General features: G+C 35.3%; 4 protein-coding genes, 1 long non-coding RNA gene and 1 pseudogene across 7 annotated transcripts; 1 reads left to right on the top strand and 5 right to left on the bottom strand.

Moving 5' to 3' along the window:
• Positions 1 to 16,304: 16,304 nt before the first annotated feature.
• LOC145077108 (uncharacterized) lies at positions 16,305 to 16,834 on the bottom strand. The gene is made up of 3 exons (XR_013692956.1): positions 16,801 to 16,834; positions 16,557 to 16,693; positions 16,305 to 16,418 (listed from the first exon to the last, which is right to left on the bottom strand). It is a non-coding gene; the product is annotated as an uncharacterized LOC145077108 (long non-coding RNA).
• Positions 16,835 to 34,171: 17,337 nt separating this feature from the next.
• On the bottom strand, positions 34,172 to 35,767 carry LOC145072293 (UDP-glycosyltransferase 88B1 pseudogene; annotated as a pseudogene). The gene has a single exon (XR_013690966.1). The product of XR_013690966.1 is annotated as a UDP-glycosyltransferase 88B1 pseudogene (transcript).
• A 6,525-nt stretch (positions 35,768 to 42,292) lies between these two features.
• Positions 42,293 to 43,860, bottom strand: LOC145073345 (putative NADH dehydrogenase [ubiquinone] 1 alpha subcomplex subunit 5, mitochondrial). The gene is made up of 2 exons (XM_079019897.1): positions 43,421 to 43,860; positions 42,293 to 42,691 (listed from the first exon to the last, which is right to left on the bottom strand). The coding sequence occupies exons 1-2, from the start codon at positions 43,743 to 43,745 to the stop codon at positions 42,492 to 42,494; spliced, it is 525 nt and encodes a 174-aa protein (XP_078876023.1). The 5' UTR covers positions 43,746 to 43,860; the 3' UTR covers positions 42,293 to 42,491.
• Positions 43,861 to 44,691: 831 nt separating this feature from the next.
• Positions 44,692 to 48,656, bottom strand: LOC145074122 (Tic22-like family protein). Of its 2 annotated transcripts, none has more exons than XM_079020540.1 (9): positions 48,143 to 48,656; positions 47,497 to 47,591; positions 47,261 to 47,340; positions 47,126 to 47,167; positions 46,237 to 46,355; positions 45,946 to 46,126; positions 45,687 to 45,865; positions 45,409 to 45,591; positions 44,692 to 45,238 (listed from the first exon to the last, which is right to left on the bottom strand). In XM_079020540.1, the coding sequence occupies exons 1-9, from the start codon at positions 48,592 to 48,594 to the stop codon at positions 44,956 to 44,958; spliced, it is 1,614 nt and encodes a 537-aa protein (XP_078876666.1). In that variant the 5' UTR covers positions 48,595 to 48,656; the 3' UTR covers positions 44,692 to 44,955. The 2 variants fall into 2 exon arrangements, with proteins under 2 accessions (XP_078876666.1, XP_078876667.1); XM_079020541.1 differs by having other exon boundaries at positions 47,497 to 47,611; positions 48,143 to 48,280.
• Positions 48,657 to 52,240: 3,584 nt separating this feature from the next.
• LOC145072510 (dnaJ protein ERDJ2A-like) lies at positions 52,241 to 56,126 on the top strand. The gene is made up of 11 exons (XM_079018949.1): positions 52,241 to 52,379; positions 52,979 to 53,179; positions 53,289 to 53,384; positions 53,473 to 53,593; positions 53,685 to 53,791; positions 53,874 to 54,091; positions 54,176 to 54,353; positions 54,464 to 54,583; positions 54,700 to 54,786; positions 54,907 to 55,017; positions 55,091 to 56,126. Exons 2-11 carry the CDS (start codon positions 52,994 to 52,996, stop codon positions 55,922 to 55,924), a joined length of 2,058 nt encoding a protein of 685 aa, XP_078875075.1. The 5' UTR covers positions 52,241 to 52,379; positions 52,979 to 52,993; the 3' UTR covers positions 55,925 to 56,126.
• Positions 56,127 to 57,052: 926 nt separating this feature from the next.
• On the bottom strand, positions 57,053 to 60,433 carry LOC145073490 (DNA primase). The gene is made up of 14 exons (XM_079020038.1): positions 60,287 to 60,433; positions 59,767 to 59,906; positions 59,411 to 59,574; positions 59,168 to 59,314; positions 59,024 to 59,075; positions 58,773 to 58,947; positions 58,626 to 58,708; positions 58,329 to 58,541; positions 58,124 to 58,240; positions 57,877 to 58,018; positions 57,687 to 57,794; positions 57,538 to 57,603; positions 57,259 to 57,458; positions 57,053 to 57,169 (listed from the first exon to the last, which is right to left on the bottom strand). Exons 1-14 carry the CDS (start codon positions 60,339 to 60,341, stop codon positions 57,053 to 57,055), a joined length of 1,779 nt encoding a protein of 592 aa, XP_078876164.1. The 5' UTR covers positions 60,342 to 60,433.
• Between the last annotated feature and the right edge of the window lie 11,656 nt (positions 60,434 to 72,089).

Genomic DNA, 72,089 nt, shown 5'->3' with positions numbered 1-72,089 from the left:
TGACACCTAGCAATCCTACATCTTCAGTACATCCGTACCACTCACTAAAGGTGAGTTCATACCCCTTAATCAATGGTTTAAATGTTTTTAAATGCTTTTATGGGGGGATACAAGTCAAATACTTATGGTTATTACAATCACATGTGATTAATAACTACAAAACCAATGATTTTCTTATTGTTCAAATTGTTTATCAAACTGTTTTATAAATTCTTATACTTATCAAAAACATTTACTAAAGCTCTGTTATACTTATCATCAATTGCATGTCTAGGTATGTATAGTAATATAAGCAATGTTTAAAAAGATTAGGAAGGCCTGCCCGCCCTATTTCCGGGTATCCGTCCGAAGGTCGTTTAAATATTAGTTATATATCATGTGTACATATATAGTCATAAAGGTTCTTCAAGTTCATTCAATACCCTTGGGTAGCAAGGGTATACTTCCATGTTCATATGTACCAGTACATCACTAGTAAGTTACCATAGGGGTAGCACAGGAGGATACTATTACTATTACTAGAATAATGAAACATACAATGAGTCAGTTCATTCAAGAGTCAGTACGAGTAATACATACAGTACATTACAGCTAGTACGCACAGTACATTACTATACATGCTATATAGAGAGAACATACATTACAGCTAGCACACACAGAACATTTCAGTACATACAGGCTAGACAGAGAAAGAGTACACCTTTCAGTTAGCACATTCATTACATATACATTCATGCAGTTATGTGAACCATTGAGCGGGTCATGGCACTTCCTTCCATGACCGCTCTTGTATCCCAAATCTCCTTAATTGGGGAGCGTATGAGTTTGCATATAGATCTATACTGGATTGACTATCCTACACCTTGTTGCTCGCTACAGTGGGACTTCCAAGTCTACGGGTGCCAACTGTCATTTCTTACGACGTCTTACATCGTCGTTTTACTAGAGTCGGTAGCAGGATACAGGTCGATCACATGTTACATTGAATACCTTTTGTTTTAAGGTAGTTAGTACCACGGTAGTCACTTATTACAAATACTACGGTATGATAATATTTTCCCATTTACATTCACTTCGTGAATATTCACACGATGCACGGTAATATAGAAACTATATTTTTGGTTAATGATAGTCATAATTGGGAAAACACACACTCTATCAAGAGACATACACACAGACACTAGATGCCTTGGTAGAAGGCTACAGTTAGTAGGAAACATAGGGTTTTCTAGGAGAGTTCACGCATTATACAAAACATTGTACAAAACATCTTACAGAAACATCTTACAAATGTTTTCATACAATCGCAGACATTAATATACTTATGATCTCACCAGCATTAAGCTGATACTCACTTTCAAAATAACTTGTATTCTCAGGTCACCACTAGACATGTACAGGTGCCAGGCTTTTGAGGAGATGGAGTTCGTTCAAGACTCATCTTTTATTTTGATATGTATATTTTTGGTGTCTATAACTTTGACAGAACACACATGTATGAAATTATATTATTAATGCAATGGATAATGTTGTTGCTTGTTTACTACTATTCAGTGTTGTGATACTGTCCATGACGTCCTCGGCCCCAAAATGTTTCCGTCATTCATGGTTTTGGGGTGTGACATATAGTTAATAGACTTATCCAAGTGGGAGACTGTTGGATTAGTGTTTAAGACTATAACTATATTTGGTAAGTACTTGACCCGGTTGTGCTTGGTCCTTTTGGGTTGCCTTCACCATAGCAACTTGACAGGATGATTTGTTAAGAGAGAAGTGATATTATTGTTAATATATTATGAGAATAATATATTAAATGAATAATAATGTTATTTGATTAATATAAGTCATATATTAATTGAGAATTAATTTGGTGACATAAAGAGATTAATTGAATAAAGGGGCATAAACTGTCAAATGTGTGATAGTTGTGTTTTGGTCTATGTATCCTTATGGATATAAGGGTGGACGGATTTTAGGGTTGGAGGACCATAAAATCGTCCAAGCCTAGTATCTAGGAGGATCTTGGATTGCTTAGGGCCTAAGTTATTCAATTAGGGTTAAAGGTGAAACCCTAGTGGCTCATAGTATAATTAGATCCCCAGGGTGAGGGAAATCGGCACTCATGCAAGGCAAGGAACCCTAGAGCCTATTTCTCACCCTCCTCTCTCTCTCTCAAGATCATTCTCTTGCTAGTTGGTGTTTGTAAGCCATTAGAGGAGTGACAATTATGACTCTAAGCTCCAAGAAGAAGAAGTATCAAGCAAGTAATCCAAGGTATTGTTCTAGATCCTAATTCATATGATTAGAATCAATTGTTTACATTATATCTAGTATTGAAAGTCTTGGATACAATGCATGTTCAATTAGAGAAACCTAGATCCAAGCAATTAGGGTTTGCATGTGCACATATGAAAGTTTTTATGGCTAAAACCCATCAATTTGTTGATATGTTTATATGATACCAAGCTTTTCTCGATGCCAGGCGTGGTCCGATGCCGGATTTCGGTCCAATGTCGGGTGGGACCCAATGTCGGACATTGTCTGATTTCGGGCGGGGCATGGTGTAGCGGGAAAGGCCCATGTTATGTTATTATGTGATTATATGATTATGTGTACAGTATGTGGTAGTTTGGGGAGACTCACTAAGCTTCATGCTTATAGTTTTCAGTTTTGGTTTTAGGTACTTTCGGTAGCAAAGGGAAGAGCTCGGGATGACTGCAGTGCACACACCATGATTTTAAGCTAGGATGTTTTTACATTGATATGTTTGACAAATGTCTATGATGTTTTGAGAAACAATGACTTATGATTTTTATGTGATGATTTGGTGACTATGGTTTTATTAACAATTAAAAAACGAAATTTTTGGGATGTTTCAATGTATATAGAAAAGCAGGAGGTCTGAAACTTTAATTGGGACCAAAAATCAGAGTAAGTATATTTTATAAGTAAAAATATAAACTTACTACCTATGTTGATTAGTAATCTATTTTCACATCCTTAGGTGAGTAGTTAATTGAATGATGTTACTTTAAGAAAGTAACCATTTTACCCGTGGACCTAAAATGGAAAAGAAATAACTATCTTTTACTGACACGAGAATTTTAAGCATCGTGATATTTAGAACTATATCTCTCATCGTCTTCATATATATTTGTTGGGAATGCAACAACACAATATAAGAAACTTTAGACAAAATGATAATAGTATTGGAAACACACAGGAAATAAAACTACTAAAAAATGCAAACTAAAACTGTAAAACCGGAACACAGTATTTAATGTTGTTCGATCTAATCTGACCTACGTCCATGGGAGAGAGAGAGAGAGAGAGGATTATATTATCACCAAGAAAATTACAATCATACAAGGCTAAACTACACTTATAGTCTGATCACTAACTATAAGGTATCACTCGTATTTTTTGCTACCAAGTAGAAGGCTCTGCACAAAAAAAACTACCTTTGTAACATCCCGATGATAAGGTACTTCAAATTTCAACCCTATCATTTATTTATGTTGCATTTTGGTCCCTAAATTCAAGAAAGTATTTAAAAGGGCCTTAATGGCATTATTGTAATTCTAGGCCTTCAGAGTACGCTGAGCGTACTAGGGCATGCCCTAGTATGTTTGGCGTACATGCTAAATGAGGAAACCCTAATTTTTAGGGTTTGGCTGGTATTTAAGCACTCTTATGGCCTTATCTTACCCACCTTATCTGTCTCCATCCCTCTCATACGTGTTTATAACCCTAGAACCACCACGAGCAGCCTTTTCAAGCATAGAAGTATGTTTTTGGTGTCATAGAAGAAGGAAGGAAGCCAAGCTCATCTTGAAGGAGTGGAACACTTAGATCTGGGATTTCTACTTCATTTGTAACCATTCTAAGGTAAAAAGCTTGCAACTTGATCCCTCTATCTCATGGATCTAGTTTTGGTTCTTTTATGGAGCTTTTTGAGTCCCAAAATGTTAGATCTTGAATATGGCATGTTCTTGATCTTTGAGTTGTCCGTTCACACCCTATGAGGGGTCTTAAGTCATAAAAATGGGTTCCAAGTGGTAAGTTTTGCTTCATGCATCTTGTAGAATGTCTTAATCGATTAAGACCTTGTGTTAAGCACTTACTGAACATGCTAGGTCATAAAATTGGAGACTTTATGACTCCTAAGAGTATTTTGGCCATGGATCTGAAGTTTAGACGTTAGAGCTTAAATCATTAAGCTCTTAAGTGGATTTTGGGACTTGTGAGGGTACACCCCACATACTCGGAGTACGCCCTGCGTACGAGGACAACCACCCCGATGATGGTCAACCTGTGAGGCTTCTTGTACGCCCAACGTAGTTCAAGAGTACACCCCGCGTACGCACCCTGAGTTGACTTCGTTGGGTTGACTCAGTTGACATAGTTGGTTTGACTAGTTGACTTTGACCAAGTTTGACTTTGAGGGTATTTTGGGATTTTAATAGAAATTGGTCATTTGGTGGGAATAGGTGTCGATTAGAGAGCTAAGATTCGGATTCGAGGCCTCATCAACTTCTATTCAGTTTACGAGGTGAGGTTTCCTGATTGTACTTTTGGGTCGAAGGCACCAAGGCTAGCCTAGTGGATCGTTATCCTGGTTTATCGTATGTTGGTATGCTTAGTGATTTGTAAGATTAGTCTGATTGTTTGTTAACTGGTTATATGTATGCTTATCTGTTATCTATATGTCGACATGGTTATGTATGGTTGGGTTGAGGCGGACCAGTGTAGACTGAAGGCCAAGAGACCCAGGGCGTCCCGGATAGACTGTAGGCCTGAGATGTGTACCAATCAGGCCGAAGGCCCGAAGAACGTTCCAGATAGGCTGAAGGCCCGATGAGGCGTACCAGTCATGTTGAAAGTTTTGTGAGCGTACCATATAGACTGTAGGTCGGTGGGGGTGTTCCAAACAGGCTGAAGGCTCTATATACATGTTGTTTGTATTATGCTTATGTTATGTGTTGGTACTCTTGGGGATCTCACTAAGCATTGGTTTATAGTTTTGGGTTATGTTTCAGGTACTTCAGATGATCGCAGGAAGGCGAAGGCATGACCGTACACATCCTCATGTTTTTGACTTATGATTTTGGGAGACTCTAATGTTGAACTTGTTTTGAAAACTATGATTGTAAACAATTTGTGAAATTAGTTGGTTTTATAAATTTTAAATTTATCATATTTGTATGGATGTTACAACCTTACTCTTTTCTATCTGGTATATCTATGTTGCATGTTGCACATTTGCTATTCATACACACATACACACACACACATATATATATATATATATATATATATATATATATATACATATACATGCATACATACATACATACATACATACATACATACATACATACACGCATAAAATATGTCTGCCAATAAATGAGGAGTAGTGAAAGTCTACAACTAACACCACAAGACCTTTAAGTACACAATTAATGCACGTCTTCCATGTAACTAACAATTCAATTGAATTTTTAGTTACACTTATGGTACCTAAACTAAGAGCTCCTTGTCATAATTGAAAGGCTTGACATTTTTGTTCAGGACTCACTAACCCAACAATCTCCCACTTCGAGAATTGAACAACTTAGTCTTTCTCTACCATCCAAATCTTAAAAAATTCCTTAACCTCTCTCTCTCTCTGTCTCTCTCGTGCCCTTTTCCTCAAACTTCTAAAAGGACAATTGAAGCCATACAAAGCTTCAACTTCTCAATGGTAATTGTAACATTCAAGTTTTGGTAAGTTTCTTTTCTAGCCCTTTATTCTAAAGTACTAGCCCATATGATTGATCGTAGGTTTCACCCACGTATGCAGGGCGTACGTGGAGTACGTATGGCGTATGTAGTGTAGGGGCAAACCCTAATTTTTAGTGTCTGCACCATATTTAAACCTCATTATATCATCTTTTGGACACTTATAACCATCCTCCATCCCCCTTTACCCTAAACTCGAAAACCTAAGAGCATATGGTGAGTTCTTGAGCTTAAGAGTGATTTTTGGTGTTTTATGGTGAAATAGAAGAAGAGGAACACTTAGAGGAGTGTCTTAAGCTTGTAGATCCAAGATTACCTTCTCATTTTCAAGCTATTAAGGTAAAAAGCTCACACCTTGATGGTCATTTATGTTAGATATTCTTTATGGTTTTTCTTGGGCATTTTTGAGTCTTTTGAAGTATAGATGAGCTTGTCATCTACTCTAGAAGTAATGGATGCAAGATCTTAGCTCCATTTAGGCTCTATGTGCATAAAAATGCAAACCTTATGGATTTTTTTGGTCCATACAAGTATTAACATCTTTTTGAGCTTTTGAGTCCCATTAAGCCATGCATGAGTGTAAAGTTGCCAACTTTACGTGATAAGTCCCCTCTTAGGATCAGATCTGAGAATTTAGCTTGAGGTATCTACCGATTAAGTGCTTAATGGAGTAGGGTGGTAAACTAAGGAGTATGTTGGGCGTACCCAGTTGGTACGCTGCGCGTACTAACCCCAGAAGGAGTACACTAAGCGTACAAGTTGAGTACACCCTGCGTACTCAGCAGATGGGTTTTGGGCTTGATGTTCTCGGTATTGGGCCATAGTTTGGATTTGTAAGTTTGGGCCTGGTTGGGCTATTAGGCTTCTGTTTTGGACTTGGGGCTAGCATGTTGGGCTTCCTTGGATTTAGGCCCATGTTTGGTATTGGGCCTAATTTGGAAGATTGGGTCATAAATTGGGCTTTGGGTTACCATTTAGGATTTAGCACTTTTGAATAGTTGAGTTCCGCCTTGGCTTGGGCCAAGTTAGATAAAGGGTAAAATGATATTTTACCCTGTTTATGGGCCAAGTGTCTTAGACTCTTTGTTATCAGTCAGAATCCAATTGATAATTGGATGTTATTGATATTGATAACGCAGGGATATTCTAGACCAGCATTCAGATATTCATTCGAGTGATTCAGCAACTAGAGGTGAGTTTCCTCACTGTGTGTAGTGGGTTGAAGGCACCAATACCGGCCCATGGTTTTTTATGTTAGGATGCTAGATGTATGTGCGACTCTTTCATGTTTTATATGTTGTATACTTACCTGGCGGAGCCCGATGACCATTTTGTATGTTAGTTATCTTTATGATTATTTCTTGTATTATGTGTTTATCTGTTATAAGATTATATGTATGTCGGGCGGGGCCTGATGACTGAAAGATCTGTATACCGAGTGGGGCCCGATGACGGTTGGGGCCCATTATGTGTTTATTATGTATGGTATGTGGTATTTTAGGGAACTAGCTAAGCTTTGTGCTTACAGTCTTCAGTTTATGTTTCAGGTACTTCTGGTTCAAAAGAGAAGAGATCGGGATGATTATAGTGCACACACCACCTCATTCTGCATTTTATGATGACTCTGATGTTTTATGATGTATTTGATACACTTTGTCCCACCTTAGTTTTATGATGATGTTTGGATTACAATTTTATTAATTTAAAAACAAAAAAAATTGTCTTAATTTTGACACGTTACAGCAACCATTGTGGTGAACATATCTATTGGATTCTTCATTCCAAGTATTTTCTTCTGGTTCAAAGTTGCATTATTAATCAAATCTAGAATGTAATGGTACCTCATCTGAATGTGTTTCGTTCTACTATGAAAAACAAAATTCTTTGCCAAGTAAATTGTACTCTAGTTGTCACAATGTAGTTGGCATTGCCATATTTATACATATATTTAGGCATTATTTTAATACATTTTAAGCTATATTTTGGTAAAATGTAAATATATTTGGTACTTAATAAGTTAAATTGTATTTTGCATCCAAAAAGGACACACTTAAAGAAAAAGGACTGAAATGACAAAAGCGAGATACTTGGAGGACTGGAGCTTAAAAGAAGAGAAGATCATGTAAAAACAAGTCCCAAGATGTGGCCTTAAGAATACCACAACGTGGCATCAAGAAAGATCTCGACTATGTATGGAAACAGAAGCTCACGACATGAGACATTGCTACTCACGTCGTGAGATTGGGTCCCAGAAGATTCTATGTGGAGAAGAAAGTTTCCTTATCGAATACAGATATGTATTGAATTCACGTCGTGAGACCCTTATGCTCACGACATGAGTAGCGTTTTATGGAAACTATAAATATTGATTGTAATATCGACTTGAGAGGGATTAGAGATGTTCTGGAGATTATAGTCGAGTTTTAGGATAGAAAGCTACGAAAATCAACCTTTGGGAAGAGGAGAGGATTGAAGTTTAAGATTTTTGAAGATTGTTGAAAACATTCACACAACACATTCAGTTTGCATTAGATTGATCATGTCTAGCTTGAAGTCTTGAGTTTTTATGTGTTTACTTTCTGCAATGAGGATCTAAATCATTAGGCTTTCATTTAGTGTAGATGAACCCCAATACTATGTGTTACTTTCTTTTCTCATGAATTTTATGAAGTTGGTTTAGCTTGTGTTTGATTATCAATACCTGGCATGTTAAATTTTTAGTCTTTGTTGCTTAGATTCAAGTTAAGTGTAGTTGAATGATCACTTTAATTGCATGCACTTATCTACCTAGTTGTTTATGATTATTAAATTGCTAGAGCTATGATTGACCAAATCTTAGATTAAGTTATAAAGGTAATAACTTCAACTGTGTTAGAGAACATAATTTGATCATAATTGTTTTTGGTAATTTGTCTTGATCATAGATAATTATCTTAGATATTTCTTACATAGCCCGATAATCATTATGTGTTCACTTGTGTACGATCATTGCATAGTAGTTCATAAATTTGTGAAAAACATTAGGAGATTGGATCAAGATTCTTAATAATAATTATATCGGTAACCAACTGAATTAATCCTTGTTAATAAATTGACCATAAGAAAAGGTGATTCAAAGCTAAACGGAAGTGTCTTCATAATCTTAATAACAATCGTCTTAGTTAATTGTTTTCTTAGTTCGTAGTTAATGAAATAGTTAAGTTAATCTAAACTTCTAAAATCAGATAAAATCCCAAATTTAGTTATTGTTTTTAGATTAATTTTTAGTAGTTATTTTATTAGCTAAATACCGTTCCATGAGTTCGACACCTGACTTACCTAAACTATCCTATAAATTGACTAGGTACATTGCCTAACTGTAATTAGTTAGTTAAGTAGGTTAGGTTTATAAACTTAAAACTGGTAGTATATAAATTGCAGATTAGCAGTACACAATCCTCCTGTTGTATTCCAAGTTCTGATAGGATGTTCTTCAACCATATAAGCTCTTTGGTTGCTTCTTTAAAAACCATATACTCAGCTTTTGTAGTTGACAGAGCAAGACTTTTATGTAACCTAGACATCCAACTGATTGGCGTACCTCCGATCATGAACACATAACCTATTGTGCTTTTACCCAAATCCACACATCTACCTAAATCTGCATCTGTGAACCCTTCTAAGACCACCTCATTTCTTATGAAACATAAGGTTACCTTAGGTGTTCCTTCAAAATAGTGTATCATCCACCTCACTCCCTCCAAATGCTCTTCCTAGATTTGACATGAACTTGCTTACAACTCCCATTGCATGAGAAATATCTTGTCTGGTGCATACCATAACATACATCAAGTTACCAACTGCACATGCATATGGAACTTTAGCCATATGTTCCTTGGCTTCTTCTATCTTTGGGGATCGATTCTTTGAGAGTCTCAACTAACTACCCAAATGTGTACTTCTGGCTTTAGCATCTGCCATGTTGAACTTTTCTAAAAGTTTCTTGACGTACTTTACTTGTGAAATTTTTAGTGTGTTGGTAACTCTGTTCCTGTCTATGCACATGCCCAATATCTTCTTAGGGGCCCCTAAGTCCTTCATATTGAACTCTTTGTACAATTGATTCTTAAGCGTGTTGATCTCCTGTATGTCGGACCCATCGATCAACAGGTCATCAACATGCAATAACAGAATGATGTTGGAGGAGTCGAATTTTTTCAAGTAAAAACTATGATCCATCTCACATATGTTGTACACACTCATTATCATGAAGTTATCAAACTTCAAGTACTACTTCCTTGGAGCTTGCTTCAATCGATACATACTTTTCTTCAGTTTACACACCACCTTTTCCTTACCAACAATAGGAAAACCCTCCTGTTGTGTCATGTATATGTTTTCTTTCAGGTTGCCATGGAGAAAAGTTGTTTTCACGTCTAGCTACTCTAGATGGAGATATTCAGAGGCTATAATGCCCAAGACCGTTTTGATTGTAGCCATCTTCACAACTGAGGAGAAGATATCATTGTAATCAGCTCCTCTCTTCTGCTGAAACCCTTGACCACCAAACTTGCCTTGTATCATTTGGTTCCATCAATATCATCTTTAACCCAAAACACCCATTTGTTATGTAGTTCTTTCATCCCTAATAGGAGCTTGACCAAGTACCAAGTATCACTGTACGAAATCTTTCATCCTCATGGCCTTTGGATTGTGAAGGTTCTCTTGATCGGATACAAAAAAGAAATAAATAGGAAAAAGGATATCATAAAGATGTTATCACTAAGAAGTGATCCTCACGAAGAGAATCGATACAAAGCGGCAATTAGGGTTGCAATTAGCACAACCGGATTACCGACACACACACACACACACACACACACATATATATATATATATATATATATATATATACAATCAATCCTCACATTTATGGGATTGATTCTAATCTAAGTAAACATAATGATCCTAATCCCTGAGATTAAGGAACAGTTAACTAACAGCTACTATTACTATAATTCAATAATACAAAGTAAATACAGTATTACTAGTGATTACACACTAACACGGGAGAGGTTCATAAGCTAACACTGGCACTAGAGCTGATGGTCAGTGTGTATTTGACTCATAAGATTATAAGGTTCAACCTTACAATCTCCCATTATCTGATGATGTCAAAACAAACTTTAATTGCATCCATATGCTTCATCCAATATTTCTTGCTTCATCATCTGGAAATTATCTCCCTTCAGCTCTTTAATGCGATTTATTAGTTCTTTTGAGATTAGTCAGTGATAATCTTGTTCAACTTCTTCATGCACCATGCACTCCAGTCGAAGATGAAATAGATGCTCAGCAGAAGCAGCACAAATTTATTTAGTACGTTGAAAGCGCATCTGATTTTTTCCATCGTGATAGAAAATACCATGATCAGAATCTCGAATGAAAAATTATTGAATCGGTTCAACACACACTGGAAACATGTTGTTGATGTAGACATTGTCAAAGGAAGAAGGAATTTCGCATATTTGGATTGCCTTTGCTTTGGCATTGACGCTGAGGTAGAAAGTCGAGAAGGAGGAAATGAACAAACTAAATTTAGCTTCTTCACTTTATTGATCATTTGTTGAAATGCCAATTTCAGCTCCTGAGCATGAATACCTTTATGATTAGAAATTAACTCCTAAATCTGAGTCCACTCGTTGTAGCCATGCTTGACCAATTCACGAGCAAACACAATTTCAATGTATTCATACTCAACTTTTTCTTTCTGATCAGGTGAACCTTCAACGTTTAATCATTAGGTTTGGTACACCTAACCTTGGTGATAGGATCAGGTTTTATTCCTCTAGCTAGAACGTTCTTGAATTTCTTCCGGTTAATACGATCATTCAGCTCCTAGATCCTTTTTTCATTTGGCGACCAAATTCTTAAATGCTATAGATTTGACAGTTGTACATTCATGCCTCCATCGGCAGAAGCATACTTAGTGCAAGCTTAGAGGAGACGTTCATCACTCTTCTGTCTCTTAGAGGCATTATGCCCTGTGAGAACTTGTCTAACTTCCTAAACTATGAATCTCCAGCCCTGGCCAAGATGTCTAGATTGACTGTGAACTTCCTTTTCTTGCTGGGAGGAGCAGAAGAGCCTTCACTAGTGTCATGAACTCCACCTGAGGAGGTGGTCTTCTTTTTTTTCTTGTAATGAGTTGATCATCACCAGATTCAACATCACTATCAGTGCCTTGAGGAATCTCCTCCTCAAGATTAGCATCTAGATAAATAATGTTCAGAAGCACAGCTCGTGACATGAAATCCATATCCATAAAGCCTTCCTCATCATCGGTATCAATATCAGGCTGGTCATCAATATCTTCAAAATGATCAGCGTGTACCATAATTGCTTTATCATTCTCCCCCTTTTTGACATCATCAGCAGGAGGAGAAGAACCCGGAGTAGAACTTGGACAAGTGTTGTGAGGTGGAGAGGGAGTTGAAGAAGGAAGATATGATAGAGGAGGTGGTTGAAATGGAGTTGGAGGATTGTTACTAGTAGGCGGAGGTGGAGATTGGTCATCATAATGAGAACCATATGGATAATCAACCATATATTCAATGTCTTCTACCATGGAGAAGATGTGCTTTATGTGAGCCACATCAACCTAAAGATTACTCAGATGCTATCCCAATGACTCGGTCAATTTGACCAACAGTGTAAGCTTGGAGAGAACATCAGACTAAAAGTTAAATAAGATAGACTCCCACTCAAAGGTATCAACGGTTTGAAAGGGAGGAGACTGTGCAGAGGGAACACTAGTAGCATCAGCATGAAGTGGCAAGGATCATGGAGGAGTGGTATAGTTTAGAAGGGGAATATATGTATCAACGAGTGGTAGTGTTGACTCATGCTATGGGATGGGTTTCGATGGAAATGTCAGTGGAATGGATGGATCAGCTGGTGGAGAAGTTGGTCCATGGTGAGTGATGGGTTTAGTAGAATGAGAGGGGGGTGAGAGTGAAAATGAATGCATTTATTCAGTATTGGAGGAGATACCATGGCTGACATCATAGAGTTAGAGAAGTGACCTTCAGCTTCATCTTCATTCTCTCCGAGTGCAAACTGAATTGGTGAGGGAGAAATAACCTATGTTTCTTGATCGACCATAGGAACCACTTTAGTGTCTGAACTATTGGAAGTGGAAGAGCCACTTGAGTCACTGGAGAATTAGTTTTTATCTTCATTTTCGCCTTCAACAATTGCATCTTCAGGTTCTGACAAAAGTGCTTCTTGTTGATCAACGGCATTGTAAGGATACTCTATCCAAAGAATCATCCTTGGAGATAAGTGAGCATCTCCATCAACAAGATTAAAATTAATGATCTTTGAGTAGAGGAATAGGGAAGGTATGGGTGCCCCTTTATTAACATTGTATCCCATACCAGCATGAGCCAAGAATAGAGCAAGCCAACGAGGATATGGAACGTATGTTTGACGCTTGTTGCTATTGATACACTTAACCAGCTGATCAAACAAAAGTTGAGCGAAATCCAGATCTTTCCTTCAAACCATGGAATACAAAATGTGCAACTCAAAAAGGTTCAATTGGTCGATGCTTCCAATTTTGTGACCAAGACAATTTCCAATCACCCCTGTCACATATTTCCAACCAACAGGAAAACGTTGATAAAGGACGACCTTAGCATGATCACTTTTACTACCCTGACAAGAGGAATCATAACCAAGTTGAGGAAGAACCGAACGAAATTTGTTTCCAGTAGGTGCTTCATAGGCGGCCATTTGAGGAAGACAAAGAAATTGTCTGAATGTGAATGCATAAATATGAACCCTATAATGGCCATCTCCAACAGTTTCGGAGATGATTTGAGAATTTGTGTTATAGGTACATGAGTAGTGGGAACTCACATACCTGCTTTGGAAAGAAGGGTTCATGAGCATCTCTAAGAACATAACATAGAGGAGAACTTTTCAAATAATTCACAAAGTCTTCAATGCCTGAGTTTTGATGTTAACGAGGAATAGTACCAGTGAAGGCAATGTTGTTTTCTTGAAAAAAAATTGGGTTTCAGGGGTGTTTGGGGCTTTGACGACGTTCTTAGTAGGAACAAAGGCAAACAGAATTGGAGCCATTGTTGAAATCTTGAAGTTGTAGAACTTGAAGCGGCGAAGATGATGATCCAAGAGGGGTTTTGCAAGATTTTGCTCGACTGGGTAAACAAAAGTGACCTAGGAGAGAGAAAACTCCTATTTCTATTCAAAAATCCCCCCACCTTTCACGTTATCATTATGGATGGAGAAATATTGTAAAAATCTTGACTTACAAGGTAATTGTTTACATTCTTATCCTCATTAGAAAGCTACCGTTGAGGAATTACCATTTAAAAATAGTGAATCACATATTGAGCACAATGAATCATCGTATCGCAAGTTGCAGCAAAAGATATCAACATATCATGATTTGCAGCGGAATAGTGGATGGGTTGGGGATGTCCCTGATAGTATCTCGTGGTATTATAGATCATGGACAAATTATTGTGAAATCTCATCAGTGTATGGTCTTGTACATTGAATCATTTACTTCTTTTAATAAAAGAAAAAAGAGTAAGAGTAGGTAGGTGCGTGTAATATGCCACGGTACACGATATACCCATTAACATAGATTTTTCAAGTTCTCATCAGTGTCTGGCATCTTACGCTGAATCATAAATCTTTTAAGAAGAAAAATATAATGGGAAGGGATTGGTGTGTATGATAGGCTACAGTACATAGCTTAACAATCGGCACAGAGTTTTGAACTTTTATCAGTGTATGACCCTATACAATCAATCCTTAACCTCTTATTTAGAGGAATTGAAGTAACCCTTTTTCATTAGAGGACATGACAAGTATCTCTTACGCTGATGACAATGCAATCAGGTTAAGCCACTGGGTAATGCTCGATGTTTCAGCATAACATGAGACTTGATGCATACGACAAGCATGCTTCCAGGGACAAAGTCTAGATAAGTATTAACCATAAAGATAATACCCAATCCTTAATATAATTTTTTATTAGGACTAGGTAGTCTCATGCTGAGGAGATATTAGTGCATATGAATCAAGATGAGTGGGTGACTCAATGTCATCTCAGCAGATGGTCTCACTGATGAGATACTTAGAGAGATTTGTCACATACTGCAGCATACTTTTAAGGACAGAATTTGTCAACTGATTTATACTCTCAATTCGTTGGTACATGAAAAAAAAAATAAAACAAAAGAATTAGCAAACAAGGAATCATTCAAAAAGAGGAGAATATGCAGCTTTTTCAAAAAGCTCATAATGACTAGATCTGGCCACTACTAGAAAAACAGCCTTTTACGACGCTCATTGCGCGTCGTAAAAGGCTCAGACGACCGCAAATGTGCGTCAAGGAAGGCCCTGTCATAAAGAGAGACGACGCGCTTTTGCGTGTCGTCTATAGACGATGCGCATTTACGACGCGTAATTACGACGCGCGTTTACGACACGCAATGCGTATCAAGGAAGACCCTGTCATAAAGGAAGACGACACGCATTCGCGTTTCGTAACCTTACGACGTGCGTGTTAATGACACGCAATGCATATCAAGAAAACCCCTGTCAAGAAAGGCCATGTCATAAATAATGATGACACACATTTTTGCGTATCATAATTTTAAATGTTTAAAAAAATATTATTTATAGATTTACGAATTTTCAAATTAAATTTGTATTTAATGTCTCATAATAGAAAATAAAATATCATATACAAAAAATACAATCCATTGCATAAAATTTAATGTCATACAAATAATCGTTCCATAAAAAGATAAAACAAATCAGTAGAGTTGTAACAGAAATTTACAAACTAATAGTTCTAATAACCTAATGTGTGCCTCACTAGAAACAAGATTTGTGCTGATCTTTTTAAATATGTGCCTCACTTGTCTCCACTCTTCCTTAGTAACACCACTCAAGGACTCTAAATCTATGAACATCTGCAAGCTTTTTGACACTAGCCTACACACAAGCACATATACTTATCAAACAAGGATGTAAAAATCACCTGATGTAAAAATCCCAACATTTTTTAACGCAATAATAACCTTTTTCTGCAACAAATAATAGTATCAATTAGCCAACAAGATAATAAAAAATTTAATAATTACGAAATTTATGATTATTCTTGATTGGTATTTAAATGGGACCCACAATATAAGTAAAGATATAAATTATAATACCTCACTTTCATCATCTAAGACTATCTCCATGAGATAAAGGTCATTTAATTTTGTTATCTCCAAAAGAACATCCAAAACAGATGATCTCACAGTTGCTTGATTCTGTTTAAAAAAAATTAGTGAACACTTTAATGGTTAAACTATTGTTATAACTTAATATATATATATATATATATATATATATATATATATATATATATATATATATATATATATACATATATATAAGTGGCTAAATTGATAAAATGGTGTGAATATTTTAACCAATACTCCTGTTGGGTACATTGAGAAGCTTTTTCCCATGCCATGCAGAATCTGCACCATGTGGAGGTGGAATAACTCGAATTCCATTGGATATGGATGGAGGAAGAAGAGCATGCAATTCCTTCTCTAATCTTTCTGCATTACCAAAATACTTACTAACTTCAAAAACCCCCATCCATCACTTTATTACACACATCATCATATGACACCATCATCTGTCTATGTGTGTATATATATAAATAAAATAGCAATATCAGTGATATGTTAATGTACCTACTACTCCAGGTAAACATGCAGTGCCTCCAGCCAAGACAATGGTCTTGAACCAAGTTTCATCAGGGGTTAATCCTGCAGCATGGCAATGTTCAAGGCAAATTGCCACTGCTTGATGCAAACCACTTGCAGTCCTCCTGTATCAGTATGTAACAAAAAGACCAAAATACCCATTCAATCATATAAGTAATAAACTTTGATCGATTGATTTGATGTATGTATCATATGTTTAAGGTGTACATACAGTCCTGCAATGCGTGGCTGGAATAAAATCTCTCATGTACGAAATCTTTCTTGCTTAAGGGTAAAATGGTCATTTAGATGCAACATTTTATCAAATGGGTAGAGTTTCATTATTGATTATCTTTATATTTTATGTAGATCTTGAAAGAACTTGAAGGTGTTCATATGATCAAAGGACCTAATCCAAGTTATAATGACATTTGCTTCTCTGGTGCTGGAAGGTAATGTTTATTATATATTTATGGTTAATCATTGTATTATAATAATAATAATAATAATAATAATAATCTTTTTATTTTCGATGATGTTTCACAACTCTCAAAAACTTTCCCATCTGTTGATATGGTTTTTGGGAAGGGACAAAGTAGAAAGTTCACCTTAAGTAGACAAGACGTGATGGATTCACAGATTCGCAAAACAAACCACTTCAATATTATATCTAAAACTTCAATTATCTCCTTGGTTATTGATGGAAGTTCCTGTATACAAATATATACAAACTTGATGCTGGTATCTGTAAAGACAAAAATAACACCATTGAAATGGCAATTGTGCTTGTAGAAGTCCTTGAGCAGATGGAAGTTGATCATATAAGCCTAAAGCCACCATCTTTTCATCTCCACTTAAAGTTGCAGAAGGAAGATGGAGAAGAGCATCATACTATTTATCAAAAGAAACTGTTAATATCAAAACATGGATGCAAAGAACATCTCGTAAATATATATAAAAAATATATCAAACTTGAGATAATATACGTGAATGAACACCTGGATGTGATGATTTGGCAACTTCAACCAATAAATCGACTTGATTTAGAGTAGAAATCATGTTGGATCTAACTTCTCCAACCATTGGTCCAAGTGGCCAAATGAAATTCTTGCAAGTGCCCTTTTGATGAAAGCAACAAGCCCTGAATGCGTAGCAGGTAGATGTGATATGTGTAAGATATGCAGTATTGAGGCCACTCAATCAGTCGATCCACAAACTTTGTACCAAAAACAAACATCTGCAAAGAAACATTGTTATCATTAAATAATTAAGTAGAAAAAAGGAAATGCCTTTTACAGTAAAGCAACAGATCAGGAGAAGTTGTTATTACTAGCTTTGGAATATGTAGGCTTGCACAATGCATCCAAACAGCACGTAATGCAATTCCAAGTGTCAGATGGGTCACGAGTTGATTCTTAATAAGCAATCCTGTCATTTTCAAATTTATAAAAACCATATTTCCTTATTTGGAAAAATGAATAAAGCTTCGAATAGATATAAGAGGCATTACCAACGAAAATAGCAGCAAGCTTAAGTTGTCTATCAGGGTATCTGTTGAAAAACTTGTACTCTTCAAACAAGTTTGCAATCATGCACTCAAATATTTGTTGTTCCCTGCCAAATCACACGCCACCAAAACATAACTACTCAATAAACCATTAATGATATTAGCAAAATAACTTAAAAGTGAACAAACACTACTAGAAAATGGAAAATATAGTACGGTTATATTTGTATATATAATACGGAAGGTCATGTTGTATTGTATTAGGGGTGTATTAGATTAGATATGTAATAAAGTACCGTAAACAACCGTACTCTATCTCACATATATAATTTCTATCTCATATATATATATATATATATATATATATATATATATATATATATATATATATATATATATATAATACGGCTTGCATTGTTGTTTAACCGTACTATATCCTCAGACTATCCATATTACATTCCCACAATAATCTGTACTCTATAACCATTTATGATATCATATGATTCGGTTATGTATTCAATGACACAATATTTTATCCCCAACAATACTCTATACCAACATGTTAACACCAAACATCAAATTTATCACACAATGAAAAACAGAAACACAAACAAATGTGGTACACCAAATAAAAGATGAGTACTTGTTCTATTAATCCTTCAACATGGCGATCTTGGCATTCTCCCAGTTGAGAGTTGTAGTTGCTCTGAGCATTAAGGGAAAATACACTAGCCTGAAATAAAAATAAAAAAACAAGATCATGAAAAATATTATAACGATGATGATAGATAATAATTTCACTTTTTCTAATTACCCCTGCAGACCAAATTGAAATTAAAAGACATATCTTCATTGTTAACACACATCTTGCATGTCATCTGTCCTCACCTTTTAATCTATATCAAGAAGGTTAACTAAATAAAACAAACAAAAAATTATATCAGATGGGAATCATAAAGAGAAAATAGTTCCAAAATTTATCATTACAAAAGAAAACAACTGTCAAAACTCACATGATATAGATATAGTCAGCATACCGTAGCAGCAAATGGAATTTATCATGTGTTGAGTTACTAGATAAAAAGAATAAAGAAAAGAAATTAAATGATATTGTCATAAACACACTTTACTAATTACAAATATATAATTTACTATTTACCTTGTTAGAGGGCTGATTTGTGGTTCATAGGCTGGAATGTGATGCAACTACATACACGTTGAATAAGATGCTAAAGTAATGAGTCACCCAACATTAACCATAGTTTGTTGTTGTATAAACAAAGAAGCAAAAGGAAGGAGTCAAAACTGGTTTGTTGATAATGTAAAGCTATATTTGTATTGGGTTTTTTCTATTGGTTCCTAAGGTTTTTGGTTTGTAGTTGATTAGGAAAATAGTCTAGATAAGCACATCCTCAGTTTTAGTTTTAATTTGAATGTTACAATAACTACTAAAAAGGGGGATAAGAAAATGTATTCCTCTCCATGTTTCTAAATACGTATCTACTAATAGGAGTTGATATGAAAAGATATCGTTATATGATCATCCAGATCCTCTCGAATCAGTTATAAACAAACAATAACAAGATGTTCTTAAAACCAATTAACCTAATTAAAAACTGAGAATCAAAAAATTAAGCAGATGGATAATCGGTTGAACTAAATCAGGTTTTATAGTTCTATGTGTCTCGCTCTAGCTGCCTATCAAATTTACCTCCTCATGAGATATTGTTCTTATGTACTTGATATACTCCATCTGTTTTTTTTTTTTTGTAATTCAAACCCTTCTTAAAGCCACTCAGTTGATTTATAAACAGAAATGTAAGGATCAGAACAGAAAGTTAAGTCAAAAAACATAAAGAATGTCAATGAGGCAATACATCGAACACATTATGTGCACTTACAAACCACAAATGTGCACTTACAAACCACAAATGGAATCATCAACAAAGAAATAGAGAGAAAGGAAAGGAGGATTCAAACAAGAAGGGGATAATGATCTAAATTCGCATTCAAACAACTAATAGCCCTAAATGTATCAATCAACAAGTGAAGAATTGTCAATTTTGTAACAAATTGGGTAAAGAGAAGAGGCACAATCGTGAGAAGAATTCTAAAAGAGGGAACTTACAAGATATGAAATACGAGAGTCCAATAACGCACGTGGACAGGAAAAAAAATCTGTTTCTTGGCCTTATCGATAAGGTCTCAAGTAGTCACCATTTGCCTGACGGTGCTCATTTTTTGAGACTCTGATCAGATCAATCTTCAACGCTATAAATTCTTTATATAAATTCAACAAAATTGTGACCCAATCTTGCAATCTGATAACTTTCTCGAAGAAATTGAACGACGATTCTAGATCCACGAATCGATTGTGACGCGTTCGTTCCTGTACGACCCACAGGACCCGCCATTGTTCACAGCTTCGGATCTACGATTGTGAGCGCAATGCTACCATGTATGTACGATTATTCAACAATCGATTGGTTTTCCACCCATACTTGAGAACCTAGGTGATTTTTCCCGTAGAATCCTGCATATGGATTCAAAGACTCGTCAGAAGCCAGAATTAGGGTAGTAATGAACATATGAAGGTCAATGAGGAATATGAATGAATTTAACCGCATGAATACAATCAGCTTTGGAAGAGTAAAATTGATTAAAATAAGCATTTTTCATGTTTCTTCTCTTTCGTAGAGACGAAAGAGAAGAAACTTCTACCTTATTTTCATGTTCATAGGTTAAGGAATCATCATACCATTAATTATCACCAATAAATTCATTAGCCTCGCATGTTTTGGTTCCCAAATCAGAAAAAGAATCAAATTCGTCCCAGAGAAGAAATAAGCCCTAAAGAAAGGGCAGAGATAGTTAGAGACAGCGAGGGAGGGAGGCATAGGACAACGACAAACTTCATCATCTTCTTCCACTGCCTGGCGGTGTGTGATTCACGGCGACGACGTGATTAGGGAAAGAGGGAAAAAACCATAGATATCGACAACGCCATCTCCGAAATTTACCGGAAAGCACCTCCGTTCATTATCACCGGCAGATCCATCCTAATCTCCCTTCTTTTCGTCACTTCTCACAATAGAGAAACAAGAGGGGAGAGTCGATTGTGAAGATGAAGAAAAGAAGGTAGAACAGAAAGGCGGGTTTTCAAAAATTTTGGGTTTCGTTTTCCCCCGTTATCTTCTCAAGCGCGTTTCACTAAAATTATAAAGCAACATCTACAGAAGACGCACGTTTAAGATAAAGCGCCCTCCGTGTTTTTCATTTTTTTTTCTTGATACACAAATTTAAGGGCACGCAAAAATGCGTATCCTCTATCCTTCAAATTTTGGAAGTCTGACATTATTTTTAAGGACGCCCAAAAATGTGTAACGTGAATCAGTGAGTGTCATTGTTTGCGCGTCATTGAAGACTATTTTTCTTGTAGTGGGCGGATCCTTTGAATTGAAAGGTCATTAATGACTCTTCTTTCCAAGATATATACCACGCAACCTTCGTCTATAAAAAGAACATAACTGAAACACAACCCACCACATTAACATATGGTTCAAAGACAAAAGTTAAAGAGAAATGTTCTCAACCTTTGAGGTGTTGCAGATGGATTCCAAAGTCCATATTTATCAAGTCAAAAGAAGTTCAACAAAACATAGTCTTTGTAACCAACGAGTTAGAAGGTTCCAATCTTTGTAACCTTCAAGTTATGCATACCACAGAAAGAGAGTAAAAGAAACAAGGCATTGGGAATCGATAAATGAGGGATATGGAGTATTGTCTTGACAATGTGTTATTTGAATCTCAAATCGGGTTTGGTGTAGCATTGAGAGCGACTATGGCAATTAGTCGTGCCATACTCACTAGCTTCACCTGGTCTCATTGTAACAAAAATAGGCTTCAAGGGAGGGCAAGAAGAGCATCCAAAACTAGATGAATAAACATAGTTCTTTTCAAACTGGTGTCAATCACTCTAACCATCATCTTCATATTGAACGATACAGGTGCTGAAGAAAAGATGCAAAGCCAAGCTCAATGATAAGATCTTGCAACAGATGTAGTGCAAGGTTAGGCAAGCTGGTCTTTTATTTTTAAGAAAATGATATTTGTCAGCTTCAAAGGAAGGAGATGGATGATCCTGAGACAAAAATATTAAAAGAGAAGAAACATACTATTGAACATTAGACATAGGAAAAGTAAGAAAAAACATGTATACTCCTTTGGTAAAAGCAAAAGTATAATTTTTTTTCTTGAATAAAACATCCCAAGACTTTGAAATTATTCAACTGAAACCGGTAAAGAAAAGAAAACATAAAGAAGCAATTGTTTATCAAACAAAAAGATCAATAAATATGTAAGCATTGCTCTTCCTGATGGCATTAAACATGATAGAGTTCCCTGAGTCCACAACATGTCCCTTCTCCTTGCTGAGAAAAACTTTATAGCCAGCAACACATAAATGATTGATTGAAATAAGATTGTTGTGAATACCTTTGACAAAAGACACTTTCTTTAACTCAAGTAATTTGCACTTGACATTGCCAAAACCTTTAATTTCTTCGTTTTTACTGTCTCCAAACATAAATGTAGGGCCATCTTTCTTCACATAATCATTCAGGAGAGACTTTAAATTTGTCATATATCACGAGCATCCATTGTCTAAGAGCCAAATATGCTCTTGATCCTACTGTACTAAGACATGAATTAGCACACACTGACCTATTTTGCAGTGGGCTCTTAGGAAGGAAAATATTATAACATTCAATTGGAAGACAATTTAGAGAATTTTCCTTTTTGATCAATTTATTATTTCGAACTATAATGTTGTTAATGCATTTTGTATTTTCATTAAATGTGCACTCACTTATCTTGGGTGAAGGGTCCCCACAACGATAGCATAACCTGATTCTAGTATTTTTTTTCTTTTAAAAAAAGGCTTCTAGTGAGTTGACTCCTACTCATTTAATTTAAAAACCCTTTCTTTTGTCCTAGAACTGGATATGCTACACTATGAAGAAACATTGTCAGTACATGCTGATGAATTGGAAGATTCATTAGTGTTTGAAGTATCTGAAAGACAGTCAGTGTGAATATCACAGTGCATTGAGGAAATTCACTAAGGATTTCATTCACTGAGTGAAATTCACCATCCGAAATGGGATGTTTTAGCAAGGCTTTGGTAGAGGGCAACACATATTCATTAGTTGGAGGTTGTTTTGATGGATCAAGATGGGACAAATGAGATTGACATTCAGTGTGTTCATTGAGTCAAGGAAAAAATGCTTGTCAATTAAACTTTGATTTATAAAGGAGGTACTGACAAATCTAGTTTTGAAGTCCTTTTCAAGATCACAGGCAATGTCAAAGTTTTGTTCAGATTCAATATGTTCGAGTATTTTCATAGCTTCATCAATATTACCACCAAGAATTTTCTCACACTGATCAGGGATTTGAGCGTTTATTATTTTGTTTAACTTGAAATGTGAATGTGCCCAATTGTGAACTATACAATGTAGCTTTTTGGCAAGTTCATCAGATATCAGATTTCAGTGTATGAATACATTGAAATTGTGTTTGCATTGAAACCTTAATCTTTTATTTAAGTGTGAGCTTTTCAGAGTTAGAATTTTCAAGATCAAGACGCAAATAATCAAACATATCGACTTTTTCATTAGAAAAGTAATTAAACATTTTCTTAACCTGATACATGGAATATGAGTCCCAGTCTTTCATCTTTGAGTCCCTGGCGGCTTGAGAAAAATCAGCGTCAAAAGTACTAGAACCTCCATTTGACTTCTCAATATGAGAATCATCGATGCGAGCCATTAGACACTTCCCTTTTGGATCCTCATCTTTCAAAGACTCTTCTTCATCAACCCATTCCTCAAATTTCTCCTGTTTAGCAACAAGTGCTTTTGGAAGAGAATTTTTTTTCTTCATATGAGTCAGCAGCTTCTTGTATATCACCTCATAACTTTCTAAGTCTTGTGATGCTTTCTTTTCTTTACACTCCCTAGCAAGATGATTAATGATTCCACAGTTGAAGCACTTTCCATCATCCTTTTTGTCAGCGACATTCTCTCTCACTGATAAACTGCTTCCTCAAGACTGAAACCTTTTAGGCCTACTCAACCTGCTTTCTTCATATCATTAGACAATGAGTGCAGTGCTAGCAATTAACTCATCCGAGAAAACATTATAAGGAGTTTCATCATAATATGATGTTTCAGAGTCACTGAAAAATTTCTCCTTTCTAGAGAAAAAGACAACAGAGTTTTGATTGTTGGAGTCCTTCATGATGTTTTTTCAAAGAACTTTGGTTCCTTCATAGTTGCGCAGATTTCCAAAGAGAGAGTTTAGATCCATGGTCTTTATCTTCTCTTTGTTCTTGAGAACATCAACGTGATGCTCCCAACTTTTGCCCAAGGAATCCAAGAATTTTAATACAGGCTAAGATGAGTGTTTAGTAGTGACCAATATGCGCATATCATTAACCAAGTAGTTAAACATGTTAAGGTTTGAGTCAGAGTCTCACCTTATTAAGCAAAGAAGTGCTCATATTTCTGGTTCAAGTTATTAATTTGAGTTGCTTAAACTTCTACAGTGCCTTCGTAGGCAACTATCAGCGTCTCCATCATTTCGTGTGCAAATCCACAGTTCTGAACAAGGTGATAAATTTGATAAGGAAGAGAATTTCCAATGGCAGCCCTTTCTTTTAAATATAGACTCATGAGTCTTTTGTCTTCTTCATCATATCTTGTCTTTGGTTTCGGATTTAATGCACCAGCAGGTGGATTATCGGCCATAGGTTGATACATGGGAATGTGTGGACCATTATTGACAATGTTGAGCATGACATAGTCCATAATTCCAAGAACAACCATGGCTTTTGTCTCCCACATAGAAAAGTTATTTTCATCAAACAATGGGATTTTATTTGCTGCTAAGAATTTTGGATAGTATTGAGATGAGGAAGACATGATATCTTGAATGTATCAGAAAACCTACTCTGATACCACTTGAATGCTTGCTAGATCGAATACAAACAAGAAAGAAATAAGAACAAGGATCATAAAGATTTTTTTACTAAGAAGTGATCGTCATTGAGAGAATCTACACAAAGCAGCGATTAGGGTTGCAATTAGCACAACCCGATTACACGCGCGCGCGCACACACACACACACACACACACACACACACACATATATATATATATATATATATATATATATATATATATATATATATAGTAACACTAGTAACAATCAATCCCGACATTTATCGGATTGATTCTAATATAAGTAAACAGACTGATCCTAATCACTGAGATTAAGGAATAGTTAACTGACAACTACTATTATTATAATTACAGAATACAAAGTAAATACACTATTACTATTGATTACACGCTGACACTGGAGAGGTTCACAAGCTGACGTTGGCGTTAGAGCTGACAGTTAGCGTGTATTTGACTCATCAGATTATAAGGTTCGACCTTACAAATGTCTCTAGCTTGGGCGTAAAGGCGCAATCTTCTTGTGTAGGAGTTCAAAAGTTTGATTCTCTTTGGGCCCAATTTCTTCCTTGGCACGTTTAGTTTTGTCATCAATATAAGACGTTGGTGTGGCAGCCACGTCAGCTCTACATCCATTCAGCGACATATATGTGGTTGACCTACTGTAGAAGGTAAAAATCAGCTGAAGGGCAAAAATCAACAAATTTTCCTAAATATTAGGCATTAACGCACCAAAAAATAGCATTAGGTATAACCGAACATTTTATGTGAATTTGGGGCTCTATAGCAATTACCCAAGGATATACTAACAATATATAATTATGAAGAGAATCCTGAGAACAGTAAAATATACAATGTCGGAAAGCTTCTCGATTAAACCCTTATTTCAGGTGTTACTACACATACACCACCGAAAAACTCACTTCTAATAAAAACTAAGAACACTTCAAACCCTCCATGCTACAACTCCAACACCTATGTCATTAACACTTAAAGCAACTACTTAAGAATTTAAAAGCTTGAAAGTTGAAAGTGTCATTAGTATTTACATCAGATTTAATCATAACAACTAAATATCCATTGTAACAAAAAAACATTGTATTTTTGTTTCTTATCAACGTTTGATAGACAATTCTATCCATAGAAAACACTCTCACTTAGTTTGTCCTCTTGTCGACATTTTGTTGTTTGCTCCCAAAAGAGGAGGCAAATGCATATATATATATATATATATATATATATATATATATATATATATATATATATATATATATATATATATATATATATATATATATAGGTAAAGGTTCAAATGAGAACCATAAAAAGTTAAGAACCATAAGAACCACTATTTTTACCTTATAACTTAAATCATATGATATATTTGATTAATATAATCTCACAAGAAAACTTTTATCTCACTTCTCTTTCATCTCTCTCTTACCTTCTACCGCTGCCGACCACCACCACCAATGCCGGCACCACCGCCGGCACCGTCGTCGTCGCCGGAATACAACAATCTTCAAATTCGGAGTTGCCGCCTTCAGATCTAAAGCATTTACCTTCAGATCTGGTGCATTCGCCTTCATATCTACAACCCCCGACTTTAGATCTGCCATCACCACCGAACGCCGCCTCCAGATGTGTAACATACACGTTCTGAAATTGTGTATTGTTATTATTAAAAGTGAATAAAATTGAGTGTTGAGTTCTAACAGCTAGTTTTTACTAGAAATGAAGTAAAACTATGTTTAGAATCACTCATAAAATGTTGGAAGTCTTATGAGATTCCAATTAATAGCCAAATCATGAAAATTTAGCGAAAATATAAAATTTGAAATAAGTAAAATTTTATTATTGAAAGTTGTAGATAATCTCGTTAGAGACATTTAGGCGAAAACCTCATCGAAATTCGAGTTATAACGAAGAAGTTATGACCAAACGAAGATCCGTGATAAATTCGGAAAATACCTTGTCGCGTAAAAATTTAGTTTTCGATAAACTAATTTTTAGCCTTAGTAATGTAAATGAAAGTTGTAGAACTCGTGAAAATAATCAACTTTCATATAAAGACCGTTTGAATCTGACTTCGTATGAGAAAGTTATGATTTTTCGAAGTTTCAGCTTAGCAGTAGACATCTAAAAACTCGAATTTTAGATCGAGTGATTTTTAGCCGACACAACCTAAACGAGAATTGAAGGTCTCGTCATTAGTAGTGCAACGGTAAAAAGTCTGACGAAAACGGACGTCGAATAAAGAAGTTATGAATTTTTAACGGATTTTCCTGTCCCGGTCTGTTAAAAATAATAATATTAAAATTAAAGTCAAAGTTAGCCGATGTAGTCTAAACGAAAGTTGTAGAGCATAATTTTGGCTTCGCGTGCATATAAAGAACATCAAAAACGGAGCTCGTATGCAAAAGTTATGGATTTTACAAGATTTGGCACATTTTTCATTTAATTTTCGTGTGAATAGTAAACGCCACGTCACCCTCGCTCAGAGTTGGCCACGTGTCCGAAGCTGCTGCGTGGCAATGCCTGAGAAGCGACGCGTGTCGCACTGATGTCCGGAAGGCCACGTGATCCTCGCATGCCACACGTGATCCGACCCTCATGTCATTCTCCCATTGGACCGAAGTTGGGTCCAATCCGAGGCTACCATCTGCGAGCCAGCTGTTCCGACCCTCGCACCCGAAGCCTCGCCCTGCTGCCAGCTGGTCCGAGCCTCGCAGCCACCTGCCTCCCTCGCATGCGAGCCATCTGGAGCCCCTCGCTGCTGCCGCGTGTTTCTCCTGGCTTCGGATCCGAGCTCCTCCTCCCCTATAAATACATGGGTTGCGAGACTTGCCGAGTAAAAATGGATTTTTGCCATTTTTCACCCCTCTTCCCATAATTTTATTATTTTGACTTTCCCCGAAGCCCCGGTATTATTTTTAAATCCCGGAATACACCCCGAAGTGCCCGGAGAGCCCGAAAAATTTATCTTTTCGGTTTTGAAGCTCTATCTTTTTAGAGTCCGGTTTTTAGCTAATTCTCCCGGTTTTCAACAAATAAAGCCATATTTGGAGACGATATGCTGCTCAAATTACTATTTTAACCCCCGATTATTTTAAGGTGAGTTCAATATATAGGAACAATTGTATGTTATGTGTTATATGTGCTATGTGCTTTTCAGTGTTATTATTCCGGGTTATTTTCCCGGGTTATTTTTATTCGCTATTTTTAATAGCAAAGTTATACCTTTGACCATGTGATCAGTAAAAAGACTTAGATTCACGGTGGTACTGGTATGTAGCCTCTGGCCATGTAGAACATGTCTCGTAAGAGAATCATTTCTATTCTATGGCATTGGCCGAAGGTTAGATAGGACTGGTATGTAGCCTCTGACCATGTAGAGCATGACTCCGTAAGAGAATGAACTCTATTCTATGGTATTGGCAAATGGTTAGACAGGGCTTTAAGCCTGAAATCTACCAAAATGTTAATCCGAAGTTTTATATCTTCTGTGCCGTTTGGGCCAAAATCTTTATTGATGCATATCAAGCATGGAAATTGTTATGTCTCATTGATCGTAAATCTTTGAATCAAATCTTGAGTTGATATTGAAAGCGTGACATATGATACGCATATGCTATTGTTGTTCTTGTTCCCTTTTGCTTCTGTCATATTGATATATATATATATATATATATATATATATATATATATATATATATATATATATATATATATAAGGCATAAGATTATATTGTATCTATTTATTGAATTCACTAAGCGTTATCGCTTATCCCTCTCAATGTTTAACAATTGCAGGTGATGAGTATCCAATTTAGTTTTATACTGCTGAAAGATTTAGAATAGTTAATACTATTTCTCTGTATTCTAATGTTCAAGTATGTATATGAATAATAGATTCCTGGGTAGATATGAAATGTAATAAAACTTAGTCGGTTTGTATCCAACCTTTTGTAATCACTTTATCAATATAAAATATTGTTTTATAAATATGCATGTAACATGTTTTGAGGAAGTAACTTAAGAATAATGTTGGAATAGTATGAAAGTTTGGGCCTTTCATAAATACAAAAGTTGGGGTCTTTCAAGATGTCTGACCACCTCTAGATAAATTCAGATCTGATGTAGATCTGAGAATTTGGTGTTATTATACAAATGTTTTGTTCCAGAACTCTTGAACTTATTTTTTTCTCTGAAATGTTCCATCACCGGCGAAAATGTTTGTCAAATTTGTACCAGAACTGTTATGTGTCACCTCTTTCCCATGTATAACTCATTTTCGTCTTTGTCTCTCTTATTTTTGGTCAAAACACCACCAAATCGACATCTGATCTGATGTTTTTGTCCATTTTCAGGTTAGATCTGGTGTGTGTATGGTGTTTACATTGATGGTGTTTACGAAAGGAAGTTCTGAAAAAAAAAGATGCACATAAGGTGTTTGATGAAATGCCTCAATGAAATTTGGTAAGTTATTAAGCTGTGAATTAAGTTGTGAATGCATATTTTTTGTATATTAAACTATGAAGTTTGTGTATTTAGCTGTGATATTTGTGTTTAAAATTGCGAATCGAATGCATTAAACTGTGAATTTGTTGTTTAAACTGTAAATTGACTATATTAAGCTGTGAGTTTTGTATATTTAATTATGAATTAATTGTATTAAACTGTGAATTGATTGTATTAAAATTTTTAGTTGAAAATATGCTTTTGAATGCATATTTTTTTGGGTATTAAACAGTGAATTTTCTGTATTTAACTATGAATTAAAAGTTTTAAGTTGATATTATGTTTTTCTACTTGCATTTGTTGTAGATCTCTATTATATTTTGGTTTTCTTTCTTTTTTTTTTGTTTTTTTTTATGTTAATGTGTGAATTTGATATTTTAATCTCTCATTTGTCATATAATTTTGTTAATCTTAGTTTTAACTGCTATTAACTTGTGAATGTATAATTTTTTTGAATTAAACTTTAAATTTATTATACTAGTTTGTGAATTTTATATATTAAATTGTGTATTAATTGTAATAAGTGTTTTAAGTTGATAATATGGACGTGAATACTACTTTTTGTGTATTAAAATGTGGATTTAGTCTACTAAGCTGTCATTTTTGTGTTTTAAACTGTGAATTGATTACATTAAGCTTTGAATTTTCTTTTTAAACTACGAATTGACTGTATTAAGCTGCGAATTTTCTGTTTGAACTGTAAATTGACTAGATTAAGTTGTGAATTATGTGTATGAAACTATGAAGTTATTTGTATTAAGCTATGAATTTTGTGTATAAACTTTGTATTGACTATATAAAGAGTGTTAAGCTGAAAATATGGTTATGGATGCATACTTTTTGTGTATTAAACTTTGAATTTTGTGTATTAAACTATGACTTTTGTGTTTTAAACTGTGAATTGACTGCATTAAACTGTATATTTTCTTCCTAGACTATGAATTGACTATATTAAACTGTAAATTTTATGTATTAAATTATGAGTTGATTGTATAAAGTTGTGAATGAACTGACATCAAGCTGTGATTATTTTATAAGTTTTTTTGTTTGCTTTTGAAATAATGTAAATTTTATTCACGACTTAATATATTAAATTCACAATTTAAAATATGAATGATTTATGTATAAATTTTTTTGTTAATTTTTTTCTGAATATATTTATTTGTTATGTTGTATAAGTATATAAGAATACATTAGTTTTAATAATAATTTTGCATTAAATTCAAAATGAGTGAAATAAATAGTTTTATTAGACTCTGAATGCAGTATTTATGTTATTAATGCATGACTTTGTTTACAGATCTAATTTAGAAAAAAATAATGGTAGCGATGCTGGTATAGGTGATTGGTGGCAGCGTGTGGTGGTGGTAATAGTAGGGTTTGAAATTTTGATTTCTTTAAGTTTGTGAATTTGTATAAAATGGTTTGTATTAAATTATGAATTTTGTGAATTAAATTACGAATGGACTGTATAAACTTGTAATTTATATAAGTTTTGTGTTCAAATATGAGAGCATATAAGAATGAAAATATTATACTGCAAAAATTATAATTTTGCCCTTTTTGTATCGAAAAAAGAGAAAAAAAAAAGATTTTCACATGTTTAACAAGAATATCATGTAAATATTTATTAACTAATGGGGTTCTTAGGTTCTTAATTTTTTATGGTTCTTATTTGAACCACTTCCTATATATATATATATATATATATATATATATATATATATATATATATATATATATATATATATATATATATATATATATATATATATATATATATATATATATATATATAATAGGCATGTTAAACTCATTTGAGAAAGATTGAGTTTCTGAAGCTAGCAAAGGAGATGTTGCTGACAATTTAGTAGGTTGTGTTAGCGGCGGTCGATGATGAGGGAAAGGTTGTCGACGATTTAGATATTAGGAGGGAAGATAAAAAGTATTAGGATAAATGGAAGTGTAAGGTGGATTTGGATGGAATGGGTGTGGTGGGTCGTTGGAGGTGTGGTGAGCCTTTTCTATTTTAAAAATATTAAAAACATGTATAAAATGTGAAAATAAAACCAAGGGGTTAATATAGTGTTTTCATATTTGAAGGTGATCAAATCCACTACCGAACAATGTCAAAACTACCAAACCAACAACTTTAAAACTCATTGGATGGTACCCAAAAAGAAATTAGCAAACCGAATGGACCATCAATTCGATCTTATTGTAATGAAAATAAAAATTGTCGTAAAAGAAAAATAAAAGCATAAATGATGATCGATTAGAAGTCAAGAAAGCACAATAGCTTTATATGAATATTGCCAATATTGGGATCTTGGCTAGAATCGTTTTAAGATTTATAAGATCGTGATTGTAAGATAAGATAAGATCAAAAAATCCTACCAAAATGAAATAATCGTTAAACTTGTTTATGATATCTTGTTTGTGCAATGTCCATTATAACTTGATGTTATTTAAAAATAAAAACTTTTTTCTAACTTTTTTATTACATATTATATAGACATTTATTTAAAAATAAAATCTTTTTTCTAACTCGTCCTAAGTATTTAAAAATATTTACATTCCCAGGACCAGTTCTGCTGTCTAATTCAAGAAGAGTGGATGAAATAGTGATGCTTTATGATAGTTTTGCGACATGCGATGGTTGATTTCAAGTTTACAAATGTTTAAGGATCGACTATATTCATAGACTCTAAAGAGTTTAGATCAGGATATTTTACATTCCTAGCTGAGATAATAAGACCCCAAAATATATATATATATATATATATATATATATATATATATATATATATATATATATATATATATATATATATATATATATATAGTTTCAGATAAATTTTAGTGTGTTGGACATGGTCTCACTTATATGATTTTAAAATCGTAAAAAAATTAAAAATGAAGACGGGGATCTTAATGACTATGGTTTACTATACTATTTGATTCGATTGTTCTGTTATATCATTACTTAAAGATAAAATTGCAAAAATGGTCCCTGTGGTATGCAAAATTTTGGGGTTTTGGTCCAAACCACGGGTTTTTTGGATTGGTGGTCCTTTTGAGCTAGTTTGCTTGTAATTTTGGTCCCTCGGCAAACTGAAAAGACTAAAATGCCCTTTCTGATATATTTTTTATATTTTTTCTATTCAATTTAAAGAAAAAAGAAAATAAATAACTAATTTGGGCCCACTTCTCTCTCTCTCTCTCTCTCTCTCTCTCTCTCTCTCTCTCTCCCAAACACCCCCTTTTGATGTTGTTGCTTCCCTTCTATGGGTGTGCCACCGGAACAGAAAGAAGAACGACGAGGGAGTTGTCGGAGCAACCTCCCTTACCACATCAGACGGGGGGATCTCCTCCTCCTCCACTCCGTTGCAAATCGCCACCATAAGACAAACTGCCACCACCTCTGCAGCTCCCTTCCTCCCCATTTTCTTTCCTGTTGATTAATTACCCGAAACACCCTACAATCACTTCGATTGCTACCCTACATCCACAGCCGACAACAAAAAAGGAATGAAGCATAGAAGAGCACCGGAGCAGCCTTATTGCCACCACCATCTTCAGCCCCTCACCACCACCGTTGCCCTGTTCAAGTCATCACCTTCGATTGTTCAACTAACCCACGAAGGTGAAGAACCCCCCTCTTTCATCGCTTGTGTTACAGGACAAAAACAACCCCTCTCACCAAATCGATCACCGTTTCTGCTACTCTGGAGTGTGTGTCATCTACAACACAGGAAGGAAAAGAGGATTGATCGGGAATCAAACCAATAGCGACTGTCGGTGGTCCTGAGGAGTTCAATCAAGCAATAAGGGTGAAAATCAAGACTTATTGTGGTTGTGTTTGGTCTGTCAGTCAAACGAAATGGAATGGGTCTTCGAAAGGGATCGCAAGCAACATCTTCTTTCTTTCTTCTTTTCTTGATTCGTTATGAAGCATGAAGGAGTCGATTTTTCTGGCGGTTCAAGCCTTCAATCAGGGTTGTGGGGGTTGAGAATGGTAGCAACAGCCGGAGAGGGTGCTTCTGGTGGTGTTTCTCGGCAGAAGGCGGAAGGGAAGGGGATATGGAGGTGGCGGCAGTGGGGAACCGGGAAAACATCACCGGTGATTCTAGTTCCTTGACAGGGGAAGGAGACGAACGGGTGATGGATCATAAGGAAGAGAGAGAGAGAGAGAGAGAGAGAGAGAGAGAGAGGTGGGTCCTTTTTTATTTTTTTAATTGTTAAAATAAATATTAAATTTTAAGAATAATGAAAGAAAAATGAAAAATAAATACCCCAAGGGTATTATAGTCATTTCAGTTTTCGGAAGGACCATTTTCACATACAAACCACTCCAAAAGGACTACGAAACCAAAAAAGTCACTGTTTGAACTAAAACCCCAAAATTTTGCATACCGACCATTTTTGCAATTTTGTCTTACTTAAAATGTAAATTATTACTTTAGTTGCAAAAAAACATGAGATCTACAGTATTGCCGTTTGATTCTGAGTTGAGCGGAGTTAACAAAGAGGACAACAGTACAAAATCAACACAATAGTCTCAAAGGTCAGGTGAACATAAAATACACAAATAAAGACATTATTTTGATACTTTTGACAACATTAATCTGTCGTGTAATGAACTAGCTATAATGATTCACATATAGCTACCATGATTCAACCAACTTCGAAAGTGCTACACGAGAAGACCCATCGTCCTCCATTGCCCTAGCAGCATCCAGTTTTCTCGCCATCGCCACCTCCCTAACAGCTTTCCCTTCCTCCGCCTCCATCAACTGTCTAACCCGCTTCTCCACCTCCGTCGCCGCCACCCTCCCGCCGTCGGACTCATCCATCGGAAGAGCCAACCCCATTTCCTCAACCAACACCACCTTATTAAACCTCTGCTCAGCATAAAGCGGCCATGCAACCATCGGAACACCAACACGTACTGCCTCCAACACCGAGTTCCACCCACAATGAGTCACAAACCCACCGACTGACTCGTGGCTCAGAACTGCCACTTGCGGCGCCCATTTCTTCACTACAAGTCCCCGATCTTTTGTACGATCCAAGAAACCCTGCGGCAGTAGCAAATCCAAGTCCGGCTCCGGCGGTGGCAGAAACCGGTCGGCTTGATTATGTGACGGTGGGCTTCGGACCACCCATAGAAACCGCTGCCCACTCATCTCCAACCCCGTAGCGATCTCCTTCAACTGATCAGCAGAAAACAAACCCAAACTCCCAAAACACAAATAAACAACACTTCGACTCGGTTGCAAATCGAGCCAATTCAAACACTCGTGTTGACTATCCTCACCGGGAGCCACCAGCGGTCCGACGCTGTACAGCGGCGGAGTAGGTAGATCCGGGACACACAATCCGTCGGTAATTGCTTTAATGGCTTTTGGTTCCAACGAGTCAAATGTGTTGCCGATGATCCCAGCTGACTTAGGGAAGTGCTCACAGAATTCAAGAAAGTCGGAATAATCAGTAGTTGTTCTATCGAGAAGCGGGCTTATCATCTCCGACGAGGGTATCGGTGGCAATCCCGGCGAGTGGATGGGTCTGTTCATATCTTTAAAGCTTTCATTGGTGGTTCTGTGAATCGTTGGAAAGTAAAGGAATTGCGCCAAGCAACATGCACCGGAAGTGAAGAAATAGTAAACAGGGATGTTGAGTTTATCGGCCAAAGACATCGCCGGCGTGCAAAAAAGGTCGATGATGAAGACGGTGACTTTAGAGGATTGAGAAATGGATTGTAAGGCGTTGTTGACGTTGGGGTTGCTAAGACGAATAAGGTCAAAGATGATGGCTTCCATGGAGGGGTAAAGTAAGGGGTCAAGAGGGATATCAGGGAGGTGGTGAAAAGCGATGGCGGGGTAGGTGGTAGAGATGCGGCGGACATAGGTGGCGGTGGTACCGGTGTTGAAGGAGGGGATGAGTGTGAGGACGACGATGGAGTAGGAAGGATAGTGTTTGAGGATAAGTTTTCCAAGCTCCACCATTGATATGAGATGGCCCATCCCTGGAGATGGATACAGAATGATTGTCCCCATTTCAGTGAAATGCGTTGTTAGAGAGAAAGTGTAAAAATTGTGAAACTTATAGTATACGACAATAAAATGGGAATGACGTAGAGCACTTGAATTCTTAATATAATAATTTTAGGGTTCCCTTTCATCTTTGACGATTTAGAAAAAAATAATAAACAGACAGTCATATCAAATATTGGTAGAAACGCGATATCAAATATTGGTAAAAAGGTGCTCAAAGCTACACAGCTATATGTTCGTTTGAAACGAAAGAAATACCGGTGGGACATCAACGTATGGATTGTTTAAAAAAAAAAAAAAAAAAAAAAAAAAAAAAAAAAAAAACTCAATTAGTTTTTTTCTTAGAGCTCATATTTTATATCTTTTATCGGAAAAAAAAAACAGAATATAAAAAAAATGGTTAATGTCATTATTCGGTAACAAACTTTTATGAATTGGTTTAAATGATCTTTTGGTTTTTTTTTCTTTCATTCTAGGGGCAGTGCATTTTGTCGGGTTTAAAATGGCATTTTCATAAATGTGAGTGGGTTTAAAATGTCACTTTCATAAATGTGAGTGGGTAATTGGTAACATGGCAGTCCAATTGAATTGACATACAGTCAACACAATAGGTTTATGTGATAGTTTGGTTAACACAATATGTTTACATGGAAATTTTGATCTTCTTCCATACCGGCCATGGTAATCCCTTGTACCTCTTGAATTCGATTGAAAAAAAAAAAAAAAAAGACGACATGTGTGGTCTACTAGCGCGAAAGAAAACCTAGTTTTGGGGTGTCCAGAATATCAGTTCGTACTCTGTAATTGATTATGTCAGTATGAAATGTATAGTGTCAGATTCGTGAATCTAGGATATACCTATCACCAAATAATGAAGAAGTGAATACTAAATAATGTTTCTCCGTAATGCCTTATTTCGGAGAAAATGATAATTTTCTAAATTTTATAAAAGTTGGTTATTATTAATAAATTATTCATTTATAAGGGTTGGTTCGTTGAATTTTCCTTACTAAAATTCCCTTTTAAGTCATAAATTACATAAAAAAAAAGACAAAATTGCAAAAATGGTTACTGTGGTATTCATTTTTTTAGGGTTTTAGTCCAAACTCCGATTTTTTTGAGTTAGTGGTTCTTTTGAGCTAGTTTCATTGTAGATTTGGTCCCTCCGTAAACTAAAATGACTTTAATACCCTTGGATATTTATTTTCTATTTCTAAATTCATTTTTTTTAAGTTTTAATAATTATTTTTTCATATTAATAATTAAAAAAATGAAAAGGCTCTCTCTCTCTCTCTCTCTCTCTCTCTCTCTCTCTCTCTCTCTCTCTCTCTCTCTCTCGTTTCCTAACTTGTTCAACATCAGATTATCGATCGAGGAAGTCGATATGGATCTCTGGACTTTTATTTATGAATCAGGCGCAAATTCTTCCTTTCCATAAAGATTGACATCATATGTGATGTTTGGGTCGGTTTGCTTGATAGTACGATTCATGACTTCGAAATCGAGGTTGGGGTGGTCGGATTTGGCAGGTAGATCGATGTTCCTCATCTTTTTCTAAGGTCTCCATTAGTTGGAAATTGGAGCAATAACAAGGTCTGATGGAAGCACAAACAAGTAGGAGATGTAAATACCCCTAAATCAAATGTCATCGAATCCCTCTCAGGTCCCATACCTTCGTCTTCACTAGAATTCGACACTAGTGTAACTAGGGTTTCATCGGCATACAATAATCTTTACATGCCACCATCACCGTCTCATACACTTTAATGATCGTTCTTCATCAGCCAGGCACCCATTTCAGCTCGAAAAAAAAAGTCAAAAGGAAAAATCGAGGTCTTGGTTCTTGTGTAATTCAACTGATCGATCTACATCAGCCAACAAACACCATATCGATATGCCATTTGCAACATCTAATAACTCATCTGCAACTCTAAGAAAAAAACATAAGGAAAAAAATAGAAGGGCACCACAGATATCCATTTCTCGTCAAGTCCATCTTCTTGGTTGCGTGAAAGATCCGTGATAGTTTAATTTGGGTTTTTTTGGTTTAAATTTTTTTTTTTTTTTTTGGAGACACGAACCTGATTTTAGATTTCTAAAAGATTTGTGATGCACATGATTTTGGATTGCTTGTTTGGTTTCAATTTAATTGTTTCTTGGAGATTGGAACCTAAAAGGGATCAAGGATTTCTTACTTGATTTTCAGTTTTTTTGTTTTGTGAAGAAGACGAGAGAGGCAGAGAGAGAGAGAGAGAGAGAGAGGGCGCACTTATTTTTTTAAATTTTTTTAAATAAATAAATGAATATAAGACTTTAGAAAAATGAAAGAAAAATAGAAAATAAATACCCCAAGGGCATTACAGTCATTTCAATATATCAAGGGACTAAATCCGCAATGAAACTAGCTCAAAAAGACCACGAACCAAAAAAAGTCGGGGTTTGGACTAAAACCCCAAAAAAAATGCATACCACAGGGACCATTTTTGCAATTTTGTCTAAAAAAAAGCATCTACAAGTTAATACTGTACAATTACAGGACATAATTACTTACAAAATGACAAATATACAATGAGGTTATTATACTCTTTTATTCAATTACTTACAAAATGACAAATATACAATAAGATATACATATCACACCAAAAATGTTGTCACCTCATAATCACATCAACCCCACTTTCTCATCGGTCATTACTTACCTAAGGGGTACTTACTATTCCAAATCACCAAATCAATACTTGTACGCATTGAAGGATTTGCATTGAAAAAACTTAATAAGGTTCCGTTCATTGTGATGCGTATACCTTACAACCTTAAAATTCAATTTGAATGACCATTATATATAAAAATTGTATAATAACCATCAATTTTTTTATTTTATATAACTGACATGCATATATGAGTTGGGGTAAGCATTCAGACCTCTGGATTAGGCCGGACTAGGAACCGGACATGGACCGGGACTCGGTAAGCCTCAATAGGTCAGGTCCAAGGTCCACCAATTTCTACCAAACCGGTTTGGTTCGGTCCAAATGTCCACCCCTACAATTGTAATTGATAAACTAGCTTTCAGTAGGGCTTCAACGAGTTACATCGTATGTACCTAAAGTTGTACCGCTCAAACGGGTACAAGAACTGGCAAAACCTAAACATGTGCCTGGTGCACATCAACAGGTCAAGTCAAAGGTCCATCAATTTTTGCGAAATCGGTTTGGTCCAAGAATCGGTCAACAGGTCAAGTCAAGGACCACCAATTTCTGTGAAATCGGTCTGGTCCAAGAGTTGGTCCAGTCCAAATGATTACCCTTACATATGAGTGATATATATATATATATATATATATATATATATATATATATATATATATATATATATATATATGTGTGTATGTATGTATGTATGCGTGTGTGTGTTTATTTTGAGACCATGAGTTTTTTGTAAAACATTAGGACCAAATCCTAATAACTCATTTTGGAGATTAAAAAATAAAAATAAAAATCTAAAATGCAAAATAAACGAAAATTTTCGAAAAAATAAATTAAATATTATTTTCATCATTTTTTTATCCAAAAAGTAAATAAATAAATCATAAATTACCGTTTTGTGTGTGTGTGTGGGTATATATATATATATATATATATATATATATATATATATATATATATATATATATGTGTGTGTGTGTGTGTGTGTGTGTGTGAAATATTCTAACAAGTTCATCATAGTTTTGTCAAGATGCATCATTGTTCCAAGGCTTGCACTTGACGTCAAGCTTTAACAAAATGTCGTATTGAGTCATATATACATATATAAAAATGAATAATAGTAGAAAATACATATAAAATATTATTTATTTATAAAATTGTTGCCTTAAGTCATGCCTTAAAACCGACATGACTCGTCACGGCTAGTAAAAAGCTTGAGGCTTGATATTGTTGTCAAAGTCACGTCTTATGTTATTTAGAACCTTAAGTAGAATATATTTACATACTAGGTGTGAGACCCATGTATTACATGAGTTTATTTAAAAAAAATTAAATATGAAATTTTAACAATTTGAAAAGTTCGAATTTATAAGAACAATGAGAAAATTTTTGAATTATAAAAATTAAGGAAGTTTTAATGTATTGAATACATTACATATAAAAACTCTTTCTAATAAATACCTTACATATATATTACCTTACATATTAAATGTGAAATTTTAATTTAATAAAATGAAAAATATAATAAAATGACAAGTGTAAAATATAAAATTTAAAAAATCTAGAAAATGACATGTGTCCAAATAAATGAGAAGATGACATGTGGCAAAAAAAACATTCATTTATTATAGTAAATTCTAACAATTCTAGTAGATTATTAGAATATTCTAACAATTTTAGTAAAATATTAGAATATTATGACAATTTTATTTGAATATTTATAATGTAACATGTAGTAGAATATTAGAATATTTTTAAAATTCTAAAAAAAATCAAATAATTTAAAATAACTATATTTTTTTAATTAAAAAGGTGACACAAACACTAATATTTAACAATTTTTTTCTAAACTTTTTAAATAAATTGCATTTTAATTTTTTTTTAGTAGGCATCTCACAAAATCTCATGGTTTTATTTGAATATTTAGGGTTTCTTCAAATATAAGGGATAGTGGTTTAAGAATGTGGATATGGGAGATGGGATGTATCTCCACATGAGGGGAAGAATGAATTCATTGGAATATTGATGGTTGAGGTATGAATAAAGAAATTGACATGTTTTATTTGTTGATTGGATCTCTAATATGTAATCCTAATATGTATTTTTTAATTATCTTATATATATATATATATATATATATATATATATATATATATATATATATATATATATATATATATTCAGGTTCATTTGAGACCATTCTAATTTTGTGAGACCGTGAGACCAAATCTAAAAATAATTTTAAAATGCAAAATAAATGAAAAAATCAAAAAATTCTTTTTTTAAATATTATTTTCAGAACTTGAATTAACTAAAAAAAATTAAAAAATAAAATAAAAAAATGCGTCTCACGGTCTCACAAAATTAGGCCGTCTCACATATATATATATATATATATATATATATATATATATATATATATATATATATATATATATATATATATATATATATATAAACGTTGATCTAGACATATCGAATTTACATGTAATTCAAATAAATATTTATATCCAAAAATCTTACTAAATTTACTAATTCATACACAAATGAATTCATAGTGATTCACAAATAAATTTATTAAAATTCACGTTTGAATGATCAATAATTATTGCAAAAATTAGGTACAATAATCATCTTAACATGAATTAATTTGTATGAAAAAGATACGGTTTTTACACGTATACGTTTGAACTCATAATTGATAATCCTATGGTCCATTTGGTACTGGTTGTCTTCGTCATCGTGATGTAGAGTGTGTGAAAATGCCTCTATGGTACTCAATTCTTTCTTCACGCCATGAATCTCTGTTCATGACTTTTTTTTCCCCCGTTTTATCATAAAGATTCATAAATAGACATGAATTCGTATATGTAGATTAGTCTTGATCTATAAGGAGACCACCACCGAATACTTCGAATTCCATCACTTGTTCAAGGTTATTAACATCCTTTAATCATTAGATATATCATCTGTCGGTTTTTTTTTAACAGATAAATTTTATAAAACTAAAAAGATGCTAATATATAAATACATCATACAAATAAAATAGGGAGGGTGAGGTTTTGTAATTACAAGAAAAACATTTGATCAATTTTATTTCGTTGAATTTATTCAGAGTTTTGAAACTTTATTTTATTGTAATCACTATGTTTTCATTTTAAACATTATCCCATTACGTTCACTTGATACATCATGACATTTAGGTGTCCTATTTTCAGTTATAGCAACCTACTTTTCAATATATAGAATTCTTACTTAATGTTTAGTATCACCTTATTAATGAATTAAAAATACTATTTTCTCAAGGCGACTTCATAATCCATAATCCATAATCCATAACGAAATTTTAATATAAATACAAACATTGGTAACTACTTAATAATCTTCCCATTTCTTATTTCTATATCATATATTCCAACAATTTTTACCACTAATTTGTTCATAATCATCCAACTTATCAACATATAAGGTTACATTTCTTTTCCCTACTTTTATCCAATATTAATGCTTACTTTTCTGTTCCCCTGATATAAAACTTTAATTAGATGAGAATTAATGGTTTGCAACTTATAGACATTACATTTTAATCAAGAATGAACTGTAAATAATACAAATCCATATTTTATGAAAACATTTATTTATTTATTTATACAAGATAGAATATGTTTCATGGTGTTTAGGAAGAATCTCACAAATCAATATTAGAAAATTCTATGAATATGTTTTTCAATTATTTCCTTGTAGCTATTTCTTTTATTTTCTCACACTAAATGACCATTTTACCCTTACATTCCAAAAAACAAATTTCACAATATTCATCAATTGTAATATGAGAGGACTAAAAAGGGAAAAAGTAAGTGTCTTAATGCATAAAGCCATGCTTTTTGGCTTAACCCATTAAGTCATTCTATCCAAATTAAGTATTAAGCCATTAAATCAAATAGAAACAGCCCCTACAGAAAACATAGTGGACACCACCAGCCAAATCTGTGTTTATTAGCCTCCAAACACTTAGTTATTCAGACAAAACATGAACAATAATTCTGAAAATAGCAAAGATTTCAGCTTTCTATAAATAGAAACAAACCCGGAAAGAAAGAAGCATGATTTGTTGCTCATTGGGAACTTGCAGGGATTGCTGACTCATCTTTTTTAGCAGGAGGCTCCAATTTTCCAGTCATGATAGCATCCAGAGTCTTGTAAAACTCCTCAGGAAGTGGACCAGGTCGGTGTAGTGGAACATGCTTAGGGACAGGAGCGTCATTTTCAACTACTTCACATTCGTAGTCATCGGGTACACCCCATGGGTCCCACTCTGCAATTTGGTACCAAAAGATGTCAATGCATTTTGGTTCTTTATTACAAAATTGTAATTGTAGGAAATGAAGATATAAGATTACTCGAGCTAAAAACCAGGAAGCCAATGATTTGAAATGAAGTTCTGTTGGAATTGTTGCCAAAAAAGTTGATAGAAACAGTAAGCAGTGTAAAATCATGTGCATTAGTTTCACAACAGGAGAATTGTTGGTATTGTTTTCATGTGTTGTGTTCTAAATGTCATTTTGGAACTTGTAGGAATATATTCAGATATTCACTGCATTGAATTAGTAAGTGGAGTGTGGAGAAGAGATTAGTAATAAATAAACTTTAGGTGATGAGAATTAGAATTACAATTATGAGAGAAATAGATCAATATGTAGCAGAAAAAAGAGAGAAATTTTACAAGTCAAACCAAGAACACCATGAATTTTACATGATTCAATCAGGAAAGCTAACATAGATGCTGTGGCCTAGGGCCAGAATTGAAGAAACATCAGTTGAAGATTTGAACTAACTATTCACCAATTCAAGTCCAACTACAAAACACTAACTAAATTCGTATAACCTGTGAAATGAAATGTATGTACCCACAAAAGCCATCAGTAACAGTAGATCAAACAAAATACCTAATTCATCTCTATGATTTGACTAATACTCATCGTCAATTTATCATTGATCGAATTGAAGGATTTGTTTAAAAGAGAGGGAGAGAGGGAATTGGTACCGATCATTTTGTCAATGAGTTTGAGCTCATCCTGAGCTTCTTCAATGAGTTCCTCAACTTGACCACAACCAAGTCGCTTCTCAATGACTTCCCAATCTTCTTCCTCTTGGCATACCTTCAATCGGTGGCGCGTGAAGCTCTCAACGGCCTTCCGATAGCCTTCGTCCTCAGGTACACGCTGGATCTCGTTTAGGGTTTTGTTGTAAAGACCAATTAGCACGTCCCTTGCATTAGGAACCACCTCGAGACCGACGATCCCCGTTGTTTCCTTCACCCTGGCCATCATCATCAATGACGATGGCCGAGCAAACCTCCGCAGAAACATCTTTCTCTCTCACTTTCTATGGATCTCTCTCCCACCCTGTTTGGTGCTCGGATACTGGAAGCGATGAGCGATTTTGTGCTGTGTAGAAATTAGAATTGCAGATTACCGTTTACGAAATGGATCATACCCGTCGGCCCATTTATATGATGGTTTATGGCTTTATGCTATTTACACGAAAATTACTCCACAATATTTTTTTTATAATAACATTTATTTTAGAATAATAATAATAATAATAATAACAAATTTGAGGATAAATAGCCAAATAGGTCATCCTATGTAACAATAATCTTTTGGAATTGTTTACTTAATAATAATAATAATAATAATAATAATAATAGATAAATCAATATTTTTTTGTAAATTGACATATACATTGTTGGTCATTAAAAAGCAAGGTTACGATCCATATAGGTTTTTAGGGTTAAACATTACTAAGATGGTAGATTGATTTCAATACATGATAACACTTTCAAATAAATTCCGAGTATTGTCAAATAAGTTAGAAGAAAAACTAATCAAAAAATCGTTTATTTGTTTTAACAATAAGCTTTTATTTAATTTAATCCAAAAAACTTAAAACTGTTTATTATTGATACCAAACAATGCTCACTAGTAAGCACTTTAAATAAGTAATCTCAAACCCCTTGAGAATGTCTTACGCCAATTATACCATTTAGTTTTTAACAATACATACTTTTTTATATATCCATAGTAATTACACATTTATATTTAATTATCCATAATGACAACATAATTTTTTCACAATTATTATCATAAGTAACGTGAAATTTGTAAATGTATTTGATTAGTCAAGTATAATTCAAAAACCTATATTTCTCTACAACATTACCTAGTAATATTATTTCTTTTTGATGCCTTAAAGATCTTGATTTTGACTCTCGATAGTCAACCAACCACATCAAAACCACACCATGCTCGACTATTATTAATCTAACCAATAATTTAAGAAATCCCATCTTACAACACAACAATCATTATCATAATATACATTTACAAATCAACTAATTACCAAATTATCCAATTCCTACTCTAATCACATGTTTGGCAAAACGAGCTTTTAGTAACTTTTAAACTTTTATGTTTTATGTAATTTTACACCTAAAATCTCAACGTTGCTTTTGCAAAAACAAAAGTTACAGCTTCCAGCTGACAGCTAATTTTGCCAAACACACCCTGAAAAAAAAACTTAGCTTCTGGCGGATCGAGGGCGGACCCATCTAGCCGAACTAGCTTTCGACAAACCCGAATAATAATCACCCACATTCGCCACAAAAAGCGGGTCCCTTTCATTATCATATTTACTTTCACTAAACCCATTGTTCCCATCATCTGTGTTTTCCAATTCTTTTGTTAAATCATCCATTGTTTTTTTCAAAGTCGCCTTGCTCATGGGCCCCGCCTCACCTGTTGCAACACCAACCATCGTGATTTTTGGAAGAAAAGGATTCGGGTGCGCTTCTTCTTTCACACTGGTAGACAACAAAAGGACAAAATGAGGGTAAATTTGTAATTTTGTAAACGTATCATTGGAGGAACCATATAAGCAACAAAATGAAACCACAATGATAAATTTGACTGAACTTGTCGTTTTGGGTATACTACAGGGACTAAAATTGTAATTTAGTATTTTGGGTGTCACCTTTTGTCTGAAAGGTTATGATCATGATCCTGAAGTGGTTTTAACCATGGATTAGTGAACCAATCTCCAAAGGGGGAATGGAATCCTGTTTTAAGCTGGAGTTGTTTGTTGTCGGAATCGGAATCGGAATCAGGAATTCCATCATGAGGTAACATGGATGCCCTTTGAAAAGAAGCTGCACTCCTGCAACAATATAAACATATTGTGTCATGTCAATAATAAGACAAAAGTCGCAACTTTTTATCCGATAAGCAAAAAGACGTAAATACCCTCGTTACCTTTTCTCAAATGAGTCAACCACATACGGGAACTTGGGTTGAATTCCAGTGGCTTTTCTCAACCACCTATTTCCAAGAATCACTTTATCCACTGTATACAAAAGCTGTATCTCTGCAGCTTTTGTAATAACACTTAATGGTATAGAAGGAGCACCAATTTCATCCAAAACCTCCTGAACCTGTATGTGTCATCAAATTACCAAATTACCCGTAAACCGTTTAAATTTATTCATCTTTTTTTTTTCATTAAAATTTATACCTCAGGGGGTTCCCACACGTTGTCTGTATTGTCTTCAAGCAAATCTGAGCCCATACTGTCATCAATAATATCGCGACGCCTTTGTAAATGTCGTGTCTGAATTAAGGAATGGAAATGTTGGTCAACGGAATCTTCTAGAATGTCATCTAGCATGCTTTTATTGAAGAAATATGGAGTATACCTAATAAGATGGAAATGGAAGGAAGATATTTTGAGATGAATAAGAAACTATTACTATGTCATGAATGATTTTTATTGAATAAAGAACATAAATAATTAGATAGTAATTACCACTTAATTCCATCAGATGTGGCTATTGCAATGTCTAAGTTTTGTGCAGTGAAAACTGGAACTCCTTCGAATTTCTTTTTCTTTCGTCTGTTCTTAAGAAGTTTGTTTGCTTCCTTGACCTGCATAAAGATCATACTACTTTGAGAAAATTACAAAAACGGTCCCTGGGTATCGTTGTTTTTTGCATTTTTGGTCCTAAAAAGTTTTTTCTTACGATTTTGGTCCTGGTTTTGATATTTCTTAACTATAAAGGTTCTTGTTCGAGTAAACTACTTTTTTGGTCCCTGAGTATAGCTGATTTTTTTCAATTTTGGTCCTTATTTGAGGTTTTTGTTCCCTATTCCGAGTAAATAAGTAAATAACTATATATTTGGGACCAAAATTGCAAAAATCAGCTATACTCCAGGGACCAAAAATGATCATTTTACTTGGAACATGACCAAAAACATTATAAGTACCTCAGATAAAGACAAAAATAGCACCAAAATTATAAAAAATCAACTATACTCAGGGACCAAAAATGTAATTCACTCTTCTTATTCTAATGTTTCTTAAAGATATTGGTGTTTGTGACTTTGTTCTTTGTTCCAAGTAGAACAGCTATATGACCCTTTATCTGATTTTTTAAATAGATATTTGTTATATTTTAACTATGGAATATTATAATAATGACTTAAAACAGACCAAACCATAAGGTTCCTTCAAAATCAAAATAAAGAGCACATACTTTACAAAAACCTCAAAAAACGATAAAAAATGCAGTAGAAAACATATAAAGACTACTATTGCAACCAAAAAAAAAAAGGTAACATTTAGGGACCATTTATTATAATTTACTGGATTATCTTATGACATCATGACTTCAAAAATAAAATCTGAGTTGTCTAACCTGTCTCTCATTTGGAATGAACTGGAACAAGTGAGGTTTTTCCTGTAAATAATTAAAAGGATTTACATAAAACCGATGAATAATAATGTTGTAAAGAAAATGAATTATAAAGATTGATAATTGATTGAATTATACCTTAAAATGTTCATATGCTAGATCAAGGCGACAGGCTCCAACAACCCCACTGGGAATACTTAGTCGTTTGACATATGAAACTGAAAGAAAAGGTAATAAAAATGCAATTATTATCCATTGTGTAAGAAGTATTTTGGGGGTGTTTAATGAATATAAATATGAAGTTAAGGGAGCTGAACAGATAAAAAAAATACTATCTTTAAGCAAAATCTTGAAAAGAAGTTGTAGAGTAGTACCTGCATCTCCTAGATCGATAAAGAATTGGAAAACAGGGCCATTTCTTTCACTCTTTATAACTGCTTGAAACATCTTTTTAAGCCATTGTGGTGTTCTGTGAGTGGAAAGAAACACCTAGAAATATGTGATATATAATGGGGAGAGAAGAAACCAGACAACAAAATTTTAAGAGAATAGATCCAACATTCTTGTATCATGCATATGCTAATGCTATTTTATTTATTTCATGTGGTATAGGATCATTAAATCATTCAAAACACATGTCTTGTTGTTTAGAAAGTACTAGCAAATAACTATCATCCAAAGTCCTAAAGATTTTCAAAGCATACTTTATTCTCACAGAACCCTAAATGTTATGTGGTAACAAGAATTTTCCTATTGTGAAATCAATGTATATGATTATGCAAAATACACTGTTCCTATCAGCACTTTTGGTAATAATCCCAACAGAATAGCATTAGCTAGATGCATCACCTAAAAAGGCTAGGTAAACAATGTTCAATGGCAGATCAAATTCAAATTCCCTACTAACAGAAGCTAAAATTTAACGTTGCGCAATTGTTTGAGTTTAAGATTATGTATAAAAAATAGGATACACCAACTCATATTAACTTTTGGAGAATAGGGAAGGAGGGAGGTTAATACCTTTTGGAGATAAAGGGGATATCAAACTGGGTAGAAACAGCCATGAGACCCGTTCCCGAAAGGTCACACATACTAAAAACCTGACCTACAAACGCCGGTCCACCGCCATTTCCTGTCGAATTCAAATTAGAAATCCTCACAGTCGATGGAAACCCTGAGCTGGTCGACTCCGACGACATACTCCTGGCTGATGAAGATGAGGCGGAGGGACTCGTAGAAGAAGAAAAGGAATCCAGATCAGTCGGAGAAGAATCAGATAACGATATAGATGGTAGGGAGAGCGGAAAGGGGAGCAATATGTTGGGTGAAGAAGAAACGGAGTTTATTAAATTCGGAGTTTTAGGGATGAAGATAGATGAGATATTTGTGGCGGTGGACTTGATAAAATGAGAGATGTTGTTTACGCAGTGGTTGTGGCGGGGAAGACGACGGTGTTCGGTTGCAGAGCCCATTGGTTTTCTTCGTTATCGCCGGCGTGCGAGCGATGTGAATGAGATTACGTTGAACATTTTATCTTCATTTCCGATTTCCGACAAAAGAAAAAGAAAATCAGCTTGGGCCTATGGGCTCTTTTGAAGCCCGCTATTAGAGATTATATTGGACCATCGAGTATCATTACTAATTAGACCTGCACATTTGTGGTTCGGATCGGTTTCGAAACAGTCCGGTTTTTTTGCAGTCGGTTCGGTCTCTGTCCGGTCTTTTCTCAAACTGGTCCCTTTCGGTCTCGGTTTTTTTATCTGGTTTCACGGTCTTTCCGTTCGTCCTTTTTGGGTTCGGTATGAGACCGGTCCTTTTGTGCAAGTCTATTACTAATACTAGGGGTGTAAGTGAGTCGAGCTGCTCGTGAACTATTCGGGATCGACTCGTTAAAAGCTCGACCCGAGATCGAATTAAACGAGCCTGAGGCAAACTCGAGCCTAAATATGTGGCTCGTGTATTAAACGAGCTCGAACCGAGCTTCAATTAGTGGGCTCGCGAGCTTAAATGAGCATATATATATATATATATATATATATATAGAGAGAGAGAGAGAGAGACTCATATTAAGCTCGTTTAGGTTCACAAGCCCACTAAATTGTCCACAAGCTGAGCTCGAGCTTCATTTTAAGGATTTAATCGAGCTCGGGCTCACTTAATATTAAATGAGCTAAGCACGAGCTTGGTCAGGCTCGGGCTCGGCTCGGATCTTTTACACCGTTAACTAATACTATGGACACTTGACCCGTTTTTCTATTATGGTCTAGAACTTGCGCAAAACGGGCTTCAAGAGAACCAATATGTATGTTGCAACCGAGTTCGACCAAGTTATATGGTTGTTTTTAAAAAGGGACCGGCTCATATCAAACAATAAGTTGGGTCCTTTCAAGAAAACTAAAATTTCTAGAACTATATGTATATAGGTGTTTGTGCCTTTTTTCAACCCATTTTGCCCTTCAAGTGTGTATAAATAGTGGTTTTATTTTTTTGTAACATTATGTTATAACCCGTGTAATACACAATTAACAAAGAAAAATAACATAAATATTAATAATAAGTGATTTGCTATAAAACAATAAACACCACATTTAAATTCAAATGTATGTATATATAAATAAAAACTAAAAAATACAAATACAAATACACAAATAATATATAGATTGTAAAATGTGAATTAGATTAACCGATTCCAAACTAGATATGTATTCGCATAATGTAATGAGATCAATAGTTTCATTTCAACTATTACTTTCTTTCAAAAACATTTCATATTTCAAAAACACATAATGAGATTAGAGGCTAATAAGTTGATATTGTGTAATAGCTTCAAATTGTTCGCTTGTTTATTGGATTTAGAAAAAACATCATAAATGGTCCCCGTGGTTTCCTCAAATCTGAAGTTTATATATATCGTTGCGTTTTTACCATCTTTTAAGCTGTCGTTTTTCATTCCTGTGAGTAAAATCGATTGCTTGCTAATAATCAGAATCGAAAATCGAATGGTTCCTGATATGCTTGCTGAAAATTGAATTTTTACTGAAAATAGTTGCATTCAGTTCGTAAACCAATCACTAACATCGATGTTTCTAGATTATGTAATTCGATGTTTCTCTTTCTCCAAATCCCAACAAGAACAAGAACGTCAACATATTTATTGTTTTCATTCACATATGTGTTTCCTCCACTTGTTGAATTGAGTATTTGAAGATAGAGATGAGTCTATATGCCTTCAGTTGATTCAAAATCCCTGAGATTAGGGTTGAAGAGTCGAGACCCTCAAGGGTATGATGGCACTAAATGACATCACTTCACCTGCTTCTTTTCTTTAGATTCCATTTCGACTTCTTCGGCCGAGAAGTTCGAAGGGTTTTCTGATTTGAAGGTAAACCTTAAATTGACTCCCTTCCTTTGTTTGGCTTTCTATTACTCCTCCAATTTTTATGATGTACAAAACAAAGATCATTCCTGTTTGCTCCCCCAATCGATCATAAAGTTTAGATGAAGAAAAAACCCAAATTGTATCTCGATACTCAGATCAAATTTAAGCCTTCTTGCTTTAAGGTTCATCGAGTTTGCTGGTAACCGTTGACATAGCCCCAAATCTCTTGGGGTAAAAAACTGTTGGGGGTGTCCCTTCCCCATTCCTATTTGATATAATTTTGGGGAAGAAAGTAGGGATATGGAGTATCACAGCTTTAAAAATCCTGATCTTATTTCTAATAAAATTTCCAGAACCAAGTGAGAGGAGTTGAAGGGAACGATTCTTAAAGTGTAGGAACTAGGGAGCTTGAATATCAAGATGAAGAGGAACAAATTGCGGTAGAATCATGGCTCCAACTTTCATTTGAGAGAGAGAGAGAGAGAGAGAGAGAGAGAGATAGAGAGAAAGAGAGACCTTGGATATTTAATTTAATTAAAAAAAATCTCGTAAAAGGTCCCTGGATAGTTAAATAACAAAAATATTCTTCATTTAATGGTGAAAAGCTAACGGAGTTAGCAAAAAGGACCAAATATCAAAAGCTTTGAAAACACAGAGAGCATCTATGATATTTTTAAACCACGAGGATTAAATTTCAGATTTTGGGAAACCACGGGGACCATTTATGATGTTTTTTCTTAGATTTATTGCTAAACATTACCAAGAATTAATTGTAGAAAAAAGTTGTATATTCCATTTTTTTCTTATTAACGTTTAACTTTAACTTTTTCAAAAAAGACCTTTATATTTTTATTTTTTTCGATTTGACCATTTTCTACAGGTTTACGTTAATTTTTAGGTATTATATAATTCTTTTCCAAAGAAAAAACATGTAAAAGCTTTTTTCAGAAAAAAAATTTAAGGTTTAATATGGAAAAAAAATATTATTTTATATAATCAACCCTAAATTGAAAAAAAGATATGGACTTTATGCCTTCAAAAGATGTACAGTGTGAAGTAGTTTTTAGATCCACAAGCTTGTGCAACACCACCTTCTTCAATGACCTTCTTCTTCGACAAGAAAGCACCAAAATCACCAAAAGCTTCAAAATCTTCACACACAAGGAATGAGACTCGAGATTATGTTTGGAAGGAGTGGAAGCTATCTTAGAAGGTCCAAGGGAGGTATAAGATTGTTTAAATAGGGGTGAAACCCTAAAATTTAGGTTTAAGGTTTGGCTTAGTACGCCAAACGTATTAGAGAGGATCGTGTGTTCCAAGTTTCGATCAGGTACGCTACGCATACCTCACGGACGCCTAGCGTACGGGCTGAAAATGCAACCATTTTTTGACACAATGACCAAAGATGTAAATACCTGAAAAGCAGGTGTTACATAATATAACATTTAAAAAAAATTTAAATAGTTTTAGACCAAACCTTCAATAAAATCTTATTTTAGACTACCGGTACAATTTAAAAAAAAAACAAAAACAAAAAAAAAAAAAAAAACAAAAAAAAAAAAAAAAAACAAAAAAAAAAAAAAAAATGGACCAAAGTTCTAATTTTTTTTCACAAACAAGAGGGACCAAAAAAAAAATCTCACTTCGCCGCCGGTCTAAAATTTCCCTTGGGCATGCCAAGTGGTTATAGTATCCGTTTATAGTATCCGATAATTTAAGAACGCATCCGTTTAATACTGGATCTGGATATTATTCCCCACACTATTATAGAAACAGCAAGAAGAGACGCTCACTGCACAAAAACCTTCGTCCACCATTTTCATGCTCCTGCCCTAGAGTATAATCGGCAGATCTCTCTCAATTCCATCTCAATTATAGGTAAATCAGCATCTACACCCAATTCATAACACGTACCTGTTAATCGTCATCAATTATCGAAGCAATTTGCTCGTTTAGGTAGTGTATCAGCTGTTTATTAGAGGGTTTTGTGGGTTTTGATATTTCGTACAAATTTCACCTTATACAGTATCTAAAAGTTGGGGATCTCTATGTTGATATGTTTTTCAGCGGGTTTAGTTTCAATCCTCTTATTGAATTGAACTTCCGTCAATTATAAACCAATTTGATTGATATGTGTTTGATCGTTGATGAACATCTAGGCTTATGTTACGATTATCCCGATTCGATTGTGCTCGATGTATGATTGTTTCGAATTCGATTTGATCTAACATTCTCCGACGAAATTAGTTGCATGATCGTAATTTTTTTATTCGAACTTTCTAACGAGTAATTCCGGTTCTGCTCTACGCGATTGGGTATTTTACGTCCTTTTAAGTTGATAGAATTCTGAAAAACAAAAATGTGCATGATCCTCTGATGAAATTCATTATCAACAATCAGAACAAAATCTGATACTGAATCAAGGAAACTTCAGAACTTTTACTCACTGTTTAATCTTCATATCATTAAACTTGTAGCGACAAAAGGTTCCAATGGCTGCTTCGGAGGAGAACAGTGGACTCTTCCCAATCTTCATTTTAACGATGATTGCACTGCCGCTTGTACCATATACAATCATGCAGCTTTGTCGTGCTGCCTCAAAGAAAGAAAAGAGCATCAACTGCCAGTGCTCTGTTTGCTCCAGATCAGGAAAATATCGCAAATCAATATTCAAAAAGGTAATCATCTTCTTTTAAGATTTTTTTTTATAGTTTTTGACTTTTTCATGCAATACACAAAAATGAATATACAATTCTCAGATATTCCTGATCTTAATTATATTAACAGATCTCAAACTTCTCAACATGGAGTAACTTGACATTGGTATTGTTTTGGATCATCATGGGTGTCCTTGTGTACTATATCAAGACAATAAATCGTGAGGTAAGTAATTTTGTTATATAAAATCCATTCTTATCTTTTGATTCAAGAATCATGCAAATTGTGAAGTAACTGGTTTTTCTTCAATCAGGTTCAAGTATTTGAACCATTTAACATTCTTGGATTACAACCTGGAGCTTCTGATTCTGAAATAAAGAAAGCATATAGAAGACTCTCTGTTCAATACCATCCTGACAAAAATCCAGATCCAGGTTGATCTTGTTCATAACTTTCATCCCTGAATTAAAACCTCCAGTTGTTTTAACTTTTTACTGATGATTACTATACATTTTTTTTATCCAGATGCCCACAAATATTTTGTGGAATCTATTGCTAAGGCATATCAAGCACTTACAGATCCAATCTCCCGTGAAAACTTTGAAAAATATGGTCATCCAGATGGTCGACAGGTGTCACATCTTACAAATCATCTTGAATAAAGTTTATTACTTTACTTTTTTTTTTTGAAAGATTTCAACATTTGTGGTTTAGGGGTTTCAAATGGGAATAGCTCTTCCTCAATTTCTTTTAAACATAGAAGGTGCATCTGGTGGAATACTATTACTATGGATTGTTGGTGTTTGTATTCTACTTCCATTAGTGGTGGCTGTTGCATATTTATCAAGATCTTCAAAGTATACTGGAAATTATGTGATGCATCAAACACTATCTGCTTACTATTACTTCATGAAACCTTCATTGGCCCCTAGGTATGAAATATTCTTCTTCTTCTTTTTTCTTTCTATTTTGGGTAAGTATGTTGCTGTTTTAAGGTGTGATTTGTGATATTGCAGCAAAGTTATGGATGTTCTTATCAAGGCTGCTGAATACATGGAGATTCCAGTTCGTAGGCCTGATGGTGAACCCCTTCAGAAACTTTTTATGTTAGTGAGAAGTGAGTTGAATTTGGATCTCAAGAATATCAAACAAGAACAGGCAAAGTTTTGGAAGCAGCATCCAGCACTAATAAAGGTAAAGTTTTGAACTTTATTAAAAGACCAACATACCCTTGTTACTTGTTAGATATCTTGGGAATAAACAAAAAATGAATTCTTTAATCCTTTTTTTTTTTTGTTTTTCAGACAGAGTTGTTGATTCAAGCTCATTTGACTCGTCAAACAGCAACATTAACCCCAGAATTACAGAATGACTTCAAACGTGTAGTGGAACTTGCACCCCGACTTCTTGAAGAGCTAATGAAGGTAATTGTTTATTATTATTATTTTTTTTAAACATAAAATAGAAGCATATTTATAAATTCTAATTTTTGATTGTTTCTGTTTAGATTATATTCTAAATGTTATTGTTTACAATACAGATGGCAGTGATACCACGCACAGCTCAAGGGCATGGGTGGCTAAGACCTGCAGTTGGTGTTGTTGAGCTTTCTCAATGTATCATTCAGGTAATTCATTTAGCCTGATGGAATGGAATCGGCCATTCCGGAAGGAATATGATTCCTTCCGTTTTCTTAATTCCATTCCATCCATCCAACCAACCAAACAAATATCTTATGTCAATGCAGGCTGTTCCTCTTAGTGCAAGAAAACCAACTGGAGGCTCTTCAGAAGGCATTGCACCCTTTCTTCAGCTTCCTCATTTCAACGAGGCCATCATAAAAAAAATCACCCGAAAGGTAAAAAAAAAAAAAAAAATTAATTAACTATTTACGATTAAATTCTTACAGTTTCATTTTTTTTTTTTGACAGAAAATAAAAACCCTTCAAGATCTTCGCGACATGTCACCCGTTGACCGCGTTGACTTTCTCTCAGAAACCGCCAACTTCTCTCCAACCGAAATCCAAGACATTGAATCCGTACTCTCCATGATGCCGTCAATCACACTCGAAGTCAAATGTGGGACCGAAGGTGAAGAAGGAATTCAAGAAGGCGACATAGTCACAGTCCAATCATGGGTCACTTTAAAAAGATCCAATGGTTTGACCCGTGCTTTACCACATTCCCCGTTTTACCCTTTCCACAAAGAGGAAAACCATTGGTTCCTCCTAGCCGACCAAACCTCAAACAACGTTTGGTTTTCGCAAAAACTCAGTTTCATGGACGAATCAGCCGCCATAACCGCCGCCTCAAAGTCAATAGAGGAGTCAATGGAAGGTTCCGGGGCAAACCCTGGAGAGATTGGGAAAGCGGTTAGGGAGGCGGTTGAGAAAGTCAAGAGCGGGTCCCGCTTGGTCATGGGGAAGTTTCAAGCCCCGAGTGAAGGGAGTTATAATTTGACTTGTTTTTTGTTGTGTGATTCGTGGATTGGGTGTGATAAGAAGACCGGGGTGAAAGTTAAGGTGGTGAAGCGGACAAGGGCGGGGACACGTGGCGGATTGGTGGAGGAAGTGGCGGAGGATGGCGGGGAGGAGGAGGAGGAGGTTGAGGAAGAGGAGTATGATGAGGATTATGAGAGTGAGTATAGTGAAGATGATGAAGAAGAAGAAGATACTAGTAATAAAAATAAAAAGGAAAATAAGAAAAAGGAAAACAAGGGAAATGGGAAAGGGGCCGCATCAAGTTCGGGTTCGGATGATGAATGATAAAAGTTTGTTTTTTAGGTTAGAATTACAAAAGAGTTTATCATCATATACTAATCTTGGATAATTTCATTTTTGGTTGGTTTAGTTTTGTAAACTAGGGTTTGAAAGTCGAAACCCATAATGACAGTTTGGGTCCTTGCGGATTGAAATTTGAAAGTTATCTCTTTTTTTATTTGCAATTATTCAAAGAAACTTCATATTATGTGGTTGATGTTTCATGAAAATTTTGGAATGATTTAATGTGCTAAATGCATGTAGCAACGTACTTCCCGTTTTTGTTTGTTAGAGCATAGCGGTTCACATTACATGTTTATGCCATTACAAACTATGACATAAACATATGGTTAGCATGAAATGACGATCCTTTGTAAACATGTTTAGTTCATAAAATTATTAAGTTATAGAAATGGTCCCTAAGGTTGTATGATTAATGCACTAGCACTCCAACTATATTTTTTTTCCAACTTGTTACAGAGATTTTCCTTATCCTCACCTTTTTTTTTTATTATAAATTTGAAACCCATAAAATATGAGAGGCTCAACTTACACAAAACCCGGTTGTGTTTCCAATTAGTGATGGTGGTAGGCTGGTAGCACATGATATGGATTGTTTAAGATGAAAAGCTATGGAATGTGGCACAAACACACATAGGGTGGGGAACACATTTATTTTATTTTTTAATCAAATTCAATAAAAAAGAAGCTTAAAAATTAAATAAAGGCAATTTAGTCATTTTGCATAGCTCCCTACCAAAATAGAACCAAAGGGCTCACATAGTTAGAAAAAAAAAAAAAGTTGGATTTGTAGTGAAACAAGCATACAAATACCGGGACCATTTCTGTAATTTACTCTAAAAAGTTTAGAAATATAATTTTGTAGTACCTAGTAATTTAGTAAACAACGAAAGCTTGATGTTTATAACTTAAAACAAGGTAAACTTTTGGAGTTGTAAAATTGCTTTATACAAACAGAAAACTTTGTCGTATCACACATGGGCATCCTATGTAGACAATAATATCAATATTTTATTCAAGAAAATATATATATATATATATATATATATATATATATATATATATATATATATATATATATATATATATATATATATATATATATATATATAATCAAGCCTGTCCGCAGTATGAGAGCTCAATCTGTGATGCAGTGCTTTCCACAGCCATCCACCATTCATCATCCTCATCCCACCCTTCACCCTCACCCTGTGCTGCTGACATGGCATCCTACATGGCATTGACATTTGATCCATGTAGACTTTTTATACTAATTAATTTTTTAAAAATTTATATGTAAAGTAAAAACACCAACAAACCTCCTTTGCAAGGTGAAGCACTCTTGGCATGTTTTCAACCTTATCTGCAACCATCATTGCTTCACGCCACCACTCATCTTTCTGACAGCTGTCCATGTCCAAGGGACTTTTATTCCCATTTTGCCCCTCCCCCTCCATGTAATTATAATTGTTATCAGGAAACACTTCTGGTGGAACTGGACGCATAGGAGATCGATAACCTAACACCATCAAAATATTACAATGAGTTGCTATTTCTTGCATTTTTTTTAAACACAAAATGATTTTTTCAAACTCCACCTTTGCAATCAGGATCATAGCACTTCTGATAATAACCACCCTTTTGTAGGTCCACCACATACATCACTGAAACAAAAAAATCACAAAACCATTTTTTTTTTTTTTTTTTTAATAAAATACCGGAACTACCCTTGTTGAAAATTATTTACCATGATTGCTTTTGTGTTGTCTGCCAATTCTTTCACAGAATCTGTTTCTTAACATGCTGTACACCATCAAACCATACTCTGAAAACCAATACCAGCTTCGAATTTTTCCTACCAATAAACAAAATAATCATTTAGGTTTATATTAAATTAAATTTAATCTAACTTTTTAAATATATTAAAAAGTAAAAACCTTGTACATCTCCTATTGTAGCAATGAATTCAACAAACTCATCTAATCTTGGAAATGGTGATTTTCCACTCAAGTAGCCGTTTGTACAAGAAGTTGGAATAAATTCTCGTGTTGTTATTGGTTTATAAAATTCCATGTTTTTCTGTCATAAAACAATCATGAGATAACAAAAACTATCACTTTTCTTTTCAAGAATGACATTTTTGTCCTTAATGAATAAACATTTAAATTGGATATTTGGATTTACCTCAATATCAAAATGCAAAACTTTGACACAATCTAAATCTGTTTTGCAGATTAGAAGCTTTTCACATTCAGCATCTATATTGCAGATCAAGGATACCATGAACACATCTTCCTCACTCTATAAAATCATTACATAACTTAGATTTTGATAATAATTTTCAAAAATATTATTATCGTTTATCAGTATCCATGGATCGATGCATTACCATTTCCTTACATTTAAACCTTTCAGTGGGAAGAAGAACTGAAGTTTTCCCTGCTTTAGATGATAAATGCAGACGAAAACAACGGTTTCTTGAATACACAGCAGTGTCAACAAAAAGATGACAAGGGACATCAGCAAAGTTTGTGTCTTTTGAAATAAATAATTGTTCAAATCTTTTATCCTTTCCTCTTGAACTATGTATCCGTGAACATATCTGTATGAAATTCAGCAATTTGATATAACAACTGGTTAAAGAATTTGAATATGAAGCTAAAATGTGATACTGAATTACTGATACCTCAGTAACAAATGCACCAACATGTGTGTTGTCCTTGAAAGCAACCCCTGGTAAACGAATGATCAAATGGCGAGAAAACTTATCTGTTGATAAAAATCATGTTACAAAATTGAATTATAGATAAATTGCAAACACTCAAGTATGTACCTTTTGTGGAAGAATCAAGTTCAACAACCCAATTAGTGTCTCCTTCAATAGAATACTTCTCAAACAAGGCTTCAAAAGTAACCAATATAAGGAGATCAACCATTTCATCCCCATTCTTTTCGGTGTTTTCTTTTATATTGAACTCCAAATCAAAGTAAAGGTGACATGGTAATCCCTATAAGTATCACCAATCTCATCTAATAAGTTATATTCCATGTAGGATAAGACATGTAACAAAGGATTTGGATTACCTCTTGAATGACTTCGTAATGATGACGAAATTTAGAATTCATGTTTTTGTACCTAGTAACAAATGGAGCAAAATCGTATCAGTCATATACTTATAAGCTATAAGTCTATAATGAATAAATAATGATAGTTGTTGAATCATGCACCTTCGCCAAAATTCTTTGTATGTTGAAACAAGAAACCTTCTTTGTCCACTAGCATGATTTTGGTAACTAAAAATATGCACCCCTTCATAGTCTTTTGCATACTTCATAGCCTCATCTTGCCTTGGAAATGTGGCCCACACATCATCTCTACACAAGTGTTATGTTTAGTAACAACTAATATGTGAAGGGGATCTTTTGTCTTGATTATCAAAGAAATGTTTGAGTGAAATCATTATAAAGAACCTTGATTTATGTTGTGCAGCAAGTTCAACACGTATTTCATGTAACAATCGCAATAACCGGGCTGGTTTTTTTGGAGGCACGCCTTGTGGAGAACCATAGAAAACAATGGGGGAGAACTGGCTTCCATTATTGAAAAACTTTTTTCCAATAGTTGGTGTATAGAACTGGAACAAATCAAGATATGTAATTTGATGAGGATCTTATTTAGTGTTGAATTAAACAATGTATTGTGGTTTTACATGTTAGAATTCACAGTATTTGCAGATTTGAAGTGGAGAATAAAGATGTAGCAGAGGGAGTAAACAAAAAATCAGCATTATGGTGGTGCCAAAAGATGGGAAAAGGGAAGGAATTACATTCTGGATATTTGTTGCAGATAGCTGTTTTTTCCCGTTTGAACCTTCAGGAGTGAGATTCGTAGAAGTTGATGGATCTTCATTTGATTTATCTTGCTTTAGTTTCTTCTTTTTGGTTTTCCTTCCTCCTGTTGCCGATTCTGAATGAGAAAGCAATAAGTATTGGATTGTAGCATGGCAACTAAGATGCGAAAGTAAATTAACGGACCCAAAAGAAGACAGATCTACCAATGAAATTTAAAAGGACTAAAACCATAAACTTCGTGACATTCGATATACTTTTGTCTACTTGTTGTACAGAACTACAGATTATTGTTCTAAACGTTTTCTGTCCCCAATATATCGGTTTTGGAATATGAAGTTGCAAGTTTGGCATCAAATCGAAATAACGTATATGCAATTAAATATATCTCAGTTCAATGATCATGTCCTGAGTCCAGATTAGGTCAAAAATGATCCACAAAGATGCGTGAGAAGTGTATCAGTTTGTGTGTTGAAGATAAAGGTAAGGGAATCTTACGAGGTGGAGAGATGCCACATTTGAAGCACTCGAACAGGCGATCAACGTCATCCATGGCGGCAACGTCTGTAAACTTTTTGAATCAACCATGGGGCAGGCAGGGGCACCAAGGGCTTGTCAGTTTTAGTGTGAGCGGGAAGCCGGGAACTTGCAAATTTTCAGTCGTATGGATCTTGGATACTATCAGATTCGAGAAACGGGTTTGTAAGCAACCCGTAATTTTATTACTATTATTTTTTGACAAAATTACATAAAATGTCCCTATGATTTGGCAAAATAGGCACATATAGTCCTACTTCAAAAAAATGGACATACTTGCTCCTTATGTTTTGAGGATATTACAGAGATGGTCCTTCCGACACATGGCATCAAAAAATGCCATTAAATTTCAATAAAATTACATTTTTACCCTTTTTCATATTTTTTTAAATATTTTTTTATGATTATTTTCCTAAATTGTAGGGACCATATATGTAATTTACCCTAAACTTTATTCATTTGTGTCTGTAATTTTATTCCTTTACCTCCTCATCAGGAGGTAGATAACCACCATAATCACCGATAACACTTGCATCACCGACAACACCTTCATCGTCGGCAAAACCTTAATCGAAAAACCCAACATCAACGAATCCACTTTCATCGGAAAAAAACCAAGCATTGACGCTTTCCTTCTGTTGGGGTATGAAGTCTTGTTTAACATGGAGCACTTAGAGTCAAGTTGAGCACTTGGATGGAACATTTTGAGTTCAATGGAGCACTTAGAGCTCAAAGGAGCACTTATGGTTCATGGAGCAAGTGCCAAAGAAACGGATCATCTAAGAAGGCGTTGAATCATCTGACAAATGAACGGATCAAGTGCCAAAGGAACATATCGTCTAAAAGGATGTTCGGAGCAACTTGGAGTTAAAGTTACGCCAAGTGAATGGAAGTTACGCCATCCATGAGCATGTTACGCCAAATGGATGGAAGTTTCTCCATCCATGAGCATGTTGCGCCAAAGTGAAGGATGTTGCCTAAAGTGATAGATGTCGGGCCACTAGTGATCATGATGCTCCATCATGTGTTTGGTTGATGCTTATGAAGTTAAAGGTTACAAAAGTGTCTGCATGAGACTCCGTGATTGGTTGGGAATTAAGGTATCCCCTAAATGGGCTAATTATGGATGGATCGGCCCATCAGAGTTAAGGTTTCCCATGCTTGCTTATAAATAGGCTCATACCCCCATTATTGTAATTGCTAGATTTATGTGAGAGCTCAAAGTGAGATATAATTTTGAGTTCTTGTAATAGTTCCAAAAAGTTAATAAAATCCTCCCCCTCCTCCTCCTCTCTCTCTCTCTATCTATCTATCTATCTATCTATCCATCTCTCTCTTTCTCGTTCGCCCGTTGACGTATGTCGTCTTGACCGAACCACGTTAAATATTGTGTTCTTTTTATTTACGTTCTTCATAATTTTTCGCAAGTTCACCGAAGTTCGTTTTGATATTTGTCTAAAGTGCTTAACATGTTTTGTTGTCACCCAAAAAAACCGGTATCAAAGCTATGACTAAAGACAGGAGAGTTAAGATCGAAAAGTTCAATGAAAAAAGATTTCGGTTCCTGGAAAATGAAAATTGAAGACTATCTCTACCAAGAACTTACATGAATCGTTGTCCGAAAGTAAAGTTGAATAAATAAAGCATGAGGATTGGTGTGGTGCGACTATCACTGGTAAAGAACGTTGCTTACAATTTTGTCAATGAGAAGACACTTTATGGGTTGATCAAAGCGCTATCTAACATGTACGAGAAACCTTCAACAACAAATAAGGTCACTTGATTCGACAATTAGTAAATTTGAAGACAAATGAAGGTGGCTTAGTGACTAATAATGTTAATGAATTTAATTCAACCATGTCAAGGTTGACATTGGTTGAGATTAAAATTGAAGATGAAGTCCAAACATTACTACTATTATCATAATTTCTCGAAAATTGGTCAGGAATATTGACAATAGTCAACTGCTCAACTGGAGGTGCCAAGCTGACATTCAAAGGCATACGTGACTTAATACTAGGTTAGGATGTGTGCAGAATAAGTGTTGGAGAATCCTCTAATAGTCTTCTTGGTACCAGAGAAAGAGGAAGGAAGTCCAACAGATGGAGTGGTGGCAGAGGAAGATCAAAGTTGAGGAAGAGAGGTGTATCAAAGAACAAGAAGGACATCATCTGTTGGAACTGGAAAGAAAATGGTCACTTCAAGAATCAATGGCTGAAAGCTCTCGTAGACAAAGGAAAGAATGAAATGAGCATTGCATCAGAATCTGAAGGGGATGCTCTTATATGTGCAGTTGAAAACTCAATTGAATCATGGATCATGGATTTTGGTGTGTCATTCCATGCTAGTCACTCTAGAGAAGTAATGCAAATTTCAGGCGATACGAAGGAAAGGTCAGACTAGCAGACAATAAGAGCCTTAATATTACAGGTGTTAGGGATATGGTCCTCAAGAGTACTTTTGGTACGAAGTAGACTTTGAATAATGTTAAGTTCATTCCGGAGTTGAAAAGAATGTTGATATCAGAGGGGCAACTTGATGATAAAGGTCACCATGCCACTTTTGGTGATCATTGTTGGAAGGTGACAAAGGAAAAATTAGTGGTTTCTAGAAGTCAAAAGCGGGGTAGGCTTTACATGGTGGAAATTTCTTATAATGAGGCACATGTTGTTGAAGAAGTTGGGGCATCCACTCTATGGCACCAAATACTTGGGTATATGAGTGAGAAGGGAATAAAGATGCATACCTCTAAAGGAAGACTTCTAGATCTGAAGAACGTTTGTTTTGATATTTGTCTGAAGTGTTTAACTTATTTCGTTGTCACCCAACACATTCATCAACTCTTCCATTGTTGAACTGTCGTCAAACCTCTCCATCTTCATCTCAATATACTTATCTTCGAAATCATGGGATAATCATTAAGACACCCATCTTCGTTGTATTTTGCTTGATTAGACTGGTTGTGTTTATGTACAGGGTTGGTCTTAGACCACTTAGGACCCGGTGCAAATATATATATATATATATATATATATATATATATATATATATATATATATATATATATATATATATATATATATATATATATGGCCCTTATAGTTATTATGTTTTTGCTAAAAGAGGGCAACCCTTCTGGAAATTTTTATTAATTAAGAAAGACCCCACCTATGAAAAAAAAAAGACTTTGGGACAGACCTCAAAAGCCAAACAACCTAGTATCATAAACATAGAAAAGAAAAAGTAAAGATGTTTTCTTCCTCATTTAATACATTTTCATGTGTGGCGACATCTTGTATATTATAAGAATTTTTTTTTACAAACTTATTCATAGATCCTTTTTTAGCTTCATTAAATTGTTTAGTTTTTTTTTTTAGTTTTTCACTTACAGATATATATATATTTTCTAGAAGACATTTTTAATAGATAACAAATTAGCAATCACACAGATTCACAAATCAACAAAAATTAGATTAACAAAAAAAAGTGAAAAGAGACTATTTGCTCAGTAGTTAATTGTTCTCTTGACGTTTATATCGTCCGAGCCCAAAACAGAAATGAGAAATCTTAAGTTTAGAAAACAGAGAAATTAAATTAAACTAAATCATCTTTAAAATTCAGAAAATTCGAATTAAGCAAAATCACAAATGTAACGTCCCAAAAACCACGGTAAATGTAACAACCCGAAATTCAGGTTCAACTATTTAACCCTTCATCTTTTCCAAGTTGTCATATTGGGTCCTTTGTGTTGAGTGTTAAGCTTGTGAGTACGCTGGGCGTACAAGGAGTACGTTGTGCGTACTCGCGCGCTTATTCTGTACGCGGTTCCATCCGGGTACGCTGGGCGTAACCGGCCCATACTCAAAACCCTAATATGACTTGAGGGCTATAAAAGGAATGAGATGGTCTTGTCCCTCAGCCACCATCTTTTAGAAAGAAACCCTAAGAGAGCATTTCCTTCGTTTTTAGCTTGGGTGTGAGTGTTCTAAGCTTCAAAGTGCCTTTTCAAGGTGGTGAGAGAGAAGAGGAGACCATTGTGGAGGCTAGAAGTTGGTGGTCAGGTGTGGATCTGAGGATTACAAAGGTTGGAGCTTCTTCCTGAGGTAAAAAGTTCAGATCTTGGCTTGTAGTTTATATGGTGTGCTTCTTGGACCAAATTCTAGGGTTTTTGGTCCCAAGATGGAGACTTTTTGAGCAAGTAGTCTCCATTGGCCTAGATCTATCATATTCCAGAGCTATATGAGTTGTATGTGATGGGTTTTAGCCATAAGAACTTTCCTATGTGCGCATGCAAAACCCTATTGCTTGGATCTAGGCTTTCTAATAAACATGCTTTGAATCCAAGTCTTCTAATGACTAATTAGGTTAAATAACAACATTGAAACAGATCTAGAATCATACCTTTGAGTTCCTTGTTGATCTTGAGGTCTTGGAGCTTCTAGAGTCACAAATGTCACTCCTCTAATGGCTTACAAACACCAATAGCAAGAAGAATGATTTAGGAGAGAGGAGAGGGGAGGAATTCGGCCAGGGTTCTCTTACTTTTTGGAGATGTTTCGAATTCCCTATGCCATGGGTCTATTTATACTTGTAGACTCCTTAAGGGTTACAACCTAAACCCTAATTGGATAATCTTCTCTTAAGGCTATCCAAATCCATTCCATAGATAAGCCTTTGGACGATTTTAGCTATCCTATATCTCATAGAATTCGTCCAAAGCATATCCCAATGGATTTACAGTCTAAAGTTTAACTATCAAACAATTGACAGTTTATACCCCTTTATTTAATTAATCTCTTTAAGTCACCAAATTAATTCTAATTAATTCTATGACTTATATTAATCAAATAACAAATATATTATTCATTATATTATTCTCATAATATATTAATAATATTTACTCTCTCTTAATAAATCATCCTATCAAGTTGCTATGGTGAAGGTAACCCAAAAGGACCATGCACAACCGGGTCAAATACTTGTCTAATATAGTTGCAGCCTTAGACACTGTTCCAACAGTCTCCCACTTGGATAAGTCTAGTAACTATATTCACAAGTACAATTCGGTTTGCAATCGTAGCTCTCAAAGACGCTGTCAACTCTGATCTAATCAATCTTGTCCTTTAGATAAGGGAACGTACAGTCCTCTGTTAGATATCATGCTGACAATCCTATGGAATGGTTAGTCAAGCATTTAGGTTTCTCGGTCTCTGATTTATTTGACATAGAACTTAATCGAACACATCAATTCAGTTCTGACCGGGCCCGGCACATAAGTCAAATCAAAATCATCGAGCGGCCGAGATATCACTTTTACCTTCTTAGATAAAAGTTACAGATAAACTTCGACTTATATGCATTTACTTATTCATTAACCAACTATACACAACAATACGTTTTATAACACCAAGTTACTGATGCGTTTTCGTATTATCAATGTACAACCAATTAACAAATAACAAACCATATATCTAGGTTTTAAGACTATATGATATTATCGTCTTGCGATCACCTTTTATATCGTATTCCATAAGGTGATTCCAGCAAGCGCGGGTTTATTCCAATGCTCAAAACTAGTTCATAAGCACTCATGAACGTTGCAGCAATCCTTTGCTATGTCTAACACATTTAGACATTCTACACACCAATTCATGACAATCTTCATTCATATCTACTCCCAACATATGAACGATTGTGGACCATTTGAACAATTCGATTATTCCTAATAAACTCAATTATTCTGGAAGTCAAAACATGCAAAGTGAAACAATAGCTAAACAATTAACATAAGATAGTAACATTACTCATAAATAAAAATCCTTTATATAATCATCAAATGTCAATTACATTTATCTATTACACGTTTCTAATACTATCTAATCTATGCTAATATCATCCTTCAGCCTAATACTCCTAGCATGCTGCAAGTGCTTAACCCTACTCAGTCCCTTCGTAAGCGGATCTGCTGGGTTATCTTCTGATGATATCCTCTTCACTACCAGTTGTCCTTCTTCTACACGATGTCTAATGAAGTGATACTTTCTGTCGATATGTCTTGATCTACCATGATCCCTCGGTTCCTTGGTCAAGGCAACCGCACCTTCGTTATCACAGAAAATCTCCATTGGCTCCTTTATGGCAGGTACAACTCCAAGATCACCGATGAAGTTCTTTAGCCATATTGCCTCCTTCGACGCTTCGCTCGCTGCAATGTACTCTGATTCACACGTTGAATCAGCTACGGTTTCCTGCTTGGAACTCTTCCATGTCACTGCTCCTCCATTTAGGGTAAAGACCCAGCCCGACTGCGAACGGTAGTTGTCCCTGTCGGTTTGAAAGCTGGCGTCACTATACCCTCGCACCTTCAAGTCATCACTCCCTCTAAGGACTAAGAACCATTCCTTCGTCCTCCGAAGGTACTTAAGGATGTTTTTCACCGTAATCCAATGTGCCTTGCCAGGATTCCCTTGATATCTACTAACCATGCTCAAAGCGAAGGCTACATCAGGGCGAGTACAAGTCATAGCGTACATGATTGAGCCAACTGCGGAAGCGTATGGTACTTGGCTCATTTCTGCTATCTCAGCTTCGGTACTCGGACTTTGAGTCTTACTTAATTTGGCATTACTTTGTATCGGTAGTTCTCCCTTCTTTGAGTTTTCCATACTAAAACGTTTTAGTACCTTCTCTAAGTAAGTATTCTGACTAAGTCCAATTAGTCTCTTACTTCTTTCTCTTACTATCCTTATTCCCAAAATGTAAGAAGCCTCTCCGAGGTCCTTCATAGCGAAGCACTTCCCGAGCCAGGACTTAACTTCCTGCAGAGTCGGGATGTCGTTTCCTATGAGTAATATGTCATCGACATATAGAACGAGGAAGCTTACTATACTCCCACTGGCTTTGACATATACACAAGATTCGTCTTCGCTTCGTACAAATCCAAACTCTTTGACTTTCTCATCGAAGCAAAGATTCCATCTGCGAGACGCTTGCTTAAGTCCATAAATGGACTTCTCAAGCTTACACACTCTATCCGGATGCTTCGGATCCACAAACCCCTCTGGCTGAGCCATGTAAACATCCTCAGCCAACTTTCCGTTAAGGAAAGCGGTCTTGACATCCATTTGCCAAATCTCATAATCATGAAATGCGGCAATTGCTAGCATCACTCTAATAGATTTTATCTTCGCAACTGGTGAGAAGGTCTCATCATAGTCCACTCCGGGAGTTTGAGTAAAGCCCTTCGCGACCAATCGCGCTTTATATGTGTGTACGTTCCCATCCACGTCGGTCTTCTTCTTGAAGATCCATTTGCACCCAACGGTCTTACGTCCGGGCACGTAATCAACCAAATTCCAAACTTGGTTATCATACATGGATTGGATCTCGCTATCCATTGCCTCTTTCCACTTTACAGACTCCGGGCCTGCCATGGCTTCCTTATAGCTATTAGGTTCATCAAGATTTACTAGTGTACCATCACTAATATACGTGTCCCCTTCGGTAGTAATATGAAAGCCATAAAACTGGGGATGAACTCTAACTCTATCGGAACGTCTAAGAGGTAAGGATTCGTCAATCGGTTCAACCAGAGTTTCCTCCTCGGGTTGAATGCCAGCGGTAGAGGTTCCTTCATCTATCGACTCTTGAATCTCTTCAAGTTCGATTTGCCTCCCACTGTCTCCTTGGCTTATGAGTTCTCGCTCTCGGAAAACTCCTCTCCTCGCAACGAAGACAACATTGTCCTTCGGTCTATAGAAGAGATATCCAAAGGATGTCTGCGGGTAGCCGATGAAAATACATCGCTCACTTCGAGGTTCAAGCTTGTCGTGAGTATCTCGTCTTACGAAAGCCTCGCAACCCCAAACCTTGATATGTGCCAACGAGGGAGCTTTCCCTGTCCACATCTCGTGAGGTGTTTTGGCAACCTTCTTAGTAGGGACTCGGTTAAGGATATGGGCGGCAGTCTCTAAGGCATACCCCCAAAAAGAGATTGGTAGTGAAGCACGACTCATCATAGAGCGAACCATATCTAATAAGGTTCGATTACGCCTTTCTGCCACACCATTCAACTGCGGTGTCCTAGGAGGCGTCAATTGTGAAACTATTCCACACTCCTTGAGATAATCGTGGAATTCAAGACTTAGGTACTCTCCTCCTCGATCGGATCGAAGCATCTTGATTTTCCTGCCCAATTGATTCTCCACTTCATTCTTGAACTCTTTGAACTTTTCAAAGGTGTCTGACTTTTGCTTGATTAAGTAGATATACCCATATCTACTATAGTCATCGGTAAAAGTCACATAGAAGCGGTTCCCATCCTTCGTGGTTGATCTAAACGGTCCACATACATCGGTATGTATTAGGTCCAATAGACCCTCGCCCCTTTCACATGTACTCGTGAAGGGTGACTTAGTCATCTTTCCAAGCAAACAAGACTCGCATGTGTCATCTTCCCTAAGGTCGAATGACTCCAACACTCCATCCTTTTGGAGTTGGGCTATACGTTTCTTGTTGACATGTCCAAGACGACAATGCCACAAGGATGCTTTATCCATACTAGTGGAAGAATCAATATTCAAAACATCATTTCCTAAGTTATCAACAATTATAACGGTTTCATATATTCCATTACATGGTATAGCTTCAAAGTAAAAGACACCATTTAGATAAGCCAAAATAAAACCATTCTCATTATTAAAAAAAATCTAAATCCTTGTCTATATAAACCATGAAATGAAATGATGTTTCTAGCCATTCCTGGCGAATAGAAACAATTGTTCAAATCTAAAACCAAACTATTCCTAAGCACTAAAGAATACACTCCAATCTTGGTCACAAGCGACGATCTTCTGTTCCCCATGATTAGATTGATCCTTCCTTGCTCCACATCCCTACTTCTTCTTAGTCCCTTCACATTAGAACAAATGTGATAACCACAACCGGTATCAAGAACCCAAGAAATAGCATGATTAGAATCGTTAGATTTGATTGTGTATATACATGCGAAAGATGGCTTGATCTTTCCCTCTTTGATTGCTTGCAGGTAATTTGGGCAGCTTCTCTTCCAATGTCCTATCTTGTGGCAGTGGTGGCACTCTGCCTCCTTCGGGTTAGAACAGGGCTTAGCGGGATCAACTTTGGTCCCACTAGAAGAGGCACCATCTCGGGCTTTAACCTTGCGATGGTTCTTTGATGAAGCCTTCCTCTTCTTTCCCTTTCCTTGACCAATAGCCAAGACAGGAACAGCGGGCGGATTGGGAGTAGGTGCAACAGACTTGTCCTTGAAGTTGCTCTCAGCGACCCTCAAGAGACCTTGGAGTTTGCTTAGGGTGACCTCTTCTTTGTTCATGTGGTAGGTCATCCTAAATTGGTTGTACATCGGAGGCAAAGAGTGAAGCACCATATCGATCGCCAAGTCTTCACCGAAGTCAACATTTAACTTGCGAAGGCGGTCGACATACCTTTGCATCTTTTGCAGGTGCACGGTAAGAGATTCTCCATGACCCATCTTCGCGGAAATCATGTTGGTGAAAATCTCATAACGCTCTTGTCTTGCGTTTTGATGGTATCTCTCCAATAAGTCTTGGTGCATCTCGTATGGGTACATGTCCTCGTAGGACTTTTGGAATTCGGAGTTCATGGTGGCGATCATGATGCAATGTACCTTCGTTGCATCTCGCTCATGAGTTTCAAAGGCGGTGATTTCGGCGGGAGTAGCAACTTCGGGGTTGATTTTCTCGAGCTTCTCATCGAGGACATACTCCTTATCCTCATAGCGAGCAATGGTGCGAATGTATCTTATCCATTCGCTAAAGTTCGTTCCATCGAAGGTGACCTTTTGGCAAAGGCTCATCAACGTGAAAGAACTAGCAGCAGCGTTGTTTGCGTTCGACATCTACAATTAGAAAGGACAAAGATAGATTAGGATAAGAATCCGTAATTATCACCCAATAAGAAAATTAGGGCTAGGATCCAACAATAACATTTACATACTAGAAAAGGGATGTCGTAATCTAACATGCAAATAAATTGAAGGTAAGTGAATGACGATTCACTAATTCTCCATCACAAAACTTAAACTATTAGTCCTAAGTGTTTTTGAGAATTCCTAGATTCGGATGAGATTCATTGAAACTATTCAATGGCATGTTTAAATCTCGATATGCCCCTCTCATTTGTGACTGGGATGCCGAGGATCACAAAGCGGGTGTGAATTACCATGCAAATTCACATGGTGCCTTCATTGTAACGATCACCTATTCGATGTGCCGGTAAACCACACACGCTCCATCGAACTATGATAAACAATGAATCACCCTTTGCCACCTTCGCTTAGAACCAATTAGTGTGCCGGTAAACCACACACGCTCCACTAACATCTTAGCAAGGTGCAAAGTGTAATTTCATGGGATTGCATCAATTCACTTTTCCTAAAGTAACTAGGATTGGGAAATTTTAAAAATATGTGTAGTTACTTCGTATTTCTTATTATACTTTTAATGAGAGGATGAGGTTGCCCTATCCTACCCGTTCAGCTAACGACCCTCCACCAATCAAGCAAGCGGTGGGTGTGAGTGTACACCCATTAAGCGCCATTTTATAGGCCGCAACCTTATACCCACCTTATAGATCGGCTTCGTGAATGAGGCCTACTAACGGTAAGACTAGCATTTAGTTATACATATATATTATTCTAGTAATATCATATTAGTATTGGGTTGTATTTTAAAACTTTTAAAATCTAGGGTTTGAAATTTAAGTTGTCTAAATTAAAACTTTTAATCACAAATATAAATTTCAAAACTTGAGGATAGGTTTTAAACATTTAAAACATGGAGGATCAAATAACAAATAATTCCAATTAACAATTAATATCCTAATTATCTATATTTGATTTTATTCAAGATAATTACCAAAATAATTAAAATAATTAATTAATTATCATATAAGGAAATTAAATATTTTATTAGTTGATAAATACCTTTAACTAGATCAAGATAATAGTCATATATATCAAAAAATCGGATTTAGATTGATCTATTATGATTAAGGTAAGTTTCCATAAGATAATTATGAAAAAATCCCGAATCTGGCCATTCCTGACGCCTGGACTCGCCGAGTGCACAAGGGGACTCGCCGAGTCAGGCCTACTCGCCGAGTCAGTGACTCAGAAACCTAAAAATCGAATTTTGCAGGTTTGTTTCAGTTAATTAAGCAACAATTTAAAGAAAACCAAGCTAGACTCTGATACCACTGATGGGTTTTAGCCATAAGAACTTTCCTATGTGCGCATGCAAAACCCTATTGCTTGGATCTAGGCTTTCTAATAAACATGCTTTGAATCCAAGTCTTCTAATGACTAATTAGGTTAAATAACAACATTGAAACAGATCTAGAATCATACCTTTGAGTTCCTTGTTGATCTTGAGGTCTTGGAGCTTCTAGAGTCACAAATGTCACTCCTCTAATGGCTTACAAACACCAATAGCAAGAAGAATGATTTAGGAGAGAGGAGAAGGGAGGAATTCGGCCAGGGTTCTCTTACTTTTTGGAGATGTTTCGAATTCCCTATGCCATGGGTCTATTTATACTTGTAGACTCCTTAAGGGTTACAACCTAAACCCTAATTGGATAATCTTCTCTTAAGGCTATCCAAATCCATTCCATAGATAAGCCTTTGGACGATTTTAGCTATCCTATATCTCATAGAATTCGTCCAAAGCATATCCCAATGGATTTACAGTCTAAAGTTTAACTATCA

This window comes from Lactuca serriola, chromosome 9 (genome assembly GCF_051521515.1).
Source record: "Lactuca serriola cultivar US96UC23 chromosome 9, Lser_US96UC23_V15, whole genome shotgun sequence".
Classification (NCBI taxonomy): Eukaryota; Viridiplantae; Streptophyta; class Magnoliopsida; order Asterales; family Asteraceae; genus Lactuca; species Lactuca serriola.
Note: the sequence above shows the minus strand (reverse complement) of the source record. Positions and strands in the feature narration are given on the sequence as shown.

What these genes read in the sequence shown, in the direction of transcription:
- LOC145072510 (XM_079018949.1), top strand. Translation starts at nt 52,994, where the DNA reads ATGGCTGCTTCGGAGGAGAACAGTGGACTCTTCCCAATCTTCATTTTA. An exon ending in GCAAATCAATATTCAAAAAG is followed by an intron (nt 53,180 to 53,288) that starts GTAATCATCTTC and finishes TTATATTAACAG; the next exon opens with ATCTCAAACTTCTCAACATG. An exon ending in AGCATCCAGCACTAATAAAG is followed by an intron (nt 54,354 to 54,463) that starts GTAAAGTTTTGA and finishes TTTGTTTTTCAG; the next exon opens with ACAGAGTTGTTGATTCAAGC.
- LOC145074122 (XM_079020540.1), bottom strand. Translation starts at nt 48,594, where the DNA reads ATGGGCTCTGCAACCGAACACCGTCGTCTTCCCCGCCACAACCACTGC. An exon ending in ATCCCCTTTATCTCCAAAAG is followed by an intron (nt 47,592 to 48,142) that starts GTATTAACCTCC and finishes TTCCACTCACAG; the next exon opens with AACACCACAATGGCTTAAAA. An exon ending in TCATTCCAAATGAGAGACAG is followed by an intron (nt 46,356 to 47,125) that starts GTTAGACAACTC and finishes ATCTTTATGCAG; the next exon opens with GTCAAGGAAGCAAACAAACT.
- LOC145073345 (XM_079019897.1), bottom strand. Translation starts at nt 43,745, where the DNA reads ATGTTTCTGCGGAGGTTTGCTCGGCCATCGTCATTGATGATGATGGCC. An exon ending in ACTCATTGACAAAATGATCG is followed by an intron (nt 42,692 to 43,420) that starts GTACCAATTCCC and finishes ACCAAATTGCAG; the next exon opens with AGTGGGACCCATGGGGTGTA.
- LOC145073490 (XM_079020038.1), bottom strand. Translation starts at nt 60,341, where the DNA reads ATGGATGACGTTGATCGCCTGTTCGAGTGCTTCAAATGTGGCATCTCT. An exon ending in CTGCAACAAATATCCAGAAT is followed by an intron (nt 59,575 to 59,766) that starts GTAATTCCTTCC and finishes GATTTGTTCCAG; the next exon opens with TTCTATACACCAACTATTGG. An exon ending in GCTGCACAACATAAATCAAG is followed by an intron (nt 59,315 to 59,410) that starts GTTCTTTATAAT and finishes ACACTTGTGTAG; the next exon opens with AGATGATGTGTGGGCCACAT.